Source organism: Eleutherodactylus coqui, chromosome 13, assembly GCF_035609145.1.
Source record: "Eleutherodactylus coqui strain aEleCoq1 chromosome 13, aEleCoq1.hap1, whole genome shotgun sequence".
Classification (NCBI taxonomy): domain Eukaryota; kingdom Metazoa; phylum Chordata; class Amphibia; order Anura; family Eleutherodactylidae; genus Eleutherodactylus; species Eleutherodactylus coqui.
In genome coordinates, this window is record NC_089849.1 from 12,690,391 (window position 1) to 12,751,338 (window position 60,948).

At 48.1% G+C, this 60,948-nt stretch overlaps 1 protein-coding gene and 1 non-coding gene across 2 annotated transcripts; both read left to right on the forward strand.

Annotated features, from left to right (window-relative positions):
- Positions 1 to 8,808: 8,808 nt before the first annotated feature.
- TRNAE-CUC (transfer RNA glutamic acid (anticodon CUC)) lies at positions 8,809 to 8,880 on the forward strand. The gene has a single exon. It is a non-coding gene; the product is annotated as a tRNA-Glu (tRNA).
- A 23,010-nt stretch (positions 8,881 to 31,890) lies between these two features.
- Positions 31,891 to 60,327, forward strand: DNAJC5 (DnaJ heat shock protein family (Hsp40) member C5). Its single transcript, XM_066587608.1, has 5 exons — positions 31,891 to 31,971; positions 51,462 to 51,577; positions 53,353 to 53,566; positions 54,109 to 54,280; positions 55,642 to 60,327. The coding sequence occupies exons 2-5, from the start codon at positions 51,471 to 51,473 to the stop codon at positions 55,746 to 55,748; spliced, it is 600 nt and encodes a 199-aa protein (XP_066443705.1). The 5' UTR covers positions 31,891 to 31,971; positions 51,462 to 51,470; the 3' UTR covers positions 55,749 to 60,327.
- The last annotated feature ends 621 nt before the right edge of the window (positions 60,328 to 60,948 follow it).

Genomic DNA, 60,948 nt, shown 5'->3' on the forward strand with positions numbered 1-60,948 from the left:
GGTATAAGTTTAGGGGGTGTTCTGGGACTGGACAACTGATCGTTCTGTGTACAGAGCAGAAGCAGCCCTGATTAGTATTGTGAGCGTACTTCCTGTTCACTTGATTTGCATCAAACTCTGTCCTGGAACTGGAGGAGGTGGGAGGGAAGAGGTTATCTGTACTCCAGCCAATTGCAGTCCTGGTTTTCAGCCATCCAAGATGGCGGCTGCAACTTTCTATCTAGCTAATGCCAAATCTGCACTACTGCTGGCCATAGCTGATCACGTGAGCAGCACTGGCCAATTAGAACGCGGGTATAGTGAATTGGTACTCTAACACTACTAATGGTGATTGGGTAGATAGACTGCAGATTGCATCTGCCATCTTGGATGGTGATAGTAGGACCCGAAACTGACAGATCAGACAGTGGAGAAGTGCAGGTAATAATACAACCCCTGGTCCCTCCTGTCCGGGGACAGAATTTTGTCCTAAAGTCAGAGGGTCGGTTTGAGGCTGATTTCAGACGAGTGTATTGTAACCCGTCTGTGAAACAGATGTGTATTAGACAGTACAGCCATATGTACTGGTATTTGTACATATGTAATCGGTATTTGTCTCCGGATATTTTTTATTTTATACTGGTCCGTATTTACCCGACAGAAAAGAACAATATGGAGGCAAATATGCAAAAAAAAAAAAAGGGCATTTTTAGAGCACTGTTGTGTAAAATACGTTTGTGACTAGATGGTGTTTTGCATTAGTTCCATATTACAGTCCGCAAATGCGGAGCTAAAATGCGCTCATCTGAAAGCGGACTAAACGTGAGCTTTGCCTGCTGCGATGGATGTGGAGATAGGTCATTAATTGTCCAGTCTCGGAAAATCCCATTAAGGCCAAAGGCCCCGTGTGCTGCCTCCTGTACAGCAGCTTAGACTCCGCACATGGACCCATAGTGGCCACATCAGTCTCTCGTACAACCACAGGAATTGCGTGGAAAAAAACTTTCTTCTGATCAGACTGGTGGATGTGGCTCTTCTATTTAGTTCAGTGGGGGATGCAAAGAAAAAAGCAGCCACCCCTCCGTGGCAGTCCGTACTTCACCAATCTGTTTGGGCTTATTTTTCAGTTTAATGAATACGGGAAAAATGGATGACATTGTGAAAGAAGAAAAAGCAAACGAGCGTACAGATCAAAAGCATCCGTTTTTTTGCAGATGCAACATGGACGCGTTTTTGACGCCCGTATGCCGTTGGCCAAAAATTCTGTTTCAATGGAGTTCTCTTGTAGCGCTGTTGATTTATAACACTGGCATAACTGCTGTGTCCACAGGGGTTGTATATGCCGCCATATTGTCCTTTCGTGCTTGATGGATAATATCAATTAGCCCTACAAAGTCTCCTGTAGCCCCAGACTAAGCGACAAGCCGGAAGTTGGGGTTTGCAATTCCGCAAATGTGGCAACGGCGAGCTGACTTGGGGGCCCAACTTGTCATTCTCGTAAGTTGTAATAAGGAGTGCTGTATGCATGCTACAGTAAAGTGTCTGGCACCCACAAGACACCGGCAGCCATTGTGGAGACTAAAGATGACTTATATAAATGCTTTATTTATAGGTCCAACCAAATATGAGCATACGTAATAGAAATCGAGCGTGACCTATTGGTTTCAAGAAAACCTTCCTTTAGGTCACTGACCCAATTGCAATGTGCCGTCTTATATACGCCCGGCCTACACGTTGACACATATTTGCATGTCCCGGATCACGTCTGTAATATGGAAAAGAATAGGACATGTAATAACAAAAAACAAACTTTTTTTTTTTTCACGGACCGACAGTATGCATAGCCTCATTGGGTTATAATGGGTCTGTGTGCTGGCCGTGAACGAACACCAATTGTACGTGGACCCAAATAGGCTAGTGTGGCGAGGCCTTAAGCTGTTCTTATACAAGTGCTGCAACACATGTGCTGAACCCAGAAATTGGTGCCATTACGAGAATAGTCGGGAATCCGTGAGTGCTAGTGGCAGCCACGAGCGTTCGTGTAATGCTAATCTTAGAGAAATGTAGGGTTGTAACAAACAGCTCTTGTGGCATACAAATGTAGCTTAAAGGGGTTGCTTTCTTTAAAAAAAAAAAACACAGCCCCACCCTTGTCTTCAGGTTGTGTGCAGTGTTGCATTTTGGACTCCTTCACCCCAATGGAGCTGGGCTGCAAAACTAGATGCAACCCAGGACTGGCCGTATGTTTTGTAAGAGGCCTAAAACCGTCCAGAAATACGCTTTCTTCCTCAAGTGGATCAAATGGGTTCCAACAAGTCGCCAGTAACTGCCGCCGGTCTTCTGTCTCTGCTCGCATTCTGCTCACTTGTCTGCATTAAGTGTAATCATGTCTTTTCCAATTTATCACTGTGACACATTTAACCAAAGCATTCAAATTGTGCTGACACCTGCAAACTCCTGTTTTATTCATGGAAGGGGCTTCCTCCTATCCCGTGGCGCCATTGAGGGGCAATAGTTGGTTTACAAGTTAGATGGAGCGGCGCTACCTGTAGGACTGAACCCTACTTGACGGCCGTACGTGGCGCTAAAAGAGGGGAGGAGCCAGGGCTGTTCTGCTGTTCTTGCCCCATGTTAACGGTGGATGCAGAGCTATGTCAATAAAATATTTCCTAGTAGAATCCGTGTACGCCTCCTGCTTTTATCGCGCTTATTTGGGGGTTGTGATTGGATGGTTGATTGTATAGAAATAAACTGCAGGGTCAATAAACAATCTGGTTTTTTTATATTTCTGGGTTTTTTTTGGATGGGAACCAAACTGTTTTGGCCTAAAATATGTGATATGGCCATGTGTGAGCCCACGAGTTCGTGAGTTGGTACTGGGTACAGACTCCTGCTACCATCAGCATTGGTGAGACCCATTGATGGCCACCCTTCGGGTACATTTACACATAGTGGAATTTGTACGCAGCAAAAGAAAATCCACATCATTGGTGTAGATTGTCACTGATCCACAGCAGATTACTCTGACCGGGTGAGATCTGCTTCAAATCCCATAAAAAGTGTTAATCTGCCCCAAAGGGTTGGTTTCTGGCACTTATCCAAAACCAAATCCGCTAGGTGTAAACATGTGTTTATGGCTCCTTCTGTAATGTGTATTGTGGCAGATCCTGCAAGACCTACAGATGACCGAACTCATTACATGATCGTTGGGGGGGGAGGGGGGGATGTTGACCAACCTTGCCTACAGCGCATGTCCAGAAAGAAGCATCGGGCATATCGGAATTCAACATGTCCGATCCTTTGTTTTGTGGGGCGTGTTGGACTCCTGCAGTGGCTTTTTACCATCTCTATACTTTGCCAAGCATATATGTGTGCAGTGGGGTTCAGAGGAGTAGCGGTTGGCCAAAGTGCTGTCTAAAAGGAATCTTTACACGGACGGGGTGATTATATCGCCTGAATGCTGGCTGGAAACGGTGAATGTGAGTAAGAATTGTCCCGGTTAAATGCATCCAGCAGAACTACAAACCAACGCCTATCGGGCCCTTTAACCCGGAGCCTCTCGATCTTTGAACAGTTAATGGAGGCAGGTGGCCAGAATGATCCCCAGCGTGCTCCGCCTCTGTTCATTGAACATCTATCGCTCCTATGTAAAGTAGGCGGCGGTCCATGGGACGGCTATGTGCCTGACAGTCCCGTGTAAAGGCACCTTTTTAAAGGGGTTTTCTAGACAGAAATCTCTGTATAACAGTATAAACTTGGGCGACTCTTCACAAGGATGGTTCCTAGATGAGAAAGCTCACAATGTGCTCCATTCCTGTCCATATTCACATTTTTGAGGTCACGTTTTATTTTAATTTGGATTTTTGGTGACTGTAGGGGACGGTGTAGAGCGGCAGCGCCCGATAAAGACTGAGGTGCAGTAGAGTCAAGCTTCTCCGGCAGAACTTGCATTACGGCCTTGTGCTTCTGGCCTATTGAAAAAAAACAAAACCCCGTTTCGGCGCGGGACAACCCCTTTAATTTGGGTCAGGATACCTGTGGTTAGGACGCTCCTCTGTAAATGCACCAATACTACATTTCTGTGAAGCTGGCCTGAAGCTGTTTGTGTGAGATATATATTTAAAAAATTGTCATTGTAGGGAAACTCTCAACGTGTGACTACAACCTAGAGATATTTTTTTGACAGGTGGCACTTCTAGTCAGACCTTTTTGATAGGTATGCACCCCAATCTGATCCTCCCCACTTGTAGAACTGAAGAGATTGATGAAAGGGAACCTGTCACCAGATTCGTGCTGCCTGCTCCCTGCTCAAGTATCCACTATGACCCCCCCACCAATGGTTTTTTTTAAGTGCCTTTTTAAAAGTTTGACTTAAAAAGGAGAATCTTGAGTCAAAGAGGATGGTGGTACCGACCTCCTGCAGCATGTACAGTGACTCTAAGTCATAAGTGGGAAGAGGAGAACTAAAAAACAACAACCCAATGAGGGAGAAATCAATATTCCCCATTTAAGAGAAAAAAAATTCCTATCTGGCAATCGAAATAATCCCCAGATCACCGACCCTTCTGGAGTAATCAGTGGTATTACATGTAATCTTGTATCGCCCAAGAAAGACGGTTGTACTCTTTTATGGACTTTACCATCACTGCTCTTACAGTAAAGAACCCTCTTCCTATGTCGGCAACTTGCTGCGGTCCTGGTGTTCCTCATGACAGATGGCATCGCCCATTCTAACATCCACACCATGAGTACCATTATGCCAGGTGTTCATGTTATTTCCTGTGACCTCATGTGTGTCAACAAAACCCCGGGACTACAACGGGCTGCAGTGCTGGGTCCCAGCGGCCGTGGATTGGGTAAATACGCTTCTGTTTATTATTTGCACACGGGCTCCTAGTGTAACGGGGTTGTGCAGTAACCGGATAATCCCTTTTAAGGGCACCTAGTTCGGACCTTCAAGGGAACCTGGTGTGTTAAACTGATCTGCAGTCATCATGTTATAGAGCAGGAGAAGCAGAGTAGATTGATTATATAGTTTTGTGGGAAAAGATTCAGCCCTGCTCTCTACATGTGTCCAGTGGGCGGTTCTGGTCAGTCATTGACAGCCTTCCCTGTATGACTGCATACTGATAGGAGTCGAGCAGTAAGTAGGGCCGGCCGCTCACTCGTCTCTTCAGCATAGACTGTAAATGAGTATAAATTTTTACAATTATCGTTCAGATTTTGGCTGAATCACGGGAATCTGAACAATCATTCAGCATAAACGCTGCCGGTGACTCAATGAATGTTCCTGCAAGCATCAGGCCGGTTTCACACAGGCGAGAAAATTGTGCGATTTTTCTTGTGATGTGACAGCGCTACAAATTGCATGTATGTGAAGCCCATGGTTTCCAATGGGCTCCTTCACACAAGCGATGTTTTGTAGGCTGCTACATTGCGAGAATACAAAATCGCAGCATGCTCTATACAGCTGCGATTTGTGATGTTTTGTAGCGCATGTTTCCCTATTGACCCTTCCTTTGTGTTGCATTGCACAAAAACACGGTTTTCGTACGATGCAACTTTTACAGTAGGAAATCCTACCGTCAAAGCCCTAGCTGGAGGGGAAAAAAAAACAATATATCACCCAAAGGGCGTCTCCTCGGCAGCTCCAGCACATTTGCTTCCTGGTTTGGAGGTTCAAAATCTCCCCCTCCAGGAAGCACTGATTGTGATTGGTTCATCAAGCGCTGCAGTGATTGGATCTCAAGCACTGCGGCTCAACCAATCACAGCTAGCGCTTCCTGGAGGAGATTCTGAACCTCCAAACCGGGAAGCGCTGACTAAAAACTACAAGCAAGTCTGCTGGAGCGCCTGTTAGGTGATGTACTGGTTTTTGTTTTTTTAATGCAGCCAGGGCTTATTTTCGGGGTACAACTTATATTTCAAGCCTCTCCGAATATCTCAGCAAAAGAGCGCTACAAAGTTTCGCGACTTTGTAGCAGCACAAAATCGCAATATTGCCGCAAAAACCGCAGTGATATCGCCCAGAACACAGATGTGATATTGTTGCGATTTTCTCGTGGCAATATCGTTGTCGCCTGTATGAAAGAGGCCTTAACTTCAAACGACGATTGGCCTGTGTATATAACATATAATACAATTCAGGGCAGCACTACTCCACTCAACCCACAGGGTGGGACCAACCTTGTGCACGCCACAAAAGGGATCCGGATCCTGAGACCCCAAAGTAGTGCAAACAGAAGAGAAGAATTTGTGGCAGCAAGCAGCGATGCAGTAAAAACTTCTTCCTTTATTACTCCATACACATACGACGTTTCGATCAACACAGTGATCTTTGTCAAGTACTTGACAAAGATCACTGTGTTGATCGAAACGTCGTATGTGTATGGAGTAATAAAGGAAGAAGTTTTTACTGCATCGCTGCTTGCTGCCACAAATTCTTCTCTTCTGTTGGCCTGTGTATATAAGCAGTTATTCACAGTTTAACTGCCTGCTTACTGTCCACGGGCGATAGTTCATTGCATTACCTGCGGCGATAATCCGGCCGCGGGTAATGCAGTAAACCCTTTCCATAGCGCTGCTATGGAAAGCGCAGCCCTGACGTCCATGAGCGGAGAATCATAGCGATTCTCCGCTCGCGGGATTCAAATCGCGGCATGCGATTCTGTCAGATAAGCTCAGCGGTGGCGATATTCTGTCATGGCCGTGTACAGGGGGCCTAAATCTTGTGTTCATTTGATTGTTTAAATAACACCCTGAAATACTTCTGCATTGCAGTATATTATACCCGTTAGTTAAACTGCTCATACATGTAAAGTAGTTTTCCCAACAAGGAATCTATTCCCCATCCAAAGGATAGAGGGTAACTGTCCCTTCCCCCCTCCCCCCCAAGACCCCCATAAGCCTGAGACTGGCTTACCCGCATGCTCCATACGCCTCCCCATTCCCATGGGGCTGTATGTAGTAGGGCAGCTATAGAGGTGTAGGAGTCCTCTACTGGACCTCCAAATTAATGTGAAGATTTTTTTAGTCGAATTCTATATAACGGAAAGAAATGTTCCGGCATACTTCAGAAATCTTTATGCTAATCCACACGATCATGATTTTGGCACGTATTACACGCTTGATACATGGCCACGTGACGCGCGGTGAATGGAATCAATGAAAGTACATGGACTTCAATTGATCCGTTCACATTAGTGTGAAAAAGATGGCGGCATGCTCTGACGGCGTACCGTGCAGCGTAAAACATTATACTTTTCTATGGCCAGCGTATGCAACACGTCCGTACACAATGCATTACATATGGGCGGTGATTCATACGCAACTCCGCTATGTAACAGAGCGGGGAGTTAGGAAAAAGGAAAAAAAGGACAAAAGTCAGACTGCATCTATCTGCATGCGTGAGCTATACGAGCATGCACCGCGCACGGTCTCTACAAGGCGGTAAAACGCATACGGTCGTGTGAATGCGCCCTCAGTATGTAATACTTCTAGAAGAGAATATCTGCAGACGGAGTCCAACAGAGCAGAGAAGTCGTATGGCTGTCGCTGCACCTCCGGCTGGGCTCTCACCAACGTATGATAAAACGCAGCGACTTACCGGAGTGTGAAACGGCGTGGCGACAGGTTTTAAACCCGTGCATGGAAGTGTATCTCAAGACTTCCTGGATTCTTCTTTTTTTTTACTTTCCTTCTCTTCTCCCTTAGCAGCCTTGTTTAAAGATGCCGCACATACCCAATGTAATCGTGTATGTACAATGTTTTCGTACACACCCATAGCGAACAGTAGGGCTCTACCGAGCGTAACACGTGGGAAAATGGAACATGCTGCGATTTTTACGCTCGTATTATATGCAATGAATATACGCAAGTGTGAGTGGAACAGCGAAAATCAATATATTTGAAGTGTTGCAATCTCCAGCGTATTACGCAATACAAATCCGCTCGTGTGAGCCCGTCCTGTACGCTGTAGCTATAGTATGGAAAGGAAACTCCACGAAGAAGCCAAACATCCAATTCTAACATAGAACTATTAATTTAGTCGTCTTGTGAAATTATTAATTGTAAAGCAGTTTTGCGGATTATAGGAAATTCTTGTATGTATAAAAATAACGAAAATGTACTTTATATATAAAAATAGTTACAGACTGCAGTATATCAAAAAAGTCCATGTGACGGGCTTCATCGCTCCAATAGGTGCGGATCTCAATGGGTTAAGTGTAGATTTGCTCTGTACTTCCCCGTCTCTTTGGGACTACTTAGCGTGGGAATGGATTAAGAACTGAGCTGCTTCGCTGTTCTACAAAGGATGATGACCGATGCACCTACAGACTGTGTACACACACACACACACACACACACACACACACACACACACACACACACACACACACACACACACACACACACACACACACACACACACACACACACACACACACACACACACACACACACACACACACACACACACACACACACACACACACACACACACACACACACACACACACACACACACACACACACACACACACAATCACACACTATCACACACTATCACACACTATCACACACTATCACACACACTATCACACACACTATCACACACACACACTATCACACACACTATCACACACACACACACTCACTATCACACACTATCACACACACACACACTATCACAACACCTGGCTGCATCTATAATGTGATCTTCCTTCTAGTTTATTTCAGACTGCCATCTCTCCCAACATTGTGGCTTCCTTCCCAGCAGAGGGCAGTGCAGAAACACTTAGTCGTGCAGCTCACAACTAGACAGCAACTTCCCTGGTGGTCTAGTGGTTAGGATTCGGCGCTCTCACCGCCGCGGCCCGGGTTCGATTCCCGGTCAGGGAAAATGTTTTTTTTTCGCATTTGTAAAATTGTACTTTCACATACAAACACAATTTATAATCTAAATCATAACAAGACAGTAATCTCACCTGAGAAGCTGATTGAGGTGAAAGTAAAACATTCCAACACCTTTAGGCAAATATCGCCTGCAAATACAAATATGTTAATCTTAAACAGATACAGTCAGGAGACAATTAACCCCTTGCTCTTAAGGGTTAACACCAAATTTACATCACTAGGCAAATTTTAATTTGTTTTGCTATCTAGGCTTTTCCTAAAATTGACTTGTGTTTCACAAAGTCAAAATTCCCGCATTGTATCAAATTATAATCTTGTAAATCTGTAGTTTTTTTTTAAGGCTGGGGTCACACGGGGCGGATTCCTGACGGAAATCTCTCGGTTTAGCCGCAGCGAAAAACTGCGAGATTTCCGCCGGGAGAACCGCTGCTTTAAAACCCGCGGCGGTTTTGAAGTGGCCCGGCCGCTCGCTCTTCCGCTGCGGCCGGCGCTCCCATAGAGAAGAGCACGGCCGCAGCGGGAAAAAAAACAACAGAATATGCTGCGGTCGGCAAAGTCGCGCCGCAGCGGCGGCTTCTGCTGGCTTAGCCGCAGCGCATTTGCCGTCCCGTGTGGACGAGATTTCTGAGAAATCTCGTCCACATGGCTGGCTAATCCCGGGATTAGTGGCTGCATGCGGATTTGCCGCAGCGAAATTCCGCACTTAATTTCCGCGGCAAATCCGCCCCGTGTGAATCCAGCCTAAGGGCTCATGCCCACAGCCGGGTCGGATTCCAACTGCGAAATCTCGCAGCACAATCAGACCCGGTGCCCCCCCAGAGACACATACTCGATTGCCCAGATCCGCCGCGAGTGTCGAGCATGCTTAGTGCAGCACAAGACGTGCCAGCACTGGGCGGTGACGCAGTTTCTCGCGATACTTCCGCAGTGCTCACATCGCGGGACGGACAGCTTCCATTGACTGCAATGAGAGCCGTCCGTGTGATTTTTACACATGCTGCAATTCTGCATTGTGAGTGGAAAATCGCAGTTGATTTCCGCTCGTGGGCAGGGGAGAATAATTTACAACTGCTTGTCTATGGACGGACATTGCTGTGGAATTCGTGTCGGGCGTCTGGCCGCGAATTCCGCAGCGATGATCCGTCCGTGGGCATTCGACCTAAGGTTACACTCACTGCCGGTGCGAATATGAACTCTGCAATCATACACGTGAGCGATGCTGCCAGGTAAAAAGTCGCAGCATGTCCTATTTTTTTAGCGTTACCACAGCGCTCATCGCACAGTTTTCAAAGGGACCTTAAAGACATTGCTTGCCGTGTGATCCGATGTTTCCCGCATCTCGTCACTGTGATGGGGCGCGTTAAAAAACACGACAATACTGGAAAATAGAACAGGCAGCGCTCGAAAATTGCGGTGTTCAAGTGCAGGTCTGAGAAGCCCTATTAAAACCAATGAGCGCTTTCCACCGTGGCTCATCGCGGTAAAAGTGGTGTGTGGGAGCGCGGCCCAAGGCTACATGCTGCAGTCAATGCTTTTTTGTAAAGTGTGAATATGCCCCAATGCAGACGAGCGTATCATAACCCGTCTATAATATGGCCGTGTTTCAGTCCTATTTTGTGGCTGTGAGAATCACAGGACGGGACCAGAGCTATAGAAGCTCTGCTTCAGCAGCCTGGAGGTAAGGGCTCATTCACACCAGCGGATTTGCACAGTGTTTTACGTACGCAATTTTTGCCATGAGAAAATCATGTCTTTTTACTCACATTTGCGATAAAATCATACAATTTTTTTCTATAGCAAATATCAATAGGACGTTAAAAACATTATAAACAAGGAAGCTCCAAAGGGAGACATGGGCTACAAGAAAAAAACATATTGTGGCCCGCCGCGACTTTTTTTCCTCGCAAGATAGCATCAAAGAAAACATTGCTAATATGAAGGAACTAGAGATGAGCGAGTATACTTGCTAAGGCACATTACTCGAGCGAGTAGTGCCTTAGCCGAGTATCTCCCCGCTCGTCTCTAAAGATTCGGGGGCCGGCGCCGGTGACAGGTGAGTTGCGGCAGGGAGCGTTCCTTCCCGCTCTCCCCCCGAATCTTTAGAGATGAGCAGGGAGATACTCGGCTAAGGCACTACTCGCTCGAGTAATGTGCCTTAGCAAGTATACTCACTCATCTCTAGAAGGAACCCATTGGAAAGCACGGGCTTCACATACGTGAGTTTTCTCGCGCCATCATCATACGATTTTGTCGCCCGTGTTAAAGCGGCCTTATTCGCAGTGAATAGAGCCCATTGATTTCAATGCGATCTTTTACATGAGCGTATTTTTTCATGCGCTCTACGATTGTATTAAAAAAAAAAAACATGGCATGCCCTATCTTGGTGAGTAAAAAACACATCATAAGGCCGGCTGCACACAACCAGGTGGGATTCTGGATCCCGCAGTGGAATCCGATCCTGAGTCCAGCTGGTGACCCTGCGTACCTGTCGCTGTCTTATTTCTTCTGTACTGCGGATGGTCTAGACGGCTTGCCATGGGACATGCGCAGTACAGAATTTCCGGTGCTGTCGCAAGGCGATGACGCGGGTCCTACGATCTTTCTGCAATGTTCATTTTGCGGAAGGGCCATGGGTCAGACAGCTTCCATTGACTTCCAAAATAGAACATGCTGCGATTTTTTTCCCCCTGCGAGCAGGAAAACCGCAATTGATTTCTGCTCACGAGCAGGAAAAAAAGCGCATTCCCATAGCATGTTATGTGCTGGATTTGCTGCGGTTGCAATTCAAATCCGTCCGTGTGCAGCCGGCTTTAGACCCCATTGAAATTAATATGTGTTCGTAAATACGCACAAATTACACATCATTTCAATGTGCCCGTGTGCGTTGTTCTGCACGCACAGATACGCAGTATATTAGTGCATACAAAAACACAATGCTGCAGCCAAAAAACCCAGGCATAAGCCGTTTTGGTCACACAAGTTTTCTGTGTATCTGCACAACTGAGATGCGCTTGCGCCTGTGTGAGCAAGCCCTAAGCCTGAGTTCACACGGGGTGTAATTGCCGCGGAATTTCCGTGCAGACTTTCTGCATGGAAATTCCGCCGGCAATTTTAAGCCCAAGACTAAGCAGCAAAGTGGATGAGATTTGCAAAAATCTTATCCACACACTGAGGACAGTCCGTTGCGGCCAAGCTGCGCTGAAACTGACATGCCATGCGGAATCCATAGCCGCGGCATGTCAATTGTAGCACCGTTTCTGCTGCCAGCTCTTTCCTCTCTATGGGGAGAGGTGGCCGCAGCGGAACAAAGCACTTTCAAAACCGGCACCAAAATCCGCGGGACTTCAGCTGAGGAAGTCTTGCGGAATCTCTGTGCGTTTCCGCTGTGGACATTCCACAAGATTTCTGCCCCGTGTGAACGAGCCCTAACTCTGTTCCAAGCTGTCTAACCCTTTATTTGTCGCTGTTATGGCTACTTCAGCATCTAATGGGGTTTACAGTGAGGCGGCTCCTTCTGTACTCCATCATCCCGCTGCAATGTAATATAAGTGCAGCTTCAAAAATAATGCCAGAATTGCTGTTTTTGCTCAATGTGAGACTTTTAGTACAAATTGCAACTTTCTGGCACTCAAACTCTGCCAAAAGCTACTGTAAACCGAACAATAAAATGTGGGCCGGTGTTTTTATTCATAATACGATCCACAGGATAAGGTTATGGTTCAAGCCCTTTTATTAACCCTTTAACTGCTAGCCATTTTTCAGGTTTTCGTTTTTCTTCATGCCCGCATTGCAAGGGCTGTAACTCTTATATTTTTCTGTAAGTATAACTGTATGAAGGCTTGTTTTTTGCTGGATGAGTTGAATGTTTTAATGGTTCCATTTAATGTAACAGATGATGGATCAGAAAACTTTAAAAATGTTATAAATAGGGTATTATGGAAAAAAAAATGCAAATGTGACATTTTGGGGCATTGATGGTCCAGTAAAAATGGTATTGACTTCATTCTATAAATAAAAAAGGTGGAGCAGCTCCTGCAGACCGCCCGGTCTGTATCGACAGCGGAAGTCAAGTGACTGATGCAGCCAATCAGAGGCCACAGCATCACCGCCTATTCTCCTGGCATCAGCGCTCACAACCTGGGAGCCATAATGCCGGGAGTTTCGGAACAGGTGAGAATCTCACATGAATTTTGTGTGTTGTAAGACACACAAAACTGGCACGGCTATCCACTCAATTCTTTTGAATGAACTTATTCACGTGAGTAAGATGACCAGACGTCCCGATTTAGTTGGGCCAGTCCTGCTTTAGGGCCCTGTGTCCCGCTTCCCTAGGGTCCCTAAGCGGGACAGCCTTTTGTCCCACTTTTTGGATGTCTGGTCACCATGAAGGCGATTACCAGCCAGGGTGCCGTAAGTCCCCAGCTGGTAATCACTCATAGCCACTGTTGCTGGATGCACATATTGATGGCAGTCCTCCTCCCTTGATCTCTCCTCCTTTGTTCTGTACACAGAGCTGTACCAAAGTATTGCCAGAAGGTAGGTAATGACACACTATCTGGAATGTTTCTGTACCCATTGATGTTGAGGGTGGACTTCACTATAACCAATGGTCCTAGTCTTTCTTAGCAGAACCCCGCCACACCTCACTGTTGGGACGATGCGGTAGTGTAGAAACCGCTCTCCAGGTAACCATCACACCTAAGTGCGGCCATCCGATTGGAAGATGGTGTCCTGTGATTCATGTTTCTACAACTCTTGCTTCCTCTCACTTACATTCCAACGCTCCAAGGACCATCGCAGGCGTCGCTGTGCATTCACTGCTGTGATGTTGCATGCAGCCGCTCGTCCATGGTATCCCTTTGTATGCAGTTGCCTACGGCTGGTTCTGTTACTAATGGATGTCCCAATGTCTTGCGAGACCTGCTGAGCGAGGGCAGACGATGTGTGTGATGTCTTCACAGCTCCTAAAAGGCTTTGTTGTCCACGTTCTATCACTTTACAACGTCTCCTTGAACGTGGCCGCACCGCACACACCGGATGGCTTTCATCTCCCAATAACATGGCCAACAGTGGACTCTGGAAGATCTAAAAGCTGCGATGTCCGTACCGATAGGTTGCTCAGGTGACATCCCAACACCAGACCATGTTGGAAGTCTGTCAACTCTACACCTCATGATACATATTCTGTTGGTTTCTGTACTAGGACAGGACCGTGTGATACTTTTCTTTATGGTTCAAAATATTGTTATTAAGGTTGGAAATCCAGAAAAGCATAAGGTCCAATGTCCATGGGCGGATTGGATGCGGGGCACTCGCACAGGAAATTCACAAATCAAGCTGCCCATAGGAATGTATTAGCATCCACAAAACAGTTAAAAGCATGCGGGTGTAATTTTTCCCGGCATGTGGATTGCATGCGCGGGAAGAAATCCCAGCATGCTCCATTTTTCTGCGGATCCTGCAGGGACAGCTTCCATTACAGTCAATGGAAGCTGTCCAATTTCGCGGCACACCTGCAGCTGTCACTGTGGACGTGCTGCGGATCCGCGGGAAAGCAGGGGTTAAAAAATAAATAAAAATTGCACTGCACATGTGTCTGGCACATTAGCCAGCATGCATGAGGTTCTGGGTGGGATTCCCTTGTCTGTTTGTTGGTGCGAACAGCGATGTGTTGAGTGTCTGTTGTAGGTAACCAGACATGAGGTGTGAACTGTCTTGTTCAGTATGTGTTGTTATTTCCTTGTCTTGCATTTCTGCCAGTTTCCATCTATGGCGAGGCAGGCCCCTACATTCCAGTGTGGGGCTGCCACCATTAGGGCGATCGTCCCACTTGCAGGTAGGACTCCCTTTGCGTTTCAGTTGTCTTGTTAGAGTGGGGAATTCACAAGATAACAAGGACCCTTGACGTGGGCTTGGGAGCTTCTGTACTTTGGCCAAAGTACTAATACCTCGTATTTATTAGTTATTCCATCTGCTGATGCGTGTTGGTGTTCTTGGTGTGCTCTTTGACACCTTGCACTCCCTCCTCAGCCCCAAAGAACAAGCCCCTATGATGGATCTCAGTGCTGGAGAACTAGCCCCCCTATTTCAAAGAAGAAAAAAAATAAAAATAGACATCTGAAAAGAAATCTCCGAAAAGTGCACAGCTAGCTCTGATCTCTTCAGCACTGCATCCATCACCCAATCACTTACTACATTAGATCCAATGACAGAGGAAGAAGTTTCCAGACTGCTCGCACACCCCCTGCGCTAGTGACCCTCTTCCCTCACACCCTCTGCCTGGCTGTCATTATCCACCTCACCACAATCTGCAACCTCTCTCTAACCTCTGGCATCTTCCCCTCCTTATTCAAACACTCCATCATATCCCCTCGGCTAAAGAAACCGACCCTCGACCCAAACGACGCTGCCAACTACCGACCAATCTCAAACCTCCCCTTCATCTCCAATTAGAACGCCTAGTCTATTCCTGCCTCACACACTTTCTGACAGCGCTCTCCTCAACCCCCTCCACTCTGGTTTCGGCCCCAAACACTCGACTGAAACCGCCCTCGCAAAAGTATCAAATGACCTGATAACGGCCAACTCGAGGGGTGACTACTCCCTACTAATCCTCCTTGAGCTTTCCTCTGCATTTGATACTGTTGACCATGACCTCCTCAGTATGCTTTGCTCTATAGGCCTAAAGGACACCGCTCTCTCCTGGTTCTCCTCCTACCTCTCTGACCGCTTTTGCAGCGTCTCCTTCGCTGATTCTATCTCCTCTACGCTCCCCCTCGCCGTTGGGGTCCCCCAAGGCTCGGTCCTTGGTCCCCTCCTCTTCATATACACAGCCCCAAATGGACAAACTATCCACAAATTCGGCCTCCGATACAATCTCTACGTTGATGACACAGTTATATACCTCTTCCCATGAGATCTCTGAACCATTCCTCCAAAACATCACTTACTGTCTTTCCGCTGTCTCTAACACCATGTCCTCCTTCTTTCTCAAACTTAACCTCTCAAAAACGGACCTTCTCACTTAGGGCTTGCAACACAATGTGTTGTAGTGACAAGAGTCAAAAGTTAGTGTTAAATTGGGGGTTGATCCTGTGCAGCCCAAGATTCTATTACTTTTTTGTTCCATAATGTGTACCTCAAGTCTCTTGTTTTTACCTTCTTCCTCTTTGCTTCTCATTTTTCTGTCCTTTTTGCCAGGCGCCACTGGCCTGCTTACTTTATAGTTTATAATTTGTTTGGGATAAGAAGATGTTCCTAACGTTTTGTACTTATAATGCCAGAGGTCTCAATAAGCTAGAGAAGTGTAGCCAAATACTATATAGACTCCACTGGAAGAAAATCATAATAGCCATGCTTCAAGAAACCAAATTTTGTGGCTTCTGGCATTCCTAGTTGTGAGAATAAATACTAAAACATATGGCAGCATGCTTCACATCAAAGCTGTAAAGCATGTGGAATATCAATGGCTGTTTAGAAATCTTTCAATCCCACTTGTTCTGCTTCGCTCATTGATAAAGAGGATAGATATATTTTTCTAAAGATCCTGATTTCTGGGCGCATGCATACAATTGCTAACCTCTATTTTCTCAACCAGGAGGAAATTCCTTTTGGGATCAAAGCTCTCCAGAAACTGGCCAAACTTGCCGAGCGTTCCAGTATCCTACTGGGTGGAGTTATTAATCTCATGTTTGATCCCTCTAGGGATACCTCCACGGGCTGCTCTTCTGTTTCCTACTCGGCGGTCCGTAGAGGAGGACCGCGGGGAGTCTAAAATTAATAGATTTATGGAGAATTCTCTACCCTCACACAAAAGATTATAGCTTCCACTCCATAGCACATAACTCCTACAGCAGGTTAGATTTTCTTTCACATGATCTCCTAGATGGAGATCCTTGATGGTCTCTTGATGTTTTCCTGTGGTTGGATCATATGCCCGTTTATGGTTTCCTTGGTTAGAAGACTAAAGGGAACAAAGGCTCTAATTGGTGCCTAAACGTCAATTTACTAAAGGACACCGGTTATGTGTCAGGCATCAGTAAAACCACCAATAACTTCAAATCAGCTCACCAGTTGGACTACATATCAACCCCCATTCAGTGGGAGGCATTCAAATCCTTAGGCAGTCCTTAGAGGAATATTCATTTCACACGGTACAAGATTAAAGAAAGATAGGTCCTATAAGCTTTCCCAATTGTTACTGACACTGGGTTTACAAGAGTCAGCAAACAAATCACGTCCCTCCGTTGCTCTGGGGGCTAAGGTTTCCTCTCTTCCGTCACAAAATTCAGCTACTCCTTGACCAAAAATCTTTACACCTTAGAGACAGTATGAGGGCGGGATATTACAAATATGGTAACAAATGTGGGAGATGGTTAGCTACAACATTACGTCCCCGTTTGTCACATTCCCACATTCTATTAACTCTCCCTCTAGGGACCTAATACATGCACCTTAAAGGGGTTGTCCCGCGAAAGCAAGTGGGTCTATACACTTCTGTATGGCCATATTAATGCACTTTGTAATGTACATTGTGCATTAAATATGAGCCAAACAGAAGTTATTCACTTACCTGTTCCGTTGCTAGCGTCCTCGTCTCCATGGTGCCGTCTAATTTTCAGCGTCTAATCGCCCGATTAGACGCGCTTGCGCAGTCCGGTCTTCTTCTTTTCTCAATGGGGCCGCTCGTGCCGGAGAGCGGCTCCTCGTAGCTCCGCCCCGTGCCGATTCCAGCCAATCAGGAGGCTGGAATCGGCAATGGACCGCACAGAAGAGCTGCGGTCCACCGAGGGAGAAGATCCCGGCGGCCATCTTCACCAGGTAAGTAAGAAGTCACTGGAGCGCGGGGATTCAGGTAAGCACTGTCCGGTTTTTATTTTTAACCCCTGCATCGGGTTTGTCTCGCGCCGAACGGGGGGGCTATTGAAAAAAAAAAAAAAACGTTTCGGCGCGGGACAACCCCTTTAAGGGATTCTCGAGGAGTTTCGCTCCTATTATGCTAAATTATAGATGTTATAAAGCATGTGGAGAGTTGGTATCAGACTTACTGCTCAAGGCTTTTAATGCTGTCTCCTGGGGCTGTCTCTTCCTCTCTCAGGTCTTTCAAGCACACATAATTTTAAAACCTAAACCAGGGAAGGACTCCTCGAGATGTAGCAACTTTTGCCCCATTTAATAAAGATGCAAAATTATTCACTAAAAAGATTGCCCAATGCTTAACTACCTTTATACCCCATCTTATTTCTAGGGAGCTGGTTGGTTTCGTCCCTGGCCGAGAATCTCGGGACAATACTATTAAAACCTTCTCCTTGATCTCAAAAGATTCACAGATCTTATACCCCATTATGCTTATTATATATAGATGCTGAAAAAGCTATTGATAAGGTTCGTTGGGAGTTCCTAGAAGTGACACTTTCTGTAATAGGACCAGACCTCAGAATGTTATCCTGGATCATGTCCCTTTATAGTCAACAGGCTTCTTTTGCCCTCTTTCCCAATCTGAAATGGAACAAGACAGGACGGTCCTCTCTCACCTTATCTATACATACTGATTATGGATCAGGAGCAAAAAATATCACTTGCAGATGATCTTTTGGTTTATGTTCCTGTCCCTAGAGTAGGTCTTCCTGTTATCCTACAGGAACTCACTAGATATGGTGGACTCAGCAACTTTAAAAATTATTTTATAAAAATCAGTGATTTTAAACATCACCATACCCCAAGGAGAAGCCAGACTCCTCCAGGAAATATTTCCCTTCCGCTGGAATAACATATCTATACAATATCTGAGGATTCAGCTCCCAACCTACCTGAATCAAATGTTTGAGCTGAACTTTAAACCCCTCCTCTTGTCCACTGAGACAGAACTCGGGGGGTGGCATGGTTTTCCACTCTCTTGGTTTGGAAGAATTAACGCAATAAAAATAGATATTCTTCCTAAAATCTTATATATGTCCGAGACTATCTCCTGGAATATACCCAAGTATTATTTTGAGAAGCTGCGAAAGATGATCACTAAATTTATCTGGAGGAATACCTCGCCTTGTATTAAATATAGAACGCTAACACGTTCTAAAAGCGCATGGGGATGATGGGCCTGCCCAATATAGACTTATACTATCAAGCAGGGACATAACAATAAGGAATGCAGTTGCACCAGGGCCCAGGAGCCTTAGGGGGGTCTATAAGACCTCTTCTCCATATAGGGAGCCCAGTACTATGAATAAAGCATTTTTATTGGGGCCCAGAAGCTTCACGTTACGACTCTACTATCAAGCTACCATATGCAACTGTGTCCTAGATTTTTTTCACCACTCCACAACCAAACTTTGGTGACAATAGAACAGATCCTGAATCTCCTTTGGATTCAGGGAGCTTTCTGGAACCCTTAGGGATGGGGTTGGGATAAATTTGGAATGTCTACCTTCCTACCGATTCTCTTACACTTAGGAGGAGAACTGTTAAACAGAGTAGCTTAATCTTGGTGCCTGGCCCCTCATAGACTCGAATATACATAAATAAAAAACCTCAGCGCCCATCTAAGGAAGGATGTCCGGACAACCTCCATAATACGTCCAAAAAGGAAGTGAATCCCAGAAGGGAAATCCACTGGTCACTGGGTAAGTCCCTCTCTTTATTACTACAATTGATTGAATCAGCAAGAGTGGAGCTCGGTTCTAATATCTTATTTATTGTGGCCCCTTATAGGGTCATCGGGTACAACCCCATGCTCAATGCAGGATTCACTAAATAATCCCAGACAGATGTCTGTCCAGCCTCTGTTTGAAGACTTCCATTGAAGGAGAACTCACCACCATAGCAAGCTGTTCCACTCATTGATCACCCTGTCAAAAAGTTTTTTCTACTATCTAATCTGTGTCTCCTCCCTTTCAGTTTCATCCCATTGCTTCTAGGCTTTCCTAGAATAGGGCTGATCCCTCTGCATTGTGACAGCCTTTCTAAAGCTAAAAACACACCCAGATCCTTTAACCGTTCCTCACAGGACATGATTTGCAGACCGCTCACCATCCTGATAGCTCTTCTCTTAACTTGCTTCAGTTTGTTGATGGTTTTTTTTTTTAAATTGGGGTGCCCAAAACGGAATACAATATTCCAAGTGAGGTCTGACTAAGGAAGAGTAGAGGGGAATAATTGTCTCACATGATCTAGACTCAATACATCCCAGAATTGTGTTTGCCTTTTTGGCTGCTGCATCACACTGTTGACTCATATTCAGTCTGTGATCGATTAGTATACCAGTCTTTTTCACATGTGCTGCTGCATCACATTGTTGACTCATGGTCAGTCTGATATATTAGTATACCCAGGTCTTTTTCACATGTGCTGCTGCTTAGCCCAATTCCTCCCATTCTGTATGTGCTTTTTTTCATTTTTCTTGCCCAGATGTAGGACTTTGCATTTCTCCTTGTTAAATACCATTCTGTTAGTTGCCGCCCACTCTTCAAGCTTTTCTAGATCATTTTGAATCCTCTCTCTTCTCTTATGTAAACTATCCCTCCTAGCTTTGTGTCATCAGCAAATTTGATCAGTTTCCCATCAATTCCCTTCTCCAGATTATTTATAAAAAGGCTGAACAATATTGTGCTCCTATGGATGCTACAGTGGAAAAGTGTCAAATAAAAAAAACAAAATAAAAAAAAACAAACATGTGAATGTCCCCAAGAGGTCTTATGTGACGTCATGGGGGGGGGGGGGGGGGGCATAGATAGCAAGAAAAAAAAATTACATAAATAAAGCAAAAATTACACAATAAAATAAAAATATATACATAAAAAAAGATAACCCAAAGCAGACGTCAACCAAAACAGTCGCCGTATGCACCCTGTAATCCAAAGACCCTACACATTATACATCAAAATGTCTAAAACAAAATGGAGGAACCCATTCCCATACTTTATTTTAGTGTAAATATACTAATTAAAAAAACTACATAATGTTAAAATCTTTTTTTTTTTTTAAATCTTTTTACCCCCCCCCCCCCCCAAAAGGTCAAAAAGGGCACTGAAAAAGATATTTCAAAAATAGTCCTATGCGTCACAAAAAAAGCAGCAAAAATAATGTTGGTAGTGGAAGGAAAAAAAAAATAGGGCAGGTAAACCGCCATGAGTAAAATCGCTAAAAAGGGTCTGGTCCTTAAAGTACAAAACAGCCTGGTTCTTAGGAGTTTAATTGTTAAATATTTTTCCCAATACAGAAGTCAGGCTCACAGGCCTGTAGTTTCCTGGGTCCACCTTCTTACCTTTTTTGAAGATAGGGACAACATTTGCAATCTTCTGGTCTTCATGAATTTTCAAAGATTATGGGGAGTGTTTCAACAATTACCTCTGCTGCTTCCTTTAGTATACTAGGATGTAAATCATCTGAACCTGGAGACTTGAATTCATTTAAAGGGGTTGTCTCGCGGCAGCAAGTGGGGTTATACACTTCTGTATGGCCATATTAATGCACTTTGTAATATACATCGTGCATTAAATGAGCCATACAGAAGTTATTCACTTACCTGCTCCGGTGCTAGCGTCCCCGTCGCCATGGCTCCGTCTAATTTCGCTGTCTTCTGGCGTTTTTAGACGCGCTTGCGCTGTGCGGTCTTCTGCCTGGTGAATGGGGCCGCTCGTGCCGGAGAGCTGGTCACCGCGTCGTCAGCGTAGCTCCGCCTCCGTCACGTGGTGCCGATCAGCCAATGAGGTGGCTGTATCGGCAGTGGAACGCGGAAGACAGAAGAAGACCCGCGGTGCACCGTGGGAGAAGACCAGCGGTGCCATCTTTAAAAGAAGAAATGAAGAAGCTGCAGAACGCTGATGCAGGTAAGTGCAATGTGCTTTTTACAAACTAACACATGCTTTCTTTTTCACAGGGCATAATGCAGGGGTCCATTTAAAAAAAAAAAAAAAGCTTTCGCCTCGAGACAACCCCTTTAAGCTAGCTAAGTGTTCCCTCGCCATATCTTTCCTTATAGTCTATATTCTTTTATTCCTTCAATAGAACAGGGAAGATCAGCTGATGTTACATCGACTTTTTGAGAAAAAAAAAACAGATACAAAATAGGAATTTAAAAGTTCGGCCTTCTCAACATAATTTTTCCCATTTTCATCTTGTAAGCATCCTACAGCATCTTTTGACACTTGTCCTACGGTTTCTGCGGACTACATTATATTCTTCTTTAGATGTTCCCCTCCTCTTTCCATTTGATAAACATATTTTTCTTCCTTTTTAATGTGTGTGTAAGTTCTGTGTTCATCCATCCGGGTCTCTTTAAATGCTTCCCCATTCTTCCTTCTTTAGGTATAGTTAATGATTGTGCTTTGAGAATCTCATTTCGAAATATTTCCCAACAGTCTTGGATATTTCTGTTCTTAAGAACATCCAGCAATTGGATCCTTCCTATCCTCTTTCTGAGTTCATCAGCCTTTCTGAAAATCAACCTGAAGGTCTTCTTAGGTCTTCCTCCCCTTGTTATCCAAAATTTGCAGCAACCCTTAAAGGGGTTGTCCCGCGCCGAAACGTTTTTTTGTTTTATTTTCAATAGCCCCCCCGTTCGGCGCGAGACAAACCCAATGCAGGGGTTAAAAAAAAAAACCGGATAGTGCTTACCTGAATCCCAGCGCTCCGGTGACTTCTTACTTACCTTGCGAAGATGGCCGCCGGGATCTTCACCTTCGGTGGACCGCAGGTCTTCTGTGCGGTCCATTGCCGATTCCAGCCTCCTGATTGGCTGGAATCGGCACACGTGACGGGGCGGAGCTACGAGGAGCCGCTCTCCGGCACGAGCGGCCCCATTCAGAAGAAAGAAGACCGGACTGCGCAAGCGCGTCTAATCGGGCGATTAGACGCTGAAAATTAGACGGCACCATGGAGACGGGGACGCCAGCAACGGAACAGGTAAGTGAATAACTTCTGTATGGCTCATAATTAATGCACAATGTACATTACAAAGTGCATTAATATGGCCATACAGAAGTGTATACCCCAACTTTGTTTCGCGGGACAACCCCTTTAAGCCCCATTTACATGCAACAATTGTTGTTTGAACAAATGAATTAACAACTTTTTTTGCTTTCAAATGCTGAGCGTTTACACGTGAAGATAATCATTTGAAACCCATTTCCCTCGTTGGCTATCAGGGCTTGAACTCGGGACCACCTGCACTCCAGTCAGCGGCTCTCTCCACTAGGCCATCCAGGACTTGGACAGCTATCTGCTGATCACCTAGCTATGCTCCTGTGTTTTCCCTGACTAGCTCCACCCTCTATTCCCCTGTCCTGGTCACGCCACTAATTTGGACTTCCTATAAAAGCCTGACTCTGCCTCAGATCCAGCACATGATTATTGTGCTTCAAGCTGTGATCAAGCTCTTTCGACCTGCTCCTCTGCCCCTAAAGCAGTGCAAGACCCAAGGATAGTCAACAGCACATTGAGAGGTTACCGGTTCAATGACAGATGTGCAGGGATGTCTGCAGCAAGAAAAAGGCTGACCAGCTGCCACCCCGATGCTTCTATTCCGTTCGGGCGGATCTACAATCTTTCAGAACCAGAATTGAAGGTACTCGGAGAATACCTGGTTGGAAACTTGAAAAAGGGGGTCGTTTGACAGTCTTCTTCCCCAGCTGGGGCGCCCATATTTTTAGTGGAAAAGAGTGACTTAACCCTGCAACCATGTATCGATTACAGGAAGTTAAATAAGATTAGGGTCAAGAATCACTAACCCCTTCCCTTGATTCTAAAACTATTAGAGAGATTCCGCTCTGCCAAGATCTTCACAGAACTAGATCTAAGAGGGGCCTATAACCTTGTACGGATTCACTCACGGGGTGAATGGAAGACTGCTTTTAGGACAAGGTAGTCATTTCAAATACCTAGTGATGCTGTTTGCCCTCTGCAATACTCCCACCTTCCAGCACTTTATCAATGACATATTTCGAGACCTGTTGGACCAATTCATAGTGACGTGTTTCGACCACATCCAGGTTATCAGAGAAGATAACGAGGAACATCGCAACCACGTTCAGGTGGTCTTGGACCGACTCCAAAAGAATAAATCTCTACATCAATCTAGAGAAGTGTGAGTTTAAACAGACCCAAATGCAATTCCTGGGATACATTATCTCCCCAGGTGGACCCCAGCAAGATTAAAGCTATCCTGGATTAGACAGCGACTGATCAGTTTTGCGAACTTCTATATAAGATTAAAGAGTTCTCAAAAGTCATCTCTCCTATAACCTCCCTCACAAAGAAAGCACATACATTTTCCTAGTCTCCAGAACCACAAGTTGCTTTTAAGAAACTAAAAACTCTGTTTACTTCAGCACCAGTACTGATACACCCAAGACTGGAATTGCCTTTTGTTGTTGAGGTGGATGCCTCAGACTCTGCAGTGGGAGCTATCCTGTCACAACGAGTTGGAGATAAGATGCCACTACATTCTTGTGCATTTAACTTCTACACCTTATCACGCGCAGAGAAAAAAATCACCAAATGGAGGCATCTCTTGGAAGGAGCCCACCATCCAGTAACAGTTTTTACTGATCATAAGAACATAGAATTTCTCCATACTTCCAAGAGGTTATCTGCGAGACAATCACGACGAGTCATTTTTCACCAGGTTCAATTTTATTGTGTCCTACCACCCCGGGTTCCAGAAATGGTAAGGCAGATGCTTTGTCCAAGATATTTTCGGAGCCTGAAAAGGGGCCAGAAAGGCTTTGGAACTCCTCCTTCATTCCTTCTGGTGGCCCAACTGCAGGAGGGATGTAAAGAGGTATGTCACCTCCATAGCCATGAGCTCGTTCTCTGGGTTTCCTACAACCGCTTCCAGTCCCATCCAGGCCATCGGGATCTATATCTATGGACTTTATAGTGGATCTGCCCCCCTCAAAAAGAATTACTAGCAGCCTGGTTGTCATGGACCGACTTACAAAGATGGCTCACTTCATCTCCATAAAAATAAAGAAAATAAAAAAAATTCCCACCACCGAGCACACCGCGGAGTTCATGATTCGGGAAATTTTCTGACTGCATGGAATTCCTGATGATGTGGTCTCTGACAGAGGGGTTCATTTAAACTCAAAGTTTTGGAAACACTTCTGCATAACCCTGGGAACTACCATGAATCTCTCCTCTGCCTTTCATCCTCAGTCTAATAGCCAGACCAAGAACAAACCAGACTCTGGAGCAGTATCTCCGCTGCTTTATCTCCCATTTCCAAGATGACTGGATGGATTATTTAATGACAGCAGAGTTCACCTTCAACAATGCCCAACACAATTTAACCGCCCAGAGCCTGTTCTATGCCAACTACGGTACACATCCCATCTTCATTCCCAACCCTCCTATCAACACTCCTGTTCCGACTGTCAATCACAGACTGACGGTGTTAGCAGAAACTCAGAAGGAGCCGACAGACCCCGCCAAGCAACTCCTACCTTCCGGTTTGGAGAAAAGGTGTGTTAGCCACCAAAAACCTGAGGGCCACGTACTCTCTCCCAAACTTGGGCAAGATTTTATTGGGCCCTTCCCAGCCCCTGCAAGGGTCAGCCAGATGGCATTTCGGTTGATGCTCCCAGGCAGCCTAAGGATTTACCCTGTTTTTCAGGTGTCCCTGCTAAAGCCATTCTGGGAAAATACTTTCATGGGATGCTATCAACCACCTCCCCCTCCCAAAAAGGTTCAGGGCCAGGGCGAGTTTGTGGTGAAGATTCTGGTAAACTCTAGTACCTTGTGAAGTGGCAGGGATACGGACCAGAGAAGAACTCCTGGGAGACGGAGAAAAATGTACACGCTCCAAGGCTTATAAGGGAAAGTGCCTGCCTTATGGCGATCGTGCCTATGGCGACCGTGTCTGCTTTGCAGACCTTCAGGTATTGTATTTTTGGCTTTTTCTGTGAATAAAAGGCTTATAAGGGAGTTTAACAGGAGATACACAGGGAAATCTGGCATGTCCAGAGAACATCCTTGAGGAAGGGGGTTACTGTTAGGGATGACACTGGTTTGGTGGGTCATGGGAGGAGGAACTAGATAGAACCACTTTCTGAAGAGCTTTTGAACAAATACTATGCAGTGAGCTTTAAGATCTCTATATCTAGTAGGCTGCAGGAATTCAATTATAATATAGTATTGCAGTGGTATAGGACTCCTTTTAAATTACACAAATTATTTTAACTAATTTCAGACCAATGCTGGAGATGCTCCTCATTCACGGGCATGATGTTACATATATGGTGGGAGTGCCCACTATATAGCCCCACTATGGCTGGCTATTGCTAGACTTCCTACAGCCCTAAGTGAATCCCTAGGTGTTGTCACTCCGGTGGTTGCACTCTTATCCACGTTCCCAGGTCCGATCTCCAACTCTAAGAAAAGCTTGTTGAGATTTTTTATAATGGCTATGTGCCAGATTATTCCCAGATTCTGGAAACAGAATATTGCAATCCCAAGAATATTTGGGTGGAAGTCATGGATCACCTAAAATATATAGAGGAATTTAAGATGCTATGAACTAGACGAGGAATTTTCTGTTTTTTTATTCGAGTTGGAGCAGGTGGATAGACTTCCAAGACTCGCCTTCCTTCCAAAGATGCTTGAAGAATGACATAACCTCCTAAAATGCAATGATCAGACTTAGCCGACGTTATCCTCCAGTTTAAGGGTGCATTCACACGAACGTATATCGGCTCGGTTTTCACGCCGAGCCGATATACGTCGTCCTCGTGTGCAGGGGGGGAGGCTGGAAGAGCCCAGGAGCAGGAACTGAGCTCCCGCCCCCTCTCTGCCTCCTCTCCGCCCCTCTGCACTATTTGCAATGGGGAGAGGCGGAACGGGGGCGGGGCTAATTCACAGCACTTAGCCCCGCCCCCGTCTTGCCTCCTCTCATTGCAAATAGTGCAGAGGGGCGGAGAGGGGGTGGGGAGGAGGCAGAGAGGGGGCGGGAGCTCAGTTCCTGCTCCTGGGCTCTTCCAGCCTCTCCCCCCTGCACATGAGGACGACGTATATTGGCTCGGCGTGAAAACCGAGCCGATATACGTTCGTGTGAATGCACCCTTAGGGTTAACCCAATGTTGGGACCTGGGGTTGTCACACGGTTAAGGATAATTCTCTGGGGAATACACCCCACTAAAGAATGGGTCCTTCAAGAAAACCAGAACTATTTGAGTGCGATGGCCTCCCCAGGTGGAGTTTTCTACCCATGAGGGTTGGTTGTTTAAATTTTTTTTGCTTTGAGAGTCAACTTTGATTGACAGAAATAGACTACAATTAGCATGTGCAGTTTTTTTTATTGTATCATATACGCATGCTCACTTTATACTTGTAACGGCATTTAATTTTAAAAAACCTATTGCACATAAATATTACGGTTATAAGTAGAGATGAGCGAACGTACTCGGATAAGCACTGCTCGTCCGAGTAATGTGCCTTATCCGAGTATCGCTGTACTCGTCTTGAAAGATTCGGGGCGCTCCGCTGCTGACAGGTGAGTCACAGCGGGGAGCGGGGCAGAGCGGGTGGGAGACAAGGAGAGAAAGATCTCCGCTCCGTTCCTCCCCGCTCTCCCCTGCAGCTCCCCGCTCCGCAGCGCGTCCCGAATCTTTCAGGACGAGTACAGCGGTACTCGGATAAGGCACATTACTCGGACGAGTAGTGCTTATCCGAGTACGTTCGCTCATCTCTAGTTATAAGCGAATAGAGGTGGAAACAGTCCTTGAAATCCCCTTTAAAAAGAGAAAAATTACAACTTTAAGTTATTCAAATTTCAGATAAATTTGGGCGATTTTCAGCAATAAACAGCAGAAGCGTCGACTAACATTTACCACAAACAAAATACAGCGTGTCGCAAAACCATGTTAGAATCACCTGGATTAGGGCTCGTTCACATTAGCACTAGGTGTTTCTGTTTTTCTACTGTGTTCATGGAGCAGAAAACCAGCAACCCCTGCCCAAACAGAACCGTCATACGGTGAAACTGAACTGCTCTATTGGGGTCCACTCAGTTTTTAGCTGGCAAGCATTTTGCTGGAGGTAACAGAAAAAAATGGCGCTGCACCGTTTTTTCTTCCTATTTTGTTTTTAGCCAAAAGAAGCAACAAAAGTGCCAAATGGAATCTCTGACTGATGTTTATGAGCCTCAAGCAAAAGCATTAACCTCTTTCGGCTCCAGGACACACACTTACATGTTGGCTAGGAAGGGATTCCCAAGATGGACGTAACCTTACATCCTATGGATGTCAAAAGCTCAAAAGCTAAACCTGTTATATCCACAGAGCGAGTCCGCTATGACTGACAGTTGGTCAGAATGGTCTGGCACCCTGTATCCACTCTGTGTGGGAGTATACGCCAAGCATCCACCCCCCTCATTATCAGGAGGCAGTGTGAGTGGCTGTCTTATCGGTGCCCTCACAGGTGTTATTGGCTCCTCCATTTGGTAGTCGGCTACCTGCATGGTGAGAGGAGGATGCATCTATATGCACTCCTCACCCAGTAAGTAACGGCCATTTTCTGTGATTGTTTTTAATTTTTTGTTTCCCCTTCTGTTGCGGCATGTAAAGGGTTCACAGAGGAAGCGAGCTTCCTCTTTGACATCATAGGCCCTCTGCCATTTAATTTCACAGGGCCGATGGGTTGCCATGGCAACCGGATGCCAGACAATGCAATCTGAGTCTGCCATGGCCTATGATATCTATAATAGTGACAATATAGTGCAGTACAGAAGAATTATAGTGATCACCGTTTCAAGTTCACTACAGGGCATAAAAAAAGAAATGTAGAAAAAAATTAAACATGTTATTAAAAAAAACCAAAAAAACTAACTTCTGCGCACTTTCCCCATTTGTTGTTGCTGCATGCGTCGTCACCCGTACAATAAATTGATAATGGCGATCACGTAAAAGTTTTTAAAAAGTTGACATTTAATTTCCCCTCACTGATGCAATCGGTGAGGAGAGATGAAATTTCTTACCAGAGGCCTCCACTATTTGATCCGCGACACGATCCTCCGCCACGGACGGTCCCCGGCTTCTGCGCCTATCAGTATAATGACGACTCATGCGCAGAAGCTGGGGAACCCGGGAAATTTAAAATTTCCTTACCCCCGGCTAGCAAAGGTCGCTGACAGCCTGGAGCAGTGATCGATGGCCTTGTTGAGCGGTCCCCGGTCACATAATAAAAAGGTAGCGATTTCCCTTAGACCGATCTCACATGACCGGATGGGAATTGCGGATCCCGCATGTGTTTGATCCACAGTAATACGCGGAGTAATCAAATGCATTGGATTACATAAATCCGCTCCCATTAGCGGGTCAGAATTACATAATCCCCTCCAGAAAACAGAACGCAGCAGGCTCTACAGCGGATATCTGCAACATAAAGCCCATTGTGCTCCACGGTCGTGGATATACCTGCAGCCCATACATAACTACATAGTGTGAGGGCTGCGGGTTACCGCGGCATCGCATGAAAAATAAACAAAAAAAGGTGTATTGCGCATGACCGCCTGTGTGAGTACACAGTTATGCACAGTAGATTACGTGTCCGAACGCTGAGGCACAGCCGGGCTCACAGCTGGGATCTGCTGCGGGCCTCCACAAGGGGATTCCCCATGCAGCCGTGTGAGCCCGGCGTTATTCAGACCGCTACCTGTAATATGTAATTTACAAGAAGCCCCGGGAACGCTCGCCTTCCTGCAGTAACAGGAGCACCTTGTTGAGCGCCTTCTGTGTGAGACCGCCGCACCTCACAGAGCGCCACTTTACACCCCATTCCTGCTGCTGCGGTCAAGAAATCCCCCCCAAAAGTGTTGAGTTTGCAGCAAACATGGGAGGAGGAGGAGGAGGGACACCCGGTTTTATTGCCCCATGTGCCCATCCCAGCCAGGCCTTCATAATGGCCATTGTGTTCAGGCATATCACACAGTTTAGATTATTACTTTTATCTAAGATTAAGGGCTGCGGTCCACGGACGATCCTGCATTGCGTTACTCGTGGCGATAATCCGCAGTGAACGCTTTCCGTAGCGTTGCTGTGTAAAGCTCAGCCCCCTGTCCACGAGCGGAGGATGATAGCGGTTCTCCGCTCGTGGGCTCAGTTCGCAGCATGCTGTGATTTGCCGTGATTCTCCGCGGTCAGCCTGTCAGATGGGCTCACCAGTGAACAGTCAGTTCTCTCCCCTGTGGCGTAATATTGCTAGTGATATTCCGCCTCGTCCGTGGACCGGGACCTTAAGAAATGCCAAAAAAAGGAGGGGGTGGGGTATTTTTAGGGAGTCAATTTTTTTTCTGCACAAGTGGGCAATGAGGCCTGGAATTTATTCAGCTGTGCCCTGAAAGCCAAAGGGTGTTCCCTCCATTATCGGCCGAGCCGTGTGTCCTGGAAGCAGATTGGGGCCACAATGGGTGCGTCTCTGAACACGGGACAAACGGGGGGATCCATTTTGGGGTGAAAGTCTTCATTCATAGATGTGCTGTACCAAAAAAACTTTTTCCTTCTGCTTTGCTTAGATTCATTGAAAAACAGTGGGGTCAGAATACGCAGTTCACCCCTAGATGAGTTAAGGGGTCTAGTTTTTAAAATGGGGTCATTTGTGGGGGTTCTCCCTCATTTTGGCCCCTCAGGGGCTCCACAAGTGGGCAATGGGGACTGAAACAGCTTCAAGCAAAATGTCTGTTCTTACAGCCCCCGGCTGCTCCCTTCGTTTTTGGCCCCGTTGTACATCCAGACATAAGATTAGGGCCACAATGGGTATGTTTCTGAACACGGGACAAACAGGGGGATCCATTTTGGGGTGCAAATCCTCATTTTCATGTTCACTATAGAAAAAAACTGTCCTTAAAATGACATATTTGCAAAAATTTGAAATTTTATTTTTTTCTCCTCTAAATTGCATTAACTTCTGGAAAAAAAAAACTGTGGGGTCAAAATACTCCAGCCCCCCCTCAGTGAATATATTAAGGGGTGTACTCCTTAAAGGGTTTTTTGGGGGGGGGGTTTCTATCATTCTGAGACTGCATTCAGACGAACGTATATCAGCTCGGTTTTCACGCCTGGCTGATATACGGCGCTTCTCTCTGCAGGGGGGGGGGGAGCTGGAAGAGCCAGGAGCAGGAACTGAGCTCCCGCCCCCTCTCTGCACTACTTGCAATGGGGAGAGGTGGGGCTAATTCTTGGAACCTAGCCCCACCCACTTTCAGTGCAAATAGTGCAGAGGGGCGGAGAGGGGGCGGGAGCTCAGTTCCTGCTCCTGGCTCTTCCATCCCCCCCCCCCCTGCAGATGAGGACGACGTATATCGGCTCGGCGTGAAAACAGAGCCGATATACGTTCGTGTGAATCCAGTCTGACACCCATGAGTCTTTGCAATCTTGGCTTGGTGCAGGAAAACAAAATGTTCCTCAAAATGTTCCATTTGTACGTCTCCTAAATGGTTAAAGAAAAACACTAAAGTTTCCCCATGTGCTTCCAGAATAAAGTAAACAGACGGGAATGTATATCTCCTCAGGAACGTGTCCGGCGTGTTCGCACATATTTGACATACTACGGTTGAAAATGTGGAAAAAAAAAAAGGTTTCAAAATTTTCCCAATTTTGGAGCTTTTAATAAATATACATAAATTCTGTCTATTTTTACCGCCTGAATGAAGTACAAAATGTGGGGGAAAACCATCAGAATCCCCGGGATGTGCAGAACCTTTACGGAGTTATTCTATGGTAAAGTGACACATGGCAGATGTCCAGCAGGTGGCGCCATCACTAAGGCACAAACAGGCTTGGTCACTGAGGGGTTAAATAAGTTCCTCCTGACGCCCGTGTGAGTGGGGCCCCCTTGTACCCGCAGCCCTCCTGTCCGTTACCTCACGTCCAGGCCGCCCCCGGCTCATCCCGCCGCCCTCACACCTTCCTCCCTCACAGCTTTTCCCGCCCACGGGCTCCTCTCTGCGCGCTCGCGGATTCCCTCACTTCCGGGTGCGCGCATCCTGCGGTCCTACGTGACGTCACAGCCGGGCCCGCGCACGCACCGCCCCCTCTGCGTCTGACTGACGAGACGTGACCGAGCCGAACCGAGCGGCACCGGGGAGAGGTAAGAGAAGAGCGGCTGCAGACGGAGGGGCCGAGTGCTGCGGCTAAAGCCCTGCCGGCTGCCGGGGGATGCGGGAGGATGAGGAGGGGGTGGGGCGGCTAAATATAGGCATCCTTCCTAATCTCCATTGATTTCCATCAGTGTGTCTCCGCGGCCGTGCAGCCATTCATCCCCGTATGGCAGTGTGTGCAGCACCGGGGGGCCTGGGGGCCCCCCTATATGGTGGGATGGCCCTATAGAAGGTGTCACGTGCTCCCCTCTACAGCAGGCGTGATATAATGTATATATGTCTCCATATATCGCCGCGGTCGATACTCTTGGATATCCGCCTCCGAGTCGTTACATTTCGTGTCTCCGGAGTGACGGCTAAAAACACGAATCGACTCCGGAAGTTACTTAGCGGTTTAATATTTTTTTTTAAAAAATGCGTTAAAAGTCGCGCTGCTCGCCTGTTCGCTCCCCCGGCGCCGCCGCCGTCCGCGTAGGTTTGGTTTATGAACAACTACCACCTGACCGCTGAGGCGACCGGGTGCCGCGGCTCTCCTGGCATCAACGCTCGAGTGCTGGGGCCAGGGTGCCAGGAGAACGACATGTGACGCCCGCGGCTTCTGATTGGCCGCAGCTGTTTGTAAGCTAATAGCGGGAGGACCGCGGCAGCCGTATCCTGGGGGGGGGGGGGGTAGTGCGGTTTTTTAATTTTTTTAACACAATTGCTGCCATTTTTAACTATCTTTTTTCCAATATGGGCGCCCCTTTAATTTCAGGTTGTTATATATGAAGACGTGGCGGCTGGCCAACGCAAGGAGTTTAATAAGATGATTACGGTGGTGGGAAAAAACTAAAGTATTAATACTGGCCTTACCGATCCCCGTCTGTTCCCGTGCCGACACTCTGCCAATCTCGTTTCTTCAACGCTTTCCCGGTCCTCCATCAGTCTTTAGGTCTTCCTGCTCCAGTAGAGATGATGTAACACTTTCCCGGTCCTCCATCGGTGTTTGGGTCTTCCTGCTTTAGTAGAGATGATGTAACCCCTTCCCGGTCCCCCACCGGTCTCTGTTCTTCCTGCTTTAGTAGAGATATCATAACCCCTTTCCCCATCCCCCATCGGTCTTTGGTTCTTCCTACTCCGGCAGTGACATGCCAACTCTTTTCTAGTCCCCGACCGGTCTCTGTTCTTCTTGATCCAGTAGACATAGCATAACGCTTTCCTCATCCCCCATCGGTGTTTGGTTCTTCGTGCTTTAGTAGAGATATCATAACCCCTTCCCCATCCCCCATCAGTCTTTGGTTCTTCCTACTCCGGCAGTGACATGTCAAGGCTTTTTCCGGTCCTCCATCGGTGTTTAGGTCTTCCTGCTCCAGTAGAGATGATATAACACTTTCCCGGTCCCCCACCGGGCTCTGTTCTTCCTGCTTTAGTAGAGATATCATAACCCCTTCCCCATCCCCCATCAGTCTTTGGTTCTTCCTACTCCGGCAGTGACATGTCAAGGCTCTCCCGGTTCCCTGCCATTTTCTGTTCCTCCTGTTCGGGGAGTGACATGCCAACACCTTCCCAGCCCCCTGCGGGTCTCTGCTCTTCCTGCTTCAGCATGGCCATCACAGTACCTTCCTGGTCATCCGCTGGTCTCTGTTCTTCCTGTTCGGGGAGTGACATGCCAGCGTTTCCCGGTCCCCTGCTAATCTCTGCTCTTCCTGCTTCAGCATGGACATCACAGTACCTTCCTGGTCATCCGCTGGTCTCTGTTCTTCCTGTTCGGGGAGTGACATGCCAGCGTTTCCCGGTCGGTCCCCTGCTAATCTCTGTTCTTCCTGCTTGCCCTCTGCAGCTAGTCACTGGCTGCAGTGGTGACCGTAGTGGCATCGACACTTAACCGCTACCATAGAAGCAGGTGGGGGTCAAGGAAGCTACTCATATCTTAATATCATGGCAACAGGGACATCTGTCCAAGGGCATCTAATTTAGGCCTCCATCTTCGTAGGTTCCCATTACTCAAACGGAGACCAATAAGGTTTCTGGCATTTCTGCCGGAGAGCCTAGCCGATTATATTATTCTCTCCGGCACAAATGCCGAAACTAATGAAACCCCACTCATCCAGAGACCTCATTGGTCTCCATTTGAGTGATGGAAGCCTACGGTCCCTTCCAGGTTTTCTTCTGGATGCCGTTTTTGGCTACACCTCTCTAGTCCCCCACCCGTCTCTGTTCTTCTTGCTCTGGCAGGGACATGCCAACGCCAGTCTCTGTTTTTCGGACATAGACTGAGCAAGATGTGAACAGATGTAATACCCTCCGGCACAAATGCAGGAAACTAGCGGAACTCCACTCAACCGGGGTCTTATTGGTCTCCTTTTGAGTAATGGAAGCCTATGGTTCGCTCTCGGTTCCCTTCTAGGTGCTGCTTTTGGTGTTGTTTGAGCCAACACTTGTCTGGTCCTCCGCCGGTCTCCGTTATTTCCTGCTCCGGCAGTGACATGCTAAGGCTTTCCTGGTCCTCCGCCGGCAGTGACATGCTAAGGCTTTCCTGGTCCTCCGCCAGTCTATGTTCTTAGCAGTTCAGGTCGAACTCTGGGACGGAGACTGAAGCGAGATATGAACAGGCGTAATATCCATCTCTCCCATATCAATCAATCGTTGGATCTATGTAATCTCATAATCTATGTACGAGGAGCAGATATGTAGACACACAATTTGCTAATCTCTAATTCTTCTGTCACCTCAGGGAACCATCTGTCCCCTCTGTCTCCTGCAGTCTGTCCTGCGTTGTATGTTGATGACACGTATGGAGTTACACTATTGAGGTTAATGCCGTGCACTTGTGTATTGACTATATAAAGTGCGAGCTATCCTGTAAAGGAGCCCCGTAGGGTCTGTGCACCCTGCCGCAAAATTTTGGCAAAATTTTCTCCAACTGAAAATCAATTCCTGCCACATGTATGAATGGGGGGGGGGGGATTCTGCAGGAGGTGGAAGTAATTCTGCAAACCCCGTCTAGGTGATCGGGACTGTCGCAGGAATTCCCACCGCAAATCCTCCATATGTAAGCTTATTCTTGCACAACTCCATTTTATATTTTTATCCCACCGATGAGTGATAACCGACTCCCAACCTTCTCAGTTATGCATGGACCGGTAATTTTCACCAATGATGAGCTTTTATCACTCGTGGTTTGGTCATTTGCATCGGGTAATTGGTATTAGGGACGCTTGGAATTGCTTGAATCGTAACGATAATTACCTGTAGACTGGCATTAAGAACCAACCAAAGTGGCGACAATTACAGTCCGTAGATAATGTCGTAATGGTCCATAGAACGAGGGGGAGATTGCTGCATTGTGGAGTTAGAGGTTATCAGCGGCGCGTTATACGGTATATACAGGCAATAAGATGCAGCGGGAGAGAAGTCGCACCCCGGTCCGGGTTAACGAGAAGAAACCCTTTGTTTTAATTGGTCTCTTGGGTTTTGTTTTACACGGGATAATGATGGTTCCTGTGCTTTCACATAGGTGCGATAATCTTTGACTGTATAGAGGTGGAGCGGGCCGGAGATGGCTTTCACATAGGTGCGATAATCTTCGAGTGTATGGAGGCGGAGCGGGCCGGAGATGGCTTTCACATAGGTGCGATAATCTTTGAGTGTATGGAGGCGGAGCGGGCCGGAGATGGCTTTCACATAGGTGCGATAATCTTTGAGTGTATGGAGGCGGAGCGGGCCGGAGATGGCTTTCACATAGGTGCGATAATCTTTTAGTGTATGGAGGCGGAGCGGGCCGGAGATGGCTTTCACATAGGTGCGATAATCTTTGACTGTATAGAGGTGGAGCGGGCCGGAGATGGCTTTCACATAGGTGCGATAATCTTCGAGTGTATGGAGGCGGAGCGGGCCGGAGATGGCTTTCACATAGGTGCGATAATCTTTTAGTGTATGGAGGCGGAGCGGGCCGGAGATGGCTTTCACATAGGTGCGATAATCTTTGACTGTATAGAGGTGGAGCGGGCCGGAGATGGCTTTCACATAGGTGCGATAATCTTTGAGTGTATGGAGGCGGAGCGGGCCGGAGATGGCTTTCACATAGGTGCGATAATCTTTTAGTGTATGGAGGCGGAGCGGGCCGGAGATGGCTTTCACATAGGTGCGATAATCTTTGACTGTATAGAGGTGGAGCGGGCCGGAGATGGCTTTCACATAGGTGCGATAATCTTTGAGTGTATGGAGGCGGAGCGGGCCGGAGATGGCTTTCACATAGGTGCGATAATCTTTGAGTGTATGGAGGCGGAGCGGGCCGGAGATGGCTTTCACATAGGTGCGATAATCTTTTAGTGTATGGGGGCGGAGCGGGCCGGAGATGGCTTTCACATAGGTGCGATAATCTTTGAGTGTATGGAGGCGGAGCGGGCCGGAGATGGCTTTCACATAGGTGCGATAATCTTTTAGTGTATGGAGGCGGAGCGGGCCGGAGATGGCTTTCACATAGGTGCGATAATCTTTGACTGTATAGAGGTGGAGCGGGCCGGAGATGGCTTTCACATAGGTGCGATAATCTTTGAGTGTATGGAGGCGGAGCGGGCCGGAGATGGCTTTCACATAGGTGCGATAATCTTTTAGTGTATGGAGGCGGAGCGGGCCGGAGATGGCTTTCACATAGGTGCGATAATCTTTGACTGTATAGAGGTGGAGCGGGCCGGAGATGGCTTTCACATAGGTGCGATAATCTTTGAGTGTATGGAGGCGGAGCGGGCCGGAGATGGCTTTCACATAGGTGCGATAATCTTTTAGTGTATGGGGGCGGAGCGGGCCGGAGATGGCTTTCACATAGGTGCGATAATCTTTGAGTGTATGGAGGCGGAGCGGGCCGGAGATGGCTTTCACATAGGTGCGATAATCTTCCAGTGTATGGGGGCGGAGCGGGCCGGAGATGGCTTTCACATAGGTGCGATAATCTTTGAGTGTATGGAGGCGGAGCGGGCCGGAGATGGCTTTCACATAGGTGCGATAATCTTTGAGTGTATGGAGCGGAGCGGGACGGAAATGGCTTTCACGTAGGTGCGGTAATCTTTGAGTGTATGGAGCGGAGCGGGCCGGAGATGGCTTTCACATAGGTGCGATAATCTTTGAGTGTATAGAGGCGGAGCGGGCCGGAGATGGCTTTCACATAGGTGCGATAATCTTTGAGTGTATGGAGCGGAGCGGGCCGGAGATGGCTTTCACATAGGTGCGATAATCTTTGAGTGTGTGGAGGTGGAGCGGGCCGGAGATGGCTTTCACATAGGTGCGATAATCTTTGACTGTATGGAGGCGGAGCGGGCCGGAGATGGCTTTCACATAGGTACGATAATTTGAGTGTATGGAGGCGGAGCGGGCCGGAGATGGCTTTCACATAGGTGCGATAATCTTTGACTGTATGGAGGCGGAGCGGGCCGGAGATGGCTTTCACATAGGTGCGATAATCTTTGACTGTATGGAGGCGGAGCGGGCCGGAGATGGCTTTCACATAGGTGCGATAATCTTTGACTGTATGGAGGCGGAGCGGGCCGGAGATGGCTTTCACATAGGTGCGATAATCTTTGACTGTATGGAGGCGGAGCGGGCCGGAGATGGCTTTCACATAGGTGCGATAATCTTCGAGTGTATGGAGGCGGAGCGGGCCAGAGATGGCTTTCACATAGGTGCGATAATCTTTGAGTGTATGGAGGCGGAGATGGCTTGCGGTAGTCCGCCTCCATTCACAGTAAACAGGACGTTGTTCATAGATGAATGACTGCCTTTTTAGATCGGCCGACCGTCATTTGATTTTTCTGCATGCCTAAACTGAAAGGCAAACAAATCATCGTTCGTAGTTTAGGCGCTGACCGTGTTTACACTGACCGATTATTCAGTTTCGCACAATCCAGCAATAAACTGAACGCGAATCGTTCCACGTGAAAAGGCCCTCTGATGCATGGATGATGGATGTGACCAAAGTTCTACTAGACTTGGGCCACACGGTGACTTTTGGCCATGGTGGGTTGTGCGACCACAAATTATTGGTAGCCCTGTGGCCCCGCACTCACATTGAAGTGAAGAGGGTCACAGTGTGAGCTGCAGATTACGGAGACCGCAGGTCAGAACAAAGTCCAACCTCTGTGAATTTTTTGAGACCTTCAAGTCGCAATACAACCGCGTTCTACTCAATATGAGCGCTACACAGCGGGGGTTTTGGTCACACAGTTTCTATCAAGGCTAAAAGTTGCTGCGTGGCCCTGGCCTTCAAGAATACCTGCACCTTCAGTTTGCAGCGCTCCTGCTCCATAGGCCGTTTTCGGCTCCTTCCGGCATATGAAGATGGCCCCATATAGCGCTTGTTCTATGAAGCCGTCTTCATCTGCCAGGAGGAGCCGAAAATGACCGACGAAGCCAGAGTGCTGCAAACTGAAAGTGCAGGTACTCTTTGAGGCCAGTTTTTCTGGGACTTTTACTATTGATGACCCATCGTCGGGAAAGGTTAGCAAGAGTTGATCGGCGGGGGTCTGCCTTTCGGGATTCCTGCCAATCACCTGATTTTTCAGCACTGCTATCACTACAGCCTGCGCTGGAAGCAGATAGTGCTGTCAGTATTGCGGTGGCCCAGTTTGGTACTGCAGGCACAGCTCCCATTGAATCTGAGCGTAGATCATCAATAGTAGAAGTCCTGGAATACCCCTTTTAATCTAGCACCCTTGGGACTCTCAATCTGGCTTCCTGAAGTTCTGCAATGGATGTCATGCATATATTTTCTCATCAGTGATGGGATGTGGATTCTGTGTGGCAGGATGGGGGCACGGTTCTCCACTTGTAACTGGCCAAAAGGACATCATGGCATTATCCACTTAATTGGGGCCCCTATTTAGCAGCAGGTATGTTGATAACATTGGATGACTTGTTGGGACCTTCTGATGGGATTATAGGGGAAATGAGTCCTTGCTCAAACAATCAATGGGCCTACGGTGTAACCCTCGGAACGCTGAGTCCTTTGGAGTTCTAGATAACACAATATATGCTAATAGGGTATGTAAAAGGGGTTGTCTAAACCCCGCCTTTTAAAGGGACTCTAACACTACAGTCTATATTTCATTCCATTTGCTGTAAAGTTGAAGACAGTCTGTTGTCCCCAGTTATCAGACCTATCGATTTGGGAAGAGCCTACTTTATGTTAACATCTCCGGAAACATTTGCATCGGTGAGTGAGTTATTATCTTGCTAAAAAGCTGTTTAAAGGGGTTGTCTGGATATATATTTTTTATTTTTTCAAAACTCTGTTCCTCATGTCACAACATAACAAGCAGACGTATACTTGCCTCTCCTGGTTCTTCGTTGTGTCCAGCTCTGGGTCTTTACCCATGACCTATTGCTTACAAGCTGTAGCATCCCGTTTACAGGACATGACAGGCTACTGCAGCAGCCAATGACAGAGCTCCATGCTCGATCCCTGAGCTCTGTCATTGGCTGCAACGCCTCGTACACAGGCTGACTGCAGCCTGTAAACAAACATTGGGCGCGGAGGACTGAAGATACAGGGACCTGGGAGGGGTGAGTATATGCCTGTTTGTTATGTTGCAAGGAGAACAGGATGTTGAAAAAGAAAGAAACCTCTCCGACATCCCCTTTAAGCTATAGGGGCCCTTAAATATCTTGCAGTTAGTATATAATATATAGTAGTGTCATGTTTTTGAGTTGCGAAAGTTAAAGTTGGATGGGTTCTTTGCTTTGGATCTGATTTCTGTTTTGTCTGCGAAGGGTTTTGGTTTCGTTTCGACTGTTTGCGGTTCCCGGTTTCAGTCATGATGCCACTTGACTGCTTCTGCTTTCATTTTTGTTGTCTTCGAGGCGCAAACTTCCGTCTGTAAGGCTTTATTATCAGGGGCGAGTACAGTGTAGGTTCATGGAAATCTGAACTACATCGCGCACAATGTTTCTGTAATTGTGATGAGTTTCTGCATTAAAGATGCTTCATTGTACATGTTGTTCCACTCCCGCATGATATCAAGCGGGAGTGGAGTAACACGGCTGCGAGATCAGACTACACAGAGGTTTTGTAGTCTGTAACCATGGAGACACAGCTCTGCATAGGAGCTGCATACCTAATTTTTTTTTTAAATCTAGGCCAGTTACTTCATTTATTTTACATGCATTAATATGGCCATACACATTAGATGAATGTTGACTAAACCGGCCGGGACTTGCTGTCCATCTACTACATACAGAGGTGTCCTGACTTTGCCGTGATCGGCATGTTGGGTTTTCCCAACCTTCGTGCTCCATGCCTATAAGTTGCCGCCAGCAGTGTCTCTCAGCGCCGTGCTCCACTTTGCCTATTGCGGTCACATATATACGTAATATATACGTATATATAATCCTCCGACTGCAGTCTGCATGCGTCTGGTCTCCTCACTAGGAAGTGCTTACTTGTGTATTTTGCACCCATGTAAGTGTCGCAGTTGGCGAGATTCACATTTTAGCAATGTGGGGGGAGGGGTTCTGCAGAGGATTTAATTAAATGTATCTCCTACTGTTTTGTAATAAGGAATTGTTATCGGATCCTCCAGACATCCCGCACGGAGCTCAACGTGTCCTAAGCCGTGGGCTGAAGACCGCATGTAGTACGGGAAGATCCATTCCCCGACGCGGCTTATATGCGTGGCTTAGGGCCCTCATATACTGAACGATAACCGTAAATGCGGCCAGCGACTGATCAACGAATGATAATTGGTCATTGAATATAGGCAGGCGTGAAAACAGACCGGCAATTGGACCGTGTAAATAGGCAGCCTGTGGGCGGATGTAGTGATCTCCGGGGTACTCTGGTTCTATTCACTAAGCGGTCAGCGCTACTGTTTAACATCACAGGAGCAATGCTTCTGCACCCGTGTAAAGGGGCCCTTATTGGAGATTGGTCACTTTACAGGAAGTGACATCATAGAGATGCAGAGTGACTTCCTGTGAGTTTGATGATGTCATCTGGACCCAGTTTTGGAGATGTGTTTTGTATACTCCTCAGTGAATCACTGTATACTCCGGAGTACACCGATCTGAATTATTGATCCTCTGGCCTGTGCCTCGGGTGACCTGGTATGGGATGGCGTCTTGCTGTAGGGATGTATTGTCCTATTACGTATTGAACCAACGGTGATCCAATTGGCTAAATCCTCCTGTTAGCCCCCGTACACATTAGGGAAAAGACGTCCCAACCTGACAATTTTGGTGGGACCAGCCTATGATCATATATGTATGGGGCCTCCAGACTCTCCTAACAGATGATGTTGTGGGAAAGGATTGAGCATGTTGAATGTCAACGCCCGATCCTTTTGCTCTTCCTGCCACCAAAGGTATCTAGTGGCAGCTTGGGCTCGTTGCCCATGGAAAACTCATAAAAGCTCGGCTGACCCGAGCGTCCACCTCTGCGGAAGTTGGGAGAGTTAACCCTTTGCAATCCAATTTTGGATTCAGGGTTACCTAGGGGGTCTTCTCTTTCTGCCATTTTACGATAGTGCCATCTGCTGGCTATAGCCAGTACTGCGGTATGTGACATGCTGGAGAGGCCCCCAACAACAGAGCAGCCAGTAATATACAGTAAGATTACCCTGCCGGACGTCTTCCAACATCAGAGCTGTACAGCCTTCAATCAGAATGTCTTCAGACGTCAGACAGTGGATTGGAAAGGGTTAATTATCTGGCTGACCGCTATTGTTCCTCAGCAAATAAGCCGCCGACAGAGCTGTTTGCCCGCAGCTTACCTCCATCAACACAAACGCCCCGCCGAACTTTAACCTGAGCAAGAATCACAAGTAGTCATTATCTCCATTATATTAATACATAGTGGGGCTCCTTTGGCCCTAATGACATTGGATATTCTCTTTGGCATACTCTCTACTAACGTCTGATATACTTCAGCTGGTATTTCCCTCCATTCATCCTGCCAACTTCTGGCAAGTTCTGTCAAAGAATATGGGCGCTGCTTATATTTCCTGACCCAACGTTCCAGTTCTTCCGAAAGATGGTCAATAGGTTCAGGTTGGGACTCTGCAGGCCGGTCCAATGGTGGAGCATCCATGTCCTCAAACCAATGTAAAACAGAGTTGGATTTGTTATGAGGCTCGTTGTCTGGTTGGAAGTATGGCCGACCATTCCCAGAGTATTACCACATTGCCGGCAGCACATTATTGTCAGGACGGTCAGGGTCCACCTCCGTGTTCCTGGTTCTTTTCACTACAACCACAAGACCGAGACCATATAAAACATCGCCAGACCGTAACAAATCCTCCATTGTACATAACTTTTGGCAAACACAGTCAGGTAAAGGGCGTTCCCCAGCGTCCTCCACACCCAGGTACGGCCATCTGATTATGGAGGAGCGTGATTCATCACTCCGTAGAGCGTTCTTCCATAGCTCAGCTCTCCAATGACTATGCTCTTTGCACCATTGTTGATGCGCCGATGCATTGCGCTTCGTGATGGACGGCTTGTGTGCAGCGGCACAACCGGTATATACAATGGCGTGCCGTATCCGTCACAAGTTATGGCGGACACCTCCGAGGGTCGGCATCTTATGTGGTGCGGTTTAGGACACGTGTCTCTAATGTTACTTGCATGAAATAATAGGAGGACACCGAGAAAAGGCCAAACGGTGACGTAAATCTGAGATTATCATCAGTAAGCAGCGCCGCAGCTGCCGGTTGTGGGGCCTCATGGAAACCTGAGGTGGTAAAATGATTATTTGCTAAGTAGATTGAGTCAGCCCCGCCGAGGTGCCAGTGACTCATGGAGCGGTAGAATTATTCCCCGTGCCGTAATCTGACATATAGATATATATTCTTGAAGCAGAATTCAGTTCCTCGGAGCGATGGATGTGAAGATCGGCTGCGGAATGTAAACCTGCTGGAAAATTTGTAATCTTGTTTTTCTCGTTTCTCTGTTTGGACGCCATTGGGGAAGCCGATCGGTTAGTTTTACGGTCACACCTGCGTCTCTGCTGTCTGTGCTGATCTTGTATGTGTGCGTCATCCATTAAAGGGGTATTCCCATCTGGCTTCTCATGGCCAAGATTGGAGAACTATTGCCTGCCGCTCTGTTCCAGCTACCTGTCAGTCGAGCGATCTGCCGCCGCGCTGTTCCTGTAGCTCCCATTCACTTCAATGAGAACTACATAAACAGCACTGCGCTAAATGCTGAGCTCCCCCCGTAGCCTCCAGCCTGGTGCCCAGTAGCCAAAGTGGCCATATCCCATCTTTGCTATGAAAAGCAGATATGGGAATACCCCTTTAACTACTTCTAAACCTTCACTTTATACAGTATATCTTGCTGCTGTTTTCAATGTATAGATCTGCCTGCCCCTCTGCCACCTGCAGCCCTCTGTATAGGCCTGCCTGCCCTTTTCTTATAGGCCTGCCTACCTTTTTTTCTTATAGGCCTGCCTGCCCCTCTGCCACCTGCTGTCCTCTGTATAGGCCTGCCTGCCCTTTTCTTATAGGCCTGCCTGCCCCTCTGCCACCTGCTGCCCTCTGTATAGGCCTGCCTGCCCCTATGCCACCTGCTGCGCTCTGTATAGGCCTGCCTGCCCCTCTGCCACCTGCTGCCCTCTGTATGGACCTTTGCACCTCTCTGCCCCCTGTGCTGCGCATAGACCTGTGTGCCTCTCTGCCACCTGTGCTGCGCATAGACCTGTGTGCGTCTCTGCCACCTGTTCTCCGTGTGGACTTGTGCGCCTCTCTGCCCCCTGTGCTCCGCATAGACCTGGGCGCCTCTCTGCCCCCTGTGCTCCGCATAGACCTGGGCGCCTCTCTGCCCCCTGTGCTCCGCATAGACCTGGGCGCCTCTCTGCCCCCTGTGCTCCGCATAGACCTGGGCGCCTCTCTGCCCCCTGTGCTCCGCATAGACCTGGGCGCCTCTCTGCCCCCTGTGCTCCGCATAGACCTGGGCGCCTCTCTGCCCCCTGTGCTCCGCATAGACCTGGGCGCCTCTCTGCCCCCTGTGCTCCGCATAGACCTGGGCGCCTCTCTGCCCCCTGTGCTCCGCATAGACCTGGGCGCCTCTCTGCCCCCTGTGCTCCGCATAGACCTGGGCGCCTCTCTGCCCCCTGTGCTCCGCATAGACCTGGGCGCCTCTCTGCCCCCTGTGCTCCGCATAGACCTGGGCGCCTCTCTGCCCCCTGTGCTCCGCATAGACCTGGGCGCCTCTCTGCCCCCTGTGCTCCGCATAGACCTGGGCGCCTCTCTGCCCCCTGTGCTCCGCATAGACCTGGGCGCCTCTCTGCCCCCTGTGCTCCGCATAGACCTGGGCGCCTCTCTGCCCCCTGTGCTCCGCATAGACCTGGGCGCCTCTCTGCCCCCTGTGCTCCGCATAGACCTGGGCGCCTCTCTGCCCCCTGTGCTCCGCATAGACCTGGGCGCCTCTCTGCCCCCTGTGCTCCGCATAGACCTGGGCGCCTCTCTGCCCCCTGTGCTCCGCATAGACCTGGGCGCCTCTCTGCCCCCTGTGCTCCGCATAGACCTGGGCGCCTCTCTGCCCCCTGTGCTCCGCATAGACTTGTGTGCCTCTCTACCGGCTGCTGTGCCCTCTTTATAGACCTCCAATCCCACGCCCATCTAGCCTTGGCCCCTCTTCTGGGTGGCACACATTGCTGCTGCGCCACGTCTTTTAACAATCTTCTGTCTGACCAAAAGCTGGGAAAAGAGAAGTTTACATTATTAACACTTTCAGTTCTACCACATGACTTCCATACGGCCGTCCGCCCAACTCCTTTCACAAACATTCTTGCTGATCCGTCATCTCTGTGTTAACCCCTTCCTTCCCTGGGCAACAGCGTGACAAATGGGACTTGTACCATTCCATCTTCCAGCCACTGACAGAGCCCTTCACTGAGGCATAGCTCTTGGGTGACGTCTATCCAGCTCGGCGCTCGCTTTTGCCACTCCATCCCTTCGGGCAATGTGGCTTCACAGACAGATATTGGCAGGCGGTAGATTCATCCCATGTTCATGCCAACAGCTGGCTCTGCTGCGTAATAAAAACTAGTGAACTGCAAACCTGTTCTGTATTATGTCTACAGGATTTTAATAGAAGGCTGAAAATGTTGATCCCCTCTTAATTTGGTTTAGTCATCAGTTTCCTGAGCCAGCTATAATGATACAGCATGTAGAAGGCATTTGGGGTTCGCTCATACATTCAGTTTTTGACATGGATTTCGGCACAGGTTTTGTGCTGAAATAAGCGTTAAAACCTACCTGAGGTTTCAGAATAAGTTGTCATGTGTGTAATTGAGGAATAACACTATATCTGGCCTTTATATGACTTGTATGCGGAATTCCTCATCAGTTTTCCCCCTGCATAATCCATCTGTAATTATCAGTTTTCCCTGAGCTGGAGGGTGTAGACTGCTGCTTTGATGCCTCCATACACTGCACACATAGGAGAGCAGGATCTCTTCTCTATCTCTGAGCTGGTGGGTGTAGACTGCTGCTATGATGCCTCCATACACTGCACACATAGGAGAGCAGGATATCTTCTTCTCTCTCTGAGCTGGTGGGTGTAGCCTTCTACTATAATGTCTCTATACAATGCACATAGGAGAGCAGGATCTCTTCTCTAGATCTGTAAGCTGGTGGGTGTAGCCTGCTACTATGTCTCTCTATACAGTGCACAGATGGAGAAGAGATCCTGCTCTCCTATCTGTAAGCTGGTGGGTGTAGCTTGCTGCTATAATGTGTCTATACAGTGCACAAATAGGAGAGCAGGATCTCTTCTCTAACTGTAAGGCGGTGGGTGTCGCTTGCTACTATAATTTCTCTATACAGTGCACAGATAGAGAAGAAGAGATCCTGCTCTCCTATGTGTACATTGTATGTAGAAATTGTAGCAGCAGGCTACACCCACCAGCTTACAGATAGGAGAGCAGGATCTATTCTTCTCCATCTGTGCACTGTATAGAGACATTATAGTAGCAGGCTACACCCACCAGCTTACAGATAGGAGAGCAGGATCTCTTCTTCTCTATATGTGCATTGTATAAAGACATTATAGCAGCAAGCTACACCCACCAGTTTACAGATAGAGAAGAGGAGATTCTGCTCTCCTGTCTGTGCACTGTATAGAGACATTATAGTAGCAGGCTACACCCAGCAGCTTACAGATAGGAGAGCAGGATCTCTTCTCCATCTGTGCACTGTATAGAGACATTATAGTAGCAGGCTACACCCACCAGTTTACAGATAGGAGAGCAGGATCTCTTCTTCTCAATCTGTGCACTGTATAGAGACATTATAGCAGCAGGCTACACCCACCAGTTTACAGATAGGAGAGCGGGATCTCTTCTTCTCAATCTGTAAGCTGCTGGGTGTAGCCTGCTGCTATAATTTCTGCATACATTGTACAGATAGGAGAGCAGGATCTCATCAATCTTTCTATTGCGTACCCTCATAAATAGCAGCAGTATATAAGACATTATATAGCACTACTGAGCTGTATAGATGTCCTTTCAGTAGCTGTGCGACCTAAAAGCATTTACTCGAAGCTGCGGCTACATCTGTGTATGTCTCTGTGTCTCTCTCATCCTCCCCACTCTCCTCTCCATAGACATCTATAGGCAGCGTGACGCACAGAAAGCAAAGACACCCCCACACACTTCCTGTAACCTGTTTTGGGGTATGTTTTGTTAGAGGCAGTATTAGAAGGAAGCCCCCTAGTGGCCAGCAGTTTAGAGGGATTTTTCAGCACAAAAACAGACTTTTATGTAAATAAAGTGATTTGTACTTTTGCTAGTTATCAGACCGGCGATCAAATACGCACGAGTTTTGTTTAAAAGTCCGTGACCACTTAGAATGCGATGACGCTCTACCTCGTGTGAATGGGGTGTTGTAGTCTTATTTGTAGTCCCGTTTGCAAGCATCGGGGAACAACTCGTGTAGATTGCTGTTCGTGCCGCAGAGGAAGACGCCTCAAGAATAACGTGCTGCTTACTTTTGTGGATTTGCGGCAGGTCAAACCGCACATCCAAGGCAGAAAACTCTGATTTCTGCCGCGGATCCTCCAGCAAATGCATGCCGGATTACCCTCCCCGATGACTGACAACCTGTATGCATTGTGAGGCCTCCGTAACCCAGGTGGAGGACATAAAGTGATTGATTATGTCCCGGCTCTGGCGGTAAGACTCTCTCTGCATGCATCGCTACTCTGCCAATGAGATGTGACAAGAGGCTCTAAACCCTCTACTTCAGATTCGCTTTATCCTGCACCGCATAGAAGGAAATTCTCCTGCGGTGACCTGGAAACCGGTCAGCAAGTTGTTGCTTAGCCAGGCTGTCCTTGCCGTCAACATGATGGAGCCCTGGTGGTCCCAATTATGAGTCCGTGGGGTCCATCATGCACCATTTGGATCTATCCTATCCGTTATTGAAGGGAAGCCATGACGCAAGTCTGAGCGCAGCTTTATCGGCATTGATACAATGTATCAAACAGGAGAGCAGAGAGATTGTGGTGCTGGCGGTTGGGTGAACTGGATACAATTGTAGCAATCCTCCAGCTGTAGGAAGCATTAGGATGGGCTTAGCCTGTAGATGTAAACAATTCACTGACAGTAGATGGGGATCCCCGGCCGCTACAGGAGAAATGTGGTATTACAGGTCAGCCATTCACATGAATGGCTGTCGTGTAATAGGATGGCACAAGATCTAACCAGAACGCAAGTGGCTTCTGCTGAGTGGCTCTCCATTCTGGGTCGTAGAGTGGGGTCCCTAGCGGGGGAATCAAAGGGCAAAATCATTTTGGGGGTTTTTGTGATGACTGTCTACTGTGGAAGCCTCGCTGTTGGGTTAATGAATGCGTCTGTGGGGGCCCATACTTAATCCGTGGTTTAGGTGAAGCTCCGAAAGCTTTTTATACATGTGCCAAAGTGTTGTTATTGAACGGGGTCGTTCACTTTTCAACTGTTATTGGCATTTGTGCAGTTAAAGGGGGCAGCCCAAAATCTGTTTCTCTTCTATACACAGAATAGCGGATAACTTTTTGATCTGTGATGGTCCCAACGCTGAACCCTCCCCCCAACCGATCCTAAGAATGGGGGTACTGTGTGCCCATCCTCCTCACTGCGGGCTTACTGCACCCCTGCAGTGAGGGGGAGAATGAATGCAGTGACATTGCCCGGTGTCGCTCCATTGCCCTTCAGTTGGACTGCTGGAGATGGAGTACAAGCTCTCGACCATTACCATCAGCCCCATTGAAATGAATAGAACCAGTTCCATTTCAGCCTGAGGAAGGATCGATAGAAGATCCGAAAGCTCGCTGTAACATCATGTATTTTTGTTGGCCATTAGAAGGTCTCATATCTACAAGATTACTTGGTTTCTCTCACTGAGAACAATCACAGTTGGTTCCATGATTGCTCCAGGCGCTCTTCCCCTCATCGGCAAAAACCAACCCCTCGGCTCATGATTGATGTCTCCATTTCTCTTGAACTGGAGGACCCCGTGTTTTCCACAGCGCCTTCATGTGTCTGGATCCTGAAGGAGATCCTTTCTCCTTAAGGAGAGCACCTAGAAGGTTTGAGGAGACTTATAAGGCCATTCATGCTCCTCTGGGAAATATGCAAATAAGGAAGATGGAACAACACAGCGCCACCTATTGGAGGGCAGCATTCCTGCAAGTCCTTGTCAGCCCTTTTAGACAAGCCCTATAACACCGTCTGGGTGCTCTCCTTAGGGACAGAATTTTGGTGTGCATTTTTCCGCTGCGGATAATCTACACCAAATCGGCTACGTGTGAAAGCGCCATTAGGCCGTTTTCGTACGGCCAAGAAAATCGTGTGAGATTTGTGCGTTGCAAGACGCACAGATCTCACACTAATATGAACTCCCTTCTTTTAAATGGGGTCATACACATGACCGATTTCATGTCCTATCTTTGGGCGTGCCCTCGTATCACCCATCGTCTTCAATGGGGCCAGCAGCAGCATCGCACCACATGCTATGTGCATGCAATGCGAGGTCTTCCATTGAAAACAATGGGAGACATTCCACGATCCTCCGCGGCGGCTGACGGCCATGGCAGAGGATTGCTTCTTCCCCGAAGTGATGCGAAACGGTTTCAGTATTAAAACGCCTTGTATCTGTGTATCTGTTCGCATGTTGGCGAACGCAATATTTGGTTATGAATCACGGCCCGATATCGCACTCCCCGTGTGAAGTTGGCGTAGAGGTAAAAAATCGCCAGTGCAAACATTGCGTAGCTAAAGCAGCTCTTCTGTGTGAGAACCAATCAAACAGCTCCAGCTATCCCAACTTCCTGGACCCCAGTGATTGCAGTAAGGAAAGGGGGGTTATGGGCTGTAACTATGAGCTATTCTATACCAGATTGGTGGTGGTCCAGTTCCTGGCACTACCGCCGATCAACTGTTTGAAGGGAGCTGAAGAGCGCGCTAATGCCTCCTCTTCGTATATCAGACACAGCGCCGTCCTTTGCCTAGTGGCTGTCCCCGGTATAGCAACTCGATCCCATTTGCTTGTATCGGGCTGAGTTGCAGAAAGGCCATGTTACTGATGAACCAGGCAGAAGAGGCTGCGACACTTACTAGAGTTGATCAGCAGAGATGCTAGTAGTTGGAACCCAAAAACCTGATAGATGATCCACCCTAACAATGGGCCGTGGGGTCGGTGCCTGCAGGACGGCAGCCAGAAATGTACGATGTCCTCCAGCGTATTGCCTGATCGCTTGCATTTGTTCCAGAAGCAATTCCATGAAGCGATTGCTAGTTATGCCGTTGGTCGCCCTGATCGTGCTGCACTGCAGAACACGGATTTGTGTGGAGCAGGAGGGGATTGGCGATCGACTGTTACTGTCTGCGAGAGTCGATCCCAGAGAGGATGGATTAAAGGGCTTCTATAATAAACCTTATAGAGAAACGCCGGCGCTCCTGTAATTGGGGAGACCTGGGGGCTGAAGGCATATTCTCTGCGATGGCGACCTCACACCTCGGGCCCCGGAGATCATCAGAGACAGAAGGCGCTGAGCAGCAGATGGCGGGGAGGAGGGGGATCACAGTGTATTAGAAAGGCCTCTTCCCCAGAGGATTTAACTCTGTGTGCGGACATTCTGTCGCCTTCTTCACGCTGATTGTCCTCCAAATTCCGTAGCAATGGCTGTTGATCAGCGGCGCTGATGGCTGCCTTCTCTATGCAAATATGATACAACTGAGGTTGTTCTGGTCTTCAATAGACCCTGCCAGAGGGAGATATAAGACTACAACTCCCATCATGCCTGCAGTTTACAGGTCTCCAGATAGTGAGAGTTGTAGTGTTGCAGCCGCAGGTTCCATCTGATTTGGTATTCTAATTAACCCTTTCTATGCTCTTAATACCTTAGATGAAGCATCGCCCCCTGGTGGCTGATTCTAGGGTTTGAGGGATAAGGAATCCTTTCTTCTCTTGTTTTCCACCAAGCTACTGACTTGATTCCTTGATTCTCGTGTGATAAGCGGCGCCAGATTCTGACGACCTAATGTGCACGCTTGGTTAAAGAAGTTGTCCCGTGATTGGACAACATACACAGTTTAGCGCCCACTGTGCTAAAATAAGAAAAGGAAGTGTACTCACCCGCCCTCTTCTGACGCGAGCCGGCGCTGCAGCCCCGCTGTGGCCTTGGCACTTGTTGTGGCTGTTGATGTCACTAGAAGTCAGGTGACTACTGCAGCCAATCGGAGACTGCAGAGTCTCCACTCTTTCTCCTGGCATCAGTGTTTGCACCGTGGGCACCACAATGCCATGAGTGCAGAACGGTGGCGCTGCAGTGGTCACGTGACTTCTGGTGACACATCTGTCACAAAAATGCCAGGACCACAGCGGGGCTGCGGCGCTGGATTGCGGCGACAAGGAACGGGCAAATACACTTCCTTTTCATATTTTAGCAAGGGAGGCGCTAAAAGGGGGCATGTTGTCCCATAACCAGACAACCCCTTTAACTAGACTGGTTGCTAATAAGGGAGTCAAAGAAGAGATGATACGACTTTCCTCCTGTCCGCAGCTTACACGTGGTATTACTGTTCAGTCTCCTTCACTTTGGTGGTGCTGGGCTGCAATACCAGACATAGACTGGTGGGGAGCTGTTTCTGGAGGAAGACACCCTGGGAGACGTTTACCAAACGCTGTGTGCTAGGATTCTGGCGTACAGAAGTCGCACCTCTTGCACAAGAATTTTGCGACTTTTCTACGGTCTGCGGCCGGCCACGGCACTTTTCTGGAAAGTGGGTGGGGCTTGTCAGGAGGGGGTGCGGCCCTCCCGTACCGACTGATTTATAATTAACTCCAGAAAGTTAAAGGGGGGGAGGGGCAAGTCAGGCGAGTTGGAGAACTAAAAATGGGAGTGGAGGAGCTTGGAGCCGCCGTGCGGACAGCAGGCGACGCCGTGGAAGGTTGTCATCCTACCTTTTATGTATGTTTTTCTTCTCCCCTTCACTGTTCATGATTCTCGCTAACATTCTGTCTCTGTTTAGTGACGTAAGATGTCGGACCAACGGCAGCGCTCCCTCTCTACCTCCGGGGAATCCCTGTATCACGTTCTCGGACTGGACAAGAACGCCACATCTGACGACATCAAGAGATGTTACCGGTGAGTGCGGGTCCTCCTACTGCAGCCCATTTCCTGCCGTTGATGAGCGTCGATCACTGAGATCGGTGCTCGTTTAATCAGGCGTTACATAGGTCCATGACGGCGGTACCGGAGGGCGAGCGATCGATCAAGTGATGCTTTGTCTTCCTTATACTAAGAGTCCTCCTTTTACAAATTTTGCACCTTATTGACCTTTTTCTGCCACCGTTGACACTTTTTAAAAAAATAGCGAGTCTTGGCAGAAAGGGCGGTGCAGTCGCAGCCCCGCTTATGGACTGTGATTTACGCGACATGTTGGTGTCAATTATAGAACAAACCCTCACTGGCTCGTAGTTGGTGTAGATTTAACTTGGGAGCGTGGGAGGGCCAGAGATCTGACAGATTTATTAAGGCGGCCCGATGGCATGGAGTATGTTACCTGCAGTTCTTCACTTCTGTCCCAACAATCTGCTGGTTCCAGGTGATCCTGTTATCTGCTGCCCAAGATGGCCGACACAATCCTAAAACTACCTAATCCCCCATGGTGTATTGACAGTGTTAGGCTACCAATGCACTATACCCACTCTCTAATTGGCCGGCACTACTCATGTGATCAGCACTAGCCAATCACAGAGCACAATGTGCATTAGCTAGTTAAAAAGTTGCGTTTGCCATCTTAAAAGGCTGAAAATGGTAAAGGGAACTGGTGGCTCAATGGGACGGGTGGCAGAGAACAACTACAGCAGGTAAGTTACCCCACCCCCTATCCCCCTCCGTTCCCAGGACAGAATTTTGTCCCAAAATCAGAAGGTCGCTTTAAAGGTCCATTTACACTGGACGAATGTTGGGCATATGATACTCGACACTCGTCCCCGCATCTACTCGCTCCCGTGCTGTTACACAGGAGCGAGTATCGTTGGCTCTTTGACAGAGTGGCCAGCAGGGGGCCGGGCGGCTGGAGGAGATTTCACTCCTTGCTGTTCCCTGCCCATCTCCATTCACTCAACACAGCGGCTGTTGATTTGCGGAATCCACGATCAGCATGCAAGTGGAGAATCCGCAGTTGAAATCGCCCATAGGAAAGCGTGCAGCATCTGCACCTCCATGCACACACGCGGCCCTGCTACATTGATCTCTATGGAAGCGAGTGATCCGCAATCCATTTGTAATTTGAATTCGTAGGCGGATACCTTTTGGAGACCAAGCAGGGAGGTGGGGATGAGGGGGAAGGCGGTCACTTTAGGCTTGCGCTTTTTTTTTCCGTGCGGAAAAAAAAAAAATCATCCGCGATTGCCAACAAGCATTTAAATATCATTTCTGCACGGACTCGCAGGTTTTCTGCGGCAGAAATCCACGGACATGAGGCCTAAGTGAGCGGTTTTGCTTATTGCTGTGTATTTGTTACAGTGTATCAGTCTGGAGTCCAAGATGTTTATATTGGAAAAAATGATCTACACTCGATACAATTGTAACGAACCCTCAGCTGTGAGAAGGATTAGCTCCGAGTGTAAAGAACAGTTTTCAGTTAAGGTCGCGCTCACATGACTGCGCAGTATTTGTGCGTGTAATATGCAGCAGCAAAATCCCATTCGCTCTAGTTGTGCTGCTCACATGAGCCACTTGCTACATACCAGCAGGAGATCGGCATGCCGACAAACACGTTCCTGTGAGCCCGGCCTAACAGACAGCAAACGGAGATCTTACACTAGAGGAATGGTTACTTAGTGGGAAGAAAAACAAAAAGTTAGTTGTTTTTTTTCCAGCTCCTATAGAACCTTTGTTCTTCCATCTTGCAGGAAGTTAGCGCTGAAATACCATCCAGACAAAAACCCCGATAATCCAGAAGCCTCTGAGAAATTCAAGGAGATCAACAACGCACACGGAATCCTAACAGACGCCACGAAGAGAAATATCTACGACAAATATGGCTCGCTGGGACTCTACGTGGCCGAACAGTTCGGGGAAGAGAATGTCAACACATACTTCGTGCTGTCCAGCTGGTGGGCGAAGGTGAGTCGGGGGCGTAAGATAGGCTCTGTCTACAGCTATACGTTAGATGCGGTATATAGCTGGAGTCCGCGGTCGCTCCCGGCTGTATATATTGAGCACCATGTATAGCTGGAGTCCGCGGTCGCTCCCGGCTGTATATATTGAGCACCATGTATAGCTGGAGTCCGCGGTCGCTCCCGGCTGTATATATTGAGCACTACGTATAGCTGGAGTCCACTGTCGCTCCTTGCTGTATATATTGAGCACTATGTATAGCTGGAGTCCGCGGTCGCTCCCGGCTGTATATATTGAGCACTACGTATAGCTGGAGTCCGCGGTCGCTCCCGGCTGTATATGTTGAGCACTATGTATAGCTCTTACGCTCGGACCCCCGCGTATGACTCTTCCTCCTCCTACGCTCGGACCCCTGCCTATGACTCCTCCTCCCCCCATGCTCGGACCCCCTGCCTACGTCGACTCCTTCCCCCACGCTCGGCCCCCCATGTATGACTCCTCCTCCCACGCTCGGACCCCCCACGTATGACTCCTCTTTGTTTCCCCAGGCTCTCTTCATGTTCTGCGGTTTGATCACTGGATGTTACTGCTGCTGCTGTCTCTGCTGTTGCTGTAATTGCTGCTGTGGGAAGTGTAAACCGCGGCCCCCCGAAGGGGAGGAGACGGACTTTTATATGTCCCCCGAGGACCTGGAGGCACAGATGCAGAATGATGAAAGGGGTGAGTGATACTAAAAGTTGGATAACATGTGGGTCATGTCCAGAAAAATGATGAAATAGTAGTTCTGTGGTGCCCCGCGGCTGCCAGTCATGTTCTGCTTCCATTCCATATGACAATGGGTTAAAGGCACACTTTCATCACTTTTGAGCCCCATAAACTATGAAGGAGTCCGGGGTGCCGTGTTTCATACTCGCCGTGCGCCCCGCTCTTGTGCCCGACTCTGTTCAGCCCGCTGTGCGCACGCTCTTCCATTCATTTCTATTGCAGAAAGGAGCAACTTCATGTTAACGGGGCGCCCCCTGAGTATGAAACCTGCTCCCTGGTCCCTCACGTTAGAGTTCATGGGGTTCAGCTGTGATGGCGGGTTCCCTTTAACTGTGTAATGAGCCTGCAGGGACGTCTTTTGGCATCGCTGCTTTGGGTCCGCTCACACGGTGCTTCTTCTGCAACGGAATATCCTCCGCGGATCTGCTACACAAAATCCACAGCAAAACCGCACCACTTGCTGTGGATTCTGGTACGGAAATCACTGCCTCATGTGAAGAGCTGGGAAATCCGCGCTGAAGGTCCGGTGCTAGAATTGACTCGCTGCGAATCTATATTCCGCCTCGCAAGTTGGTTCCCATGGGGGATTTTTCCCTTTGCCGTGTGGATGAGATTTGGAAGATCCGCTCGCTGCTACTGTAAATGCTGTGGATTTTCCATGCTGATAGTCCGCTCAGAAAATCTGCAGCAAGTCCGCCCCGTGGGACCCGCTGGTAGTCAGAGCAGAAACGGGGTCGAATTTAAATCCGCAGCACGTCCATTTTATCAGCAGATTTAGTGCAAAAACGTGTAACTTTCTGCCATGTAGTTCACTGCAGAGGCCGAAATCTGCGCCAAAGTCTGCAGCGAACCTGCATCAGCAGGCTGTGCTTGTAAAGCGGGTTTTACCCGTAAAAACTGTGCAGCAAATCCGCTCCGTGTGGACAGAACCCAAGGGCACAATCACGCGGGTGTCTTATGCCCGTATTTTGTATGGTCGGCATACAGCACCATCATGTTCATGTGACTGTGCCCTGGGGGTATGTCCGCGTGGGACGGATCCGCAGCGGAATGTCCACGGTGCAAAATCCACCGAATTTGGTGCAGCATTCGCCTTCTCATTTGAAGACGTGGAATCGGCGCCAAAAATCCAGCGCTAAAATTGACACGCTGCAGGTTTAAATTCCACGCCAGGCGTCCATATCTGCAGCATGGGGAAATCGCTAGAAAAGGGTTATTTAGTACAAAAACATTGAAAATCATGCCTGCGCTCACGCACTCCATCTACCGCTTACAGCCCGGACCGTAAACTCCCGAATGTCTCTTTTCTGTTTCAGATGCTTCAGATATCCCAGTAATGGTACAGCCCAGCTCAGCCACGGAGACCACACAGCTCACCAGCGACTCCCATGCCAGCTACCGCACCGACGGCGGCTTCAACTGAGCGCGTGCAGGAACCCCCGACGTCACTAGGATTAGAGAGGAGGGGGGAGAACTGATCTCATCCTACAGCCCTCTGTGTAATCATATACCCCCCCAGCCCCTCATCAGACCAGCTATTATCTTGTCCCCTCGGTGCGGTGATTGAACATCCGGGGAGTAAAGCGCATGCTCACCATCCACCTGCCCCTCCCCCACCTTCCTTTTTTTCATGATCAAATCTTTTTAATTTATTTTTATTTTACTTTTTTTTTTTTGTTTCTGTCTAGTTTTTAATGGGTATATTTTTGTACGGGGACCTGTTACCTCCGCACCCCTCCCTTCTTAACCCTTCGTCTCCTGAGCTTGTTGCGAATGCAGCCCTCCGTCACGTTTCTCTGTACATGGTGTCCCCTATTCCAGGTTGGCGTGATGAGAGCAGGAAGTGACTTGTTGGGACACGTCACTTCCTATGTTGTTTTTTTTTCCTGTGGCCCCCCCCCCCCCCCCTCCTTCCAAGATAAGTTTTAATTCTGCGTGCATCACATTTTTGTCTGTGTGCGTGCCTACCGCAGGGGCGGGCCTGCTGTGTGTGCGTGCCTACCGCAGGGGCGGGCCTGCTGTGTGTGCGTGCCTACCGCAGGGGCGGGCCTGCTGTGTGTGCGTGCCTACCGCAGGGGCGGGCCTGCTGTGTGTGCGTGCCTACCGCAGGGGCGGGCCTGCTGTGTGTGCGTGCCTACCGCAGGGGCGGGCCTGCTGTGTGTGCGTGCCTACCGCAGGGGCGAGCCTGCTGTGTGTGCGTGCCTACCGCAGGGGCGGGCCTGCTGTGTGTGAGTGACGGGGACGCTGCCCAATCAGCTGCTCTCTCCTGGCGTTTTACAGAAGAGGACAACGTGTTCTGCTGCTGTAACAACATAGTTTATTAATTTTTTTTTGCTGCGCAAAATTGTTTACCGACGGACAGCTGAATTGGCGTGACCGTATACACTCCCCCCAACAAAAAAAACCTCATTTTTGGCTTTTTCCACACATTTCTGGGAGGTGGAAACTATTTAGTAAAGTTGCACTTTGAGAGTTTTCCTCAGTACCGTGCATCTGTTTTTACCACCTGTGCGGCAAATTCTTCCGTTTTTCTTCTGCCCGCTGTGTGTAAGTGATTCCACCCCCGTCAACGGGAGGACTATGTCGTAGGCGACGGCGAATTCCGTTAACCCCACAATGGAAGGTGGGAGTGGGGTAGTCCGTGTCATAAAGGGTGTGCTCGGAGCCCCCGGTGCAGTGACTGCGTACTCGACCCCCTGCGTATTGCCGGCGTAGGAAGCCGGCGCCATATTTATTTGTATATAATGTCGGTAGTACTTTGCAGCGCTGTATTTATCTGTATATAGTGTCCCTAGTGTACACAGCGCTGTACGGTGTGCGTGCGTCTGGTGCTGGGAGAGTATTTGTCACTATGCCAAAGATATGTGCGCTGCCCCCTCCCCCCAATGGCTTATCGTGGCAGCGGCTCCTAGCGCTTGTGGGGCAGTGACAATTTTCGTAACCGCGGCGCTGCGTAACAGAGCCTCACCCGTCACTCTGATCACCCTCCGTTCCTGATGTTTTCTGGAGGCAGCACGGACCTGTTTGTGGATTCCGGAGCTCGCCTCGCACCCGTGGGCGGTTCAGTGGGCGCTCACGGCTGTAGTGCTAATAGGGTCAGGTGTATGGCGCGTCCTGCGACGAATCTGATAGCCCTTGTGTCCCTCTAATCCCTATATGTAGTACTAGCCAAGCGGAGCGCAGCTCCAACCGCACGCGCCATGGGTCCGGAGAAAGCGCCAGTCTAAGCCGTGCGGCTTTAAGTCCGTAAATTTAGTGCTCGCAACGGTTCGTGGTTATTTTCTTGTTCTCCGTTTTGACAGTTTCCGAGCGGCCGATCTCTGAGCTGTCCGTCCATCATGGCGGCTCATGTGCTTTATCTGTCCGGTGGATATTAGTTTGGAGAGAGAGAGAAGGGGCGAGCTGTGTTTGTGATACGGATTAGTGACTGACCTTACATCTACTCCCCACTAGATGGCGCTGCTGCTTGTGAAGTGTCTCGTGGCGCTGTATGTGCCCGGGATATATCGTGCATGCAAGATGTTATTGCGCCTCTGTAACCAACACTACTATTTGCAACCTGACGGTCCTCTCGCCATTTTTGAATAATGGTAAGAAAAGTAGGCGGTTCTGTTCAGATGCAAATACTTTTGTTTTACGTATCTAGCGGTGATCTTAAAGGGGCGGTCTGCGGGGGGGAAAAATTCAGTACTCACCCCCACCCAATTCCGATGGCGCCTGCCCTCCTGCTGCACTCTTTTTCGTCTGCAGCCATGAAGTCCCTCGCATGGTCATGTGACCGCCACAGACGGTTACTAACTTACATACAGCCGATCATTGGCTGCAGCAGTCATGTGACCCTGTGACGGAACTTTATCGCTGCAGACGGAATAAAAAAACAAAAAAGTACAGCGGTTTAACGGAATCCGGTGAGGCGTTGGGCCGTATTTACGCGGTCGATACTTTTGCGCGTGTTTTGTGCGTTGAGGCGTATAAAACGCACACAAAATTAAACCCCATTATTTTAGATGGGTCTGCTGGCGTCACGATTTTTCTCTTGCAGTGATGCTGTGAGACAGAAACATTGCAGCCTATGGTATTTTTCTGCGATTCTGCGGAGAGCTCGCCAATTACTTCCTATGGGCGAGTTAGAAAAAAAACCGCTTCGCACTCGTATAGACGTGCAAGTTTCATGCGACTGCGATGCAATTTTTTTTTTACATTTTCATATTGAAACATACAATTTTTGTGCGCATGAAAGTCGCATTTTTCTTCCAAAACGCATGACCCTCGCAGGTAAAATGGCGGTTTTAAGAGCGCAGTAGCTGTCTGAGTGTCTTGCACCGAGATAGCACTCGCCTGTGTAAGTACGGCCTTAGGCTTATGTACAGCACTGAGCAGATTTCAATTCGATTTTTTTTTTTTTTCCCGCAGACCACCCATTTATGAATCCCCCTCTAGTCACATCCAAAGCTGCTGTGTAGTAGCTGCCGCTTGCAATTGCAGGCTGAAACCAATGGGAGCTGCGCCTGCAATTACGAGCGCCGTCGGCTCCTGGGTATACCGGCACTGATGGCCAACGCTGCCTGGAAAACCCCTATAAAGGGGTTGTGCTGAGTTATAATGTTGTTCCCTATCCAAAGAATGGGGTGTAACTTTATGATTGTGGGGGTCCGACTGCTGGGGGTCCAAGAAGAGGATTCCTGAAGGTCCCTGCAGGAGTGGTATGGAGGATGCGCATGTGCAGCACGGCTCCATTCACTTCAATGAGAGGGCAGCAGATTCAAGCACTAGGCTGCAGATGGCAGTCCCAATGAAATGATTGGCGCAGCAGCGTGCTCTTCCACCATTCCATTCATGAAGGGACCTTCAGATCCTCATTCTTGGGATCGGTGACCGTGCCAGCAGCTGGACCTCCACCACTTATCCTGTTATCCCCTATCCTGTTGATAACGTTATAACTTGGCACCGCCCCTTTAAGGGCTTTTATATACAAGTGAATGATTAGACAAGGAAATTTGCTCGTCTGTCAGGTGATCGCATCTTTGATACAGCACCAAAAATCATTGCTGTTGGCGGCACACCTCCCCGCGTCAACGGGGGATGAGCTTCTAACAATGTCATAAGTCTATGGGGGATGAAGGATCATATGAATGATCGATCGTCCCTCATCAAGGACGGGCAGACGAGCACCGATCGCTCACTGATTGGCGCTCGGCATTGCAGCCACATCTATAAATGTAAGAGCTCCTTTATAATGGGCCACGGGAGAAACTAGCTACATCTCCTTCAATGCACCGCAGCAGACTGCGCTCTATACGGTGACTCTGCCAGATTCTGCAGTCGTTCACAGGAAAGCAATTGTAAATGCAGCTCTGGATGTGACTGGAGTAAAAGACATGAGACAATTTGGTGCACACTAACTAGAAGTTCTTCATTCTGATGACCCTGGGACCTTTCACGAGGGGTGGAGTTACTCCGCAGGGCGCAGTCAAATCTACAGCCATGCGGAATTCAACACAAAAATCTGAATTTTGATACGGAATTGCAGTCCGGTTTTAAGCCATTTTCAATTCCGCGGGCTGCGGTGCGTCAGCGACGTATAATGCCCCGTGTGTAAGGTCCCTCTCGATGTGTCATACTTCCCGTATCGCACACAAACCGGCAGCAGCTTTTTCTCGCGCCAAACTGATCTGTACGCGGATCGTGTCTCGCCCCCCCCCCCTTTTGTTTCCGCTCCTCCATATTATATGAAACGTTTCCGCTGTTCTCGACCTGCCAGGAGTAAACGGTGCGACTGTTGGCGTCCGCGAATCTGTGTGTCTAGTATCGGGGGGGGAGGGGGCTGGGTTGGGGTCGGGGTGACGCTGAGGTCCCTCTGAACATTTGCAGAGGATAAAAACATTTTGTTTGTAGCATGTCATTATGTATGTTTGAGTATAACCTAACGTGAAACAAAGCCAGACGGACGTTACGTAATCTGAACCACTACTGTACAATAAATGTTTCGGTGCAGGAACCTCGTAAGGAGAGTTGTGTGATTATTGCGTCGTCTCTGAGCCGTCCGACATCTCATGTGACCAGAGAGAGTACTGATCGCATGAAAGTGTTGTAATTTATACTATCCCCTGTGGATAAGACTATAACTACTATAATACTGCTCCCTATGTACAAGAATATAACTACTATAATACTGCCTCCTATGTACAAGAATATAACTACTATAATACTGCCCCCTATGTACAAGAATATAACTACTATAATACTGCTCCCTATGTACAAGAATATAACTACTATAATACTGCTCCCTATGTACAAGAATATAACTACTATAATACTGCTCCCTATGTACAAGAATATAACTACTATAATACTACCCCCTATGTACAAGAATATAACTACTATAATACTGCTCCCTATGTACAAGAATATAACTACTATAATACTGCTCCCTATGTACAAGAATATAACTACTATAATACTGCCCCCTATGTACAAGAATATAACTACTATAATACTACCCCCTATGTACAAGAATATAACTACTATAATACTGCCCCCTATGCACAAGAATATAAATACTATAATACTGCCCCCTATGTACAAGAATATAACTACTATAATACTGCCCCCTATGCACAAGA

Coding starts and splice junctions, on each gene's coding strand:
- DNAJC5 (XM_066587608.1), top strand. CDS start 51,471: ATGTCGGACCAACGGCAGCGCTCCCTCTCTACCTCCGGGGAATCCCTG. Junction 53,567..54,108: donor TGTCCAGCTGGTGGGCGAAG/GTGAGTCGGGGG, acceptor TTGTTTCCCCAG/GCTCTCTTCATGTTCTGCGG. Junction 54,281..55,641: donor GATGCAGAATGATGAAAGGG/GTGAGTGATACT, acceptor TTTCTGTTTCAG/ATGCTTCAGATATCCCAGTA.